A 72,089-nucleotide genomic window follows, 5' to 3' on the forward strand; every position below is an offset into this window, starting at 1 on the left:
TTGGACGAGATTATGTGCGGACAAAGATGGAGAAGCGAATATGTGATGCGGGAAGTGGACAGGTGATGATGACTACAGCACGCCGCTTGACTTACGAGACACATACCAGCAGCGTAGGGTCATGTCGATGCCAGACAACTTGCTTGAGTGATCATAGTACTGGTACTCCCTACAATGCTATTCCCTAACTTGCTTGAGTAGAGTAGTAGAGTAGGACTCTGCTCTACTACTAGCACCAGAGGAGTAGTATATTCTAATCTAAAATAGGTACAAACTTCAATGCCCGAGCGTGGAACGACTACGAACCGTGCTCAAAGGACCGTGTCTACGTGGTGTTTGTACATGGGCGACAACCTCAACGCCAACGGTGCTGCTCCCGTTGCACCGTATGTGTTTATGTCCTTCCTGTTCGAAATCATGGTAGAATTCATGTTTCTACTCTGTATCCTACTACTATGCTAGTCCACATGATTAGTTCCGAATGATGACTTCTTCCCCGACCTCGGCAACCTCATCCTTGACGACATGGGTGACAACGTCAACGCCGGCAACCAGTGAGATACCTGGTGTAGGAAGCGGTTTGGGAATTTGCATGCCTTTCCAACCAGTGAGATACTTCGTACAAAGTACAATAGAGAAATAACCACAAAGAAGGAAGCTAAAAGTAAACAATCAAACAAGCATTTTTGCATTTGTTTTGCATTGAATCGTTTCACAAGCTTGACTAGTGCTGTTTTTTACTTTTACAAAAATTGCATTGTAATGTTAAAACGTGCATTTGCACGTACATAAGTGTCATAGCCCTAGCTTAGCCTCTGCTTGTCCTTGCATATTCATCTTGTCATCATGTTAAATTTTCTCAGAAAATTGAAATGGGGATTGTTTAAACCCTAGCATCAAAGGAATTCACTAGGTTCAACTAAAATATTCTCAGTGTTTCCAAATGGTTTTCAAAAATGTTCATCATTTTTGGAAAATGCTGGAAGCAATAACCAGAGGTGTTGCACATTTTTCCATAACATATTTGGGCTCTGAATTAAATCATATTCTATTTGCATTTGGGCATTTAAATGCTATAAAATATTTTAAATGCTCAAAAAATCATAAACTAAAATGTTTACTGTTGGATATATTCTAAATAGTAGCCATGATTAGTTTCATGATTTTTGGAAATGCCCTGGCATTTTTAATAAAGCCCTAAAGTTTAAAGAATAATAGAAAACAAGAAATAAGAGAGAGAGAGAAGAATAACCTGGCCCACCTACCTGTAGCCGGCCCAACACACTGGCCTAGCCCATCTGATGCCTCCTGTCGCCTCCCTCCTCGCGCCAGTAGGCAGGGGCGCGTGCCCAGCGTGCGCAGCCACACGCCGGCCACCTCCACCCTGCCTGCATGCTTCCTCATCGCCCTGGATCTCCCTCACGATGCCACGTATTCCCTCTGGTCACCTCTCACTCTCCCATGGCTTCCTCCCCCTTCTCTGCTCTCTCCCCGAACGTGGTCGCCGCCGCCGACGTGCACCACCGCGGCCACTGCCTCCCCCTCACCTCTCCGACATGCCCAGAAGCTCTGCCTCATCTACCTCGTCCTCTTCGTTGACTCACGCGACGCTGGACGCCTCGAAGCGCCGCCCCGATGCCTTCTTCTTCCTCGGGTTGCCGAGATCGCCTCCGCCGCCCCGCTCTCTCTGGCCCCTCCTCGAGCTCACCGAGTTGCTCGTCGTGTTCTACATGAGCTTCTGATCATCCTCCCCTTCTCTGCTCCCTCTCTCGCACGCCGTAGCTGCTGCCCCGCGTTCACCCGCACGCGCCATCGCCTGCGCTCGTCGCTGGTGACGCTCCGGTGACCATTCGGTCCCGGGTGTGCGCCCAACATGCTCACCGCCGCGTGTAGAGTCTTCCCAGCGCCACGCTGCGCGTGTTTGCACACCGTAGCGCCGAACTCGTCGTCGGCCGAACTCCGGCCGCCGCCTTGGAGCTCGCCGTCGTCGGCTCCGGCCACCATAGGCCTGGCCTACACCACCACTCGACGCGCGCTTGCAATAGCTTTCCAGCGAGCCCAAGAACGGCCTCGGCTGGGCCCTATGGGCGTGTTCTGAGCCGCGCTGCCGTCTCAGGCCTCACCGGCGTCCAGTCGCCGGTGGGTTTGACCCCGTTGGCCTAGGGTTGACCTTGTTTGACCCCCCAGGGTCACTAACGTGCGGGCCCGTCTCTTTTAATTTTTAGCTAGATTAGATTAGTGCTAATTAACCCTGACAGTTGGTTTAGACACTGACATGTGGCCCCAGGCCCTTAACTAACCTAGGTTAGGATTAGATTAATGTTAATTAACTTGGTTAGTTAGGTTAGTCACTGACCAGTAGGTCCCACTGGTCAGGTTTGACCTGGACGACACATGTTTGCCTGCTGACGTCAGCGTGACCTAGTGCTGATGCAGTAAACCCTTTTCTGTAATTCAAATAAATCTAAATGGTTTATTTATTTCAAAAAATGCTATAAACTTCTAAAAATCATATAAAATCAACAATAACTCCAAATAAGATAAATTATATATGAGAAATTATCAAAAATATATGAAGAATCTGTTTATGCCATGCTCATGCATGTCTGAGCAAGTTAACATCACCAACTAGGACAATTCATGTTTATGGAATATATGGTACGTAGTTTTGGAGTTGGAATTTTCTAAATGTTTGAATTCCACTTCAATTAATATGACTAACTGTTGCATTAGGTGAATTCAGTACCTTAACATGCCATGATCATACATCATGTTTGTTGCATTTCATTGATGTGTTCTTTTTGTGTTTGCCGATGATTGTTCTCCCTCGGTAGACGTATGTTCCGATGATGAATTCGATGACACCGATGAAGCGCTATATCATCTTCAGAAGTGCCAGGCAAGCAAAACCCCCTTGTTCATTCCGATACAATCCCATTCTCTCGCTCCTGCTCTCTTTTACTACATTAGGGCAACAATGATTCATCTATTACTTGCTGCGGTAGTTGAACCCCTTATCCTCCGCATGACCTGTCATTGCCACAGTAAATAGATGAAACACACTAGCATGAGTAGGAGTTGTTTGAGACCTGATGTGCCTACTCATTCATGCTTGCTTGTCATGCCTGCTACTGCTTAGAGTTGAGTCAGGTCTGATTCATCGGGGATGAATTGGAATGGCGATGAACATGTCCTACTATGTGTGAGCTAAGTGTGTGAACACGATTTGGTAAAGGTAGCGGTGAGAGGCCATGTAGGAGTACATGGTGGGTTGTCTCATTGAAACCGTCCTCAGGAACTGAGTTCTGTGTTTGTGATCCATGAACAACTACAACTACTCATCGGGATCCTTAATTGACCCTCTCGACTTATTAACTGCCCTAGTCCTCTGTCCAGGAGTTGCAACTAGTTTCTGGTGTTTATAGGATATGTGTTGGCGGTCGTGCATAGCGCTGACCCTAGGGGTGGGCTATGATGCGGTAGATACACCGTGGCACAGTGTACCGGGCGACAGTTTGGTGTCGCGGGAACCCTGCACACATCATTTGGGGCTGTGAGCGAAACTCCGGCCAGATCTCCTTGTGGATGGAACCCGAATAGGCGATAAACCTGGACTAGAGACTTGTGTGGTAAGTCAGATCGTGGCCGACACCCTTGCCAGGCTTCTGCTTGAAGGTTGCCGAGATACATGACGTGTATATGGTGATAAGTGGTAAGAGCGTGTGTGAAGAAGTACACTCCTGCAGGGTTATCATTATCTATTCGAATATCCGGATTCCTCGGATTTGGAAACTTGGACCCCTTGCATAGTTCATAGACAAGTGAAAGTGGATACTCTAAAATGCGCAAGATAAGTGTGAGTGCTATGGATGGCATTCTCGTAGGGAGACGGGAGCGGATCCATAGTGGTGTATTGATATGCTGAATATGTGGACTCGTGTGCGCCACCTCAAAAGAGTTGCTTGTAGTCGTAGTTCAAGATAGCCACTCAGTCAGAGCTGGCTTGCTGCAGTTAAACTCCACCACCCCCCTTGTTGATACCGATGCATATGTAGTTAGTTCTGATGTAAGTCTTGCTGGGTACATTTGTACTCATGTTTGCTTAATTTATGTTTTGCAGAGAGACTTCAGTCTCGCTAGTAGTTCCACGTGGACTTCGACTTTTAGCTTGATACCTCAGCTACGATCTTCTGCCCTCGGCATGATCTGGTAAATAGTCAGGCTTCTCAGCCTTTTTCATTTGTAGATGTCTGTACCCAGACATGTTAAGCTTCTGCATGTGCCTTGATTGTATGCTCTGAATGATGGGTCATGAGACCCATGTTTGTAATATCTCGCTCCTCGGAGCCTAATGAATAAATACTTTCAGTCGCAGAGTCTTGTTGTGATGCCATGTTGTATTTACACATGTCGAGCATATTGTGTGTATGATTGAAATGCTTGGTATGTGTGGGATCCGACAACCTAGTTGTTTATCCTTGGTAGCCTCTCTTATGGGGAAATGTAGTCTTGTGCTTCCATGAGCCATAGTAGTCCACTACAGCCTGGTTCACCGGAGTCCTGCTAGCCCATCACTACTGCTCCGGAACACTCGACTGGCCGGCATGTGATTCACTTTGTTCCTGTGTGTGTCCCTTCGGGGAAATGTCACGCGGTGACATCCGGATTCCTACTTAGCCTGCTACAGCCCGGGTTCCCGGAGTCCTGTTAGCCCAGTGCTACAGCCCGGATTCACATGCTGCTGACCGACATGCTCGATGATGATTCATGTATGTCTGTCTCCGTAAGTTAGTGCCACTTTGGGTTCACGATTAGTCATGTTGGCCCGGGTTCTCTGTCATATGGATGCTAGCGACACTATCATATACGTGAGCCAAAAGGCGCAAACGGTCCCGGGCCATGGTAAGGCAACACCCGTTGGAGTACGGTGCGTGAGGCCGCAAAGTGATATGAGGTGTTACAGGCTAGATTGGTGTGACTTAGAATCGGGGTCCTGACAGCTTTGGCATCAGAGCCTGACTACCTGTAGAATTACGAAGCCAAACTGGTCGAAGTTGAGTCTAGAAATGATTTAGTTATATAAGGGAATTGATTGTGGAAGGGAACGTAAGGCTCTTTTTACTCCTTTACCTTATGCCCTTCTGATCTGAGTCAACCTCTTCTTTTCTACGGGGTTAAGAAACTAGGCCTTCTCATCTATCTATCAGGATGACGTGTTACTAATCCATAGACTTATAGGATTGATGGATTAATGTATCAGTTCAGTTTCCAGTACTTCCATGTGTTCATAGTTGGTCTCGGAACTTTGATATTGTGATGTTAAGTGGTTATGCCACCATTTTGCAGGATGTCTCAAATAATTTTGAGCATTTACATCCGTTATGTTGTCCGAGTCATCCCAGGTCTCTAAATAGTCTAATGCATTTAAAAAACATTTCTTACCGTTTCTGATATCCTTTTGGGCCAGATTAACCACACTAATCGGTAAGTTGAGGCACTCTGTTGCCTCGACATATAGGTTGGAGCTAGTATTATGACCCTAGGTGTTTTAGAGGATCACCTAGTAATCTAGCCATGTCTTGTGTTCCCAATGTGAAGATTCTGGCCATCATTCTCAAAAGCATCCCGTGATGCCATTTAGTTAGTAGGTATTCTATTCCTGGGTTTGAACCCGAGATTCACTCCAGTCACCTCCTATCACTAGTAGAAAACAGGGCTTTGGTCCAGGCCGGGTCAGCCCATTAGTCCTGGTTCAGTCCAGAACCGGGACCAATGGGGGCATTGGTCCCGGTTCGTGAGCCCAGGGGGCCGGCCGGGCCACGTGGGCCATTGGTCCCGGTTCATCTGGACCTTTTGGTCCCGGTTGGTGGGATGAACCGGGACCAATGGGCCTCGCTCCTGGCCCACAACCATTGGTCCCGGTTCGTGCCTCAAACCGGGACTAAAGATTAGAACTTTAGTCCCGGTTTGAGGCACGAACCGGGACTAATGGGGTTGAGACCTTTAGTCCCGGTTCGTGCCACGAACCGGTACTAAAGGTCCCATTTTCAAACTCTGCCCCCCCCCTGTGGATCGCCTTTTCAGTTTTTAAAAAAATAAAAGAAAATGATGGAAATGTCAAAAAAAATAAAAGAAAATAAGTTTCCCATGTGATATGTGGTCTAGTTGTTGGGAAAATTTGCAAATGTGAATTTTGACTTTATTTGCAAAATCTCTCTGAAATTTGTAAAAATGGGCATAGCTTTTGCGTACTAACTCGGATGAAAAAGTTTTTTATATGAAAAATCATCTACTCGAAAAGTTACATCCGAATTTAGAGTGAAAAATCATCTAACGGGGCTTTTAAGATCTAGAGTGAAAAAAATCGAAAAAAATTCAAACAGTGGGCAAACTGTGGTCAAACAATGGTCAAACTAATTATTCTAGAATATTAGTGTTACTAAATAATTATTTCTGTAATTTCAATTTTGGTCAAATCTGGTCAAACTGTGGTCAAACTGTGGTCAAACAATGGTCAAACTAATTATTCATGAAATATTAGTGTGTTACTAAATAATTATTGTTTTTAAAACAATAGTTTCAAAATAAAACTATGAAATGTGTCACTTCATGCTCAAGCAAAATTCCTGAAGGTTAATAGGATTGACATCTTAGTATTGTCAGGAAAACAACAAGTGCAGACTTGGAGCGAGGGATAATAGAACCCGGAAGTTAAGCGTGCTCGGGCTGGGGGAGTGGGAGGATGGGTGACCGTTCGGGAAGTTAGATGATTTGGAATGATGAGAGGTGATTAGAGGATAAATTGAGAAGTGATGAGGGGTGGTGATTACAGACTAGAGGTTAAAATAATTCAGAAATTTGAAAATCAAAAAAAAATTCAAAATTTTTTTTCAAAAAAAAAATCATAAAATTTCCTTTATTCCCGGTTGGTGTTACCAACCGGGACTAAAGGTGGAGCTCCACGTGGCCGTGCCCTTTAGTCCCGGTTCTGGATTGAACCGGGACTAAAGGGATAGGCATTAGTACCGACCCTTTAGTCCCGGTTCCAGAACCGGGACTAAAGGCCCTTATGAACCGGGACTGAAGGCCCTTTTTCTACTAGTGTATTGATAGTGTTTGCTCGTTCCTTTAGGATATTAGTAACCTTGCGACATGCCTCGAGGTCTCTGGTATTTCCTTCTTCCAAATACCATGAACCATTAAGACAGAAGTTCTTTTGAACCAAAATATCACAATCAGAGTACTCTTGAGGAGTTCTCCATTCATAATTTTGATTCTGCCAGTTCTACCTTTCTGCATGGGTTATCTGGAAGAAACTTGTTGAACTTGGTTCGACATATTAAACTATGCATCCACAACTCAGAAAGATATATGTCCTCTTGAGTTGTCCCTCTTCATTTGTATTCCGACCATCATCTATCAATTGATAGTCAGGAGTAATTGTGCATCCGTGTCTATCAATGCTTATTATTCTTGTGGTCCCTCAAGCCATTCTATTCCAGAATGACTAGGAGAAACAAGGTCCAGTACCTCATCCATTTCTAGGATTGGGCCAAAGCAGTTGTATTCCGCAGATCAAATGCAATCAAGCTTTTGATTCTGTTCTACCCTGAAGTATTACCCACTTTATGTCAAGAATATCGTGAGAATTGCACCATCTCTTATGAATTCTTGATGCAGGGATACTTTGCACCATCATCATTCATTTCCCGGTCCTCGTGTGGTTGTAACCAGAATGCCGACAAGTGATTGTGATGTGTGAAATAATACTCCTAGCAACTAGATGCTTGGTAGTAAATGGACAATATTCCTATTCTTAGAGTGTTGATTATTAAATCATCATTCTAGGATTGATCATGCTATCTTGTCCTTATTTCCGGTGCACTCTTCGATCAATGAGTTAGGATTATTCAATCCCTTGCTTATCTGTTCATATCGTCTTGCTCTGAAAAGCAAGATTGTTCTCGAGCTTAGTAACATATCGGTGGTTCGTGATGTTCTGAATATCTCCTCGGAAGTATTACCAGGTTGTCACCTGACCGCTATGTTGAGTTCATGATCATGTTGGTTTCCCCTCAAACCACCCATTCTCCAAGACTCTGTGTTGGATACCCTGAACTAGTCGGTTGAGATAAACAACAACTTGCAGAGTTGGAAGATGAAAGCTTTTCCCACCTAGTTCATTTCGTAAGGGATATCCTTGTGTTGTGTGTGTGTTGAAGAAAGATGATATCTTCATCGATTGATCCTCGTGATCAGTTCTTGAATCTATCGTCTTGTCCAACCTTGATTTGAGTATGGGCTATCCTCAAATCAAATCAGAACCAACGATATTCGTAATGTTGTCTTACCCGTGGTTGACTCCTCGAGCATACACCATTACATCTTTTGGTCTGACCAATACTATCACATTGTTCACATAATAGTGGAAGTCCAGTGATATGGAAATTCCGATGAGTTGCTATTGAGCCCATCAGCAGCATTTTGTCTCCTCCATGATTTGTGTTGAACATTCAGCTAGTGTTGGAATCTTGTGTAAGCATTTTCTTCATACCCCGTTCATGAAGTATATGTTTGGATGAAAGAAGTTACTTCCCTTGATTCACGTGCATTTGATGTAAGTTGCCACCGTGAATTCGAGAAAGTTTGTTTTGCTTCCTCCGGAATCATCCCAAGTCAGTCACGCATGTGCGAAGTATTCTATGGTCTGATAGACTGATCATCTTTATTCCATATGTATCCCCTAGCACACCAAGCCACTGATTGATTGGTTCAAGGAAAGGAAGTTCCTTCTTAAGAGCATGCCTTATGCAAGGACCTCAATATCCTCGATTATGGTTCCCCACCTGGACTCGGTAGTGTTTTATTATAAGACTACTACGTTGTCACGCTTGTCTAGGACAGTGTGTTCACAGGTATGTAGCAAAACTTGCTCATGTTTTGGAGCTTGCTATTGTAGTTCATCTCCCGAGAGTCTCGCGACATTATCTCGTCGACTTGTGTTGAAACTCTTCTTTTCAGACAGGCGAGTCTGAAGTATCCTGTTTCTAACCAGATCTGAATCTCAGGCAGATATGATGGTTGGAGCATTCCCGACATTTGCGTTTTGTTCCCATTTTGCACTGCCTTGTGTCAATCTCCCATGGACTGCCCTTCTCAGCAATTGTTGTTCAGGGTCATCTTCAGAAGTGGTCCCACCAAGGGTCCCATCCATTTCGGATGATAAGCAAATCACCCATTGCGTTGTCTTCAACAAGGTAGTCCACCTCATCCATTCTAGTCCGAGTATGTCATTCTTTTGAACTCCTTCAAACGATCGTTTGTAAATTTCCTTAGGCTGGTATAGAGAGTTCCAATGATCTCCGTATCTAAAGTAATTCTTTTTGCCACTTAAGGGAATAATTTTACGAGTCACCCCTCCCAAGGTGCCCCGCTATGGTGTTAGGACCCCGATTCCAAGTCACATCGATCTAGCCGGTAACACCTCATATCACTTGGCGGCCTCACGCATGGTATTCCCACGGGTGTCGCCTTACCATGGCCCGGGACTGTTTGCGCCATTTGGCTCACGTATATGATAGTGTCGCTAGCATCCATATGACAGAGAACCCAGGCCGACATGGCTAGTCGGGAACCCAAAGCGGCACTAACCTATGGGGACAGGCATACATGAATCACATCGAGCATGTCGGTCAGCAGCGTGTGAATCCGGGCTGTAGCACTGGGCTAACAGGACTCTGGGAACCCGGGCTGTAGCAGGCTAGGCAGGACTCCGGATGTCACTGCGTGACATTTCCTCGAAGGGACAGACACAGGAACGAAGTGAAACACATGCATGTTGGAAATATGCCCTAGATGCAATAATAAAAGCATTATTATTATATTTCCTTGTTCATGATAATTGTCTTTATTCATGCTATAATTGTGTTATCCGGAAATTGTAATACATGTGTGAATAATAGACACCAACATGTCCCTAGTAAGCCTCTAGTTGACTAGCTCGTTGATCAACAGATAGTCATGGTTTCCTGACTATGGACATTGGATGTCATTGATAACGAGATCACATCATTAGGAGAATGATGTGATGGACAAGACCCAATCCTAAACATAGCATAAGATCGTATAGTTCGTTTGCTAGAGTTTTCCAATGTCAAGTATCCTTTCCTTAGACCATGAGATCGTGTAACTCCCGGATACCGTAGGAGTGCTTTGGGTATACCAAACGTCACAACGTAACTGGGTGACTATAAAGGTAGACTACAGGTATCTCCGAAAGTGTCTGTTGGGTTGACACGGATCAAGACTGGGATTTGTCACTCCGTATGACGGATAGGTATCACTGGGCCCACTCGGTAATGCATCATCATTATGAGCTCAAAGTGACCAAGTGTCTGGTCACGGGATCATGCATTACGGTACGAGTAAAGTGACTTGCCGGTAACGAGATTGAACGAGGTATTGGGATACCGACGATCGAATCTCGGGCAAGTAACATACCGATTGACAAAGGGAATTGTATACGGGGTTGCTTGAATCCTCGACATCGTGGTTCATCCGATGAGATCATCGAGGAGCGTGTGGGAGCCAACATGGGTATCCAGATCCCGCTGTTGGTTATTGACCGGAGAGTCGTCTCGGTCATGTCTACATGTCTCCCGAACCCGTAGGGTCTACACACTTAAGGTTCGGTGACGCTAGGGTTGTAGGGATATGTATATGCAGTAACCCGAATGTTGTTCGGAGTCCCGGATGAGATCCCGGACGTCACGAGGAGTTCCGGAATGGTCCGGAGGTAAAGAATTATATATAGGAAGTGCTGTTTCGGGCATCGGGACAAGTTTCGGGGTCACCAGTATTGTACCGGGACCACCGGAAGGGTCCCGAGGGTCCACCGTGTGGGGCCACCTATCTCGGAGGGCCAAATGGGCTGAAGTGGGAAGGGATCTAGCCCAAAGTGGGCTGGGGCGCCACTTCCCCCTAGGGCCCATGCGCCTAGGGTGGGGAAAACCCTAAAGGAAGAGTCCTAGGAGGGGAAGGCACCTCCTAGGTGCCTTGGGGAGGAGGGATTCCTCCCCTTGGCCGCACCCCCCTAGGAGATTAGATCTCCTAGGGCCGGCGCCCCCCTTGGCCATCCTATATATAGTGGGGAGATGGAGGACTTCTTACTTTGATCTTTGGTGCCTCCCTCTCCCTCTCCAACACCTCCTCCTCCATAGTGCTTGGCGAAGCCCTGCCGGAGTACTGCAGCTCCATCACCACCACGCCGTCCTGCTGCTGCTGGAGCCATCTCCCTCAACCTCTCCTTCCCCCTTGCTGGATCAAGAAGGAGGAGACATGGCTGTTCCGTACGTGTGTTGAACGCGGAGGTGCCGTTCGTTCGGTGCTAGGATCTTCGGTGTTTCGAATCACGTCGAGTACGACTCCCTCATCCCCGTTCTTTGAACGCTTCCGCTCGCGATCTACAAGGTACGTAGATGCATCTAATCACTCGTTGCTAGATGAACTCCTAGATGGATCTTGGTGAAACCGTAGGAAAATTTTTGTTTTCTGCAACGTTCCCCAACAGTGGCATCATGAGCTAGGTCTATGCGTAGTTCTCTTGCACGAGTAGAACACAATTTGTTGTGGGCGTTGATGTTGTCAACTTTCTTGCCGCTACTAGTCTTATCTTGCTTCAACGGTATTGTGGGATGAAGCGGCCCGGACCAACCTTACACGTAAGCTTACGTGAGACCGGTTCCATCGACTAACATGCACAAGTTGCATAAAGGTGGCTGGCGGGTGTCTGTCTCTCCCACTTTAGTTGGAGCGGATTCGATGAAAAGGGTCCTTATGAAGGGTAAATAGAAGTTGACAAATCACGTTGTGGCTTTCACGTAGGTAAGAAAACGTTCTTGCTAGAACCCTACTTCAGCCACGTAAAACTTGCAACAACAATTAGAGGACGTCTAACTTGTTTTTGCAGCAAGTGCTTTGTGATATGATATGGCCAAAGTTGTGATGAATGATGAATGATCTATATGTGATGTATGAGATGTTCATGCTATTGTAATAGGAATCACGACTTGCATGTCGATGAGTATGACAACCGGCAGGAGCCATAGGAGTTGTCTATATTTTTTGTATGACTTGCGTGTCATTGAGAAACGCCATGTAAATTACTTTACTTTATTGCTAAACGCGTTAGCCATATTAGTAGAAGTAATAGTTGGCGAGCAACTTCATGGAGACACGATGATGGAGATCATGATGATGGAGATCATGGTGTCATGCCGGTGACAAGATGATCATGGAGCTCCAAGATGGAGATCAAAGGAGCTATGTGATATTGGCCATATCATGTCACTATTATTATTTGATTGCATGTGATGTTTATCATGTTTTTCATCTTGTTTGCTTAGAACGACGGTAGTAAATAAGATGATCCCTCATAATAATTTCAAGAAAGTGGTCCCCCTAACTGTGCACCGTTGCGACATTTCGTTGTTTCGAAGCACCACGTGATGATCGGGTGTGATAGATTCTAATGTTCACATACAACGGGTGTAAGACAGATTTACACATGCAAAACACTTAGGTTGACTTGACGAGCCTAGCATGTACAGACATGGCCTTGGAACACAGAAGACCGAAAGGTCGAGCATGAGTCGTATAGAAGATACGATCAACATGAAGATGTTCACCGACGTTGACTAGTCCGTCTCACGTGATTATCGGACACGGCCTAGTTAACTCGGATCATGTTATACTTAGATAACTGGAGGGATGTCTATCTAAGTGGGAGTTCATTGAATAATTTGATTAGATGAACTTAATTATCATGAACTTAGTCTAAAATCTTTACAATATGTCTTGTAGATCAAATGGCCAACGTAGTCCTCAACTTCAACGCGTTCCTAGAGAAAATCAAGCTGAAAGACGATGGCAGCAACTACACGGACTGGGTCCGGAACCTGAGGATCATCCTCATAGCTGCCAAGAAAGATTATGTCCTACAAGCACAACTAGGTGATGCACCTGTTCTTCCTGCAGAACAAGACGTTATGAACGCTTGGCAGGCACGTACCGATGACTACTCCCTCATTCAGTGCGGCATGCTTTACAGCTTAGAGCCGGGGCTCCAAAAGCGTTTTGAGAGACACGGAGCATATGAGATGTTCGAAGAGCTGAAAATGGTTTTCCAAGCTCATGCCCGGGTCGAGAGATATGAAGTCTCCGACAAATTCTTCAGCTGTAAGATGGAGGAAAATAGTTCTGTCAGTGAGCACATACTCACAATGTCTGGGTTACATAACCGCTTGACTTAGCTGGGAGTTAATCTCCCGGATGACGCGGTCATTGACAGAATCCTCCAGTCGCTTCCACCGAGCTACAAAAGCTTTGTGATGAACTTCAATATGCAGGGGATGGAAAAGACCATTCCTGAAGTATTTGCAATGCTGAAATCAGCAGAGGTAGAAGTCAAAAAGGAACATCAAGTGTTGATGGTGAATAAAACCACTAAGTTCAAGAAAGGCAAGGGTAAGAAAACCTTCAAGAAAGACGGCAAGGGAGTTGCCGCGCCCGGCAAGCAAGCTGCCGGGAAGAAGCCAAAGAATGGACCCAATCCCGAGACTCAGTGCTTTTATTGCAAGGAAAGTGGTCACTGGAAGCGGAACTGCCCCAAATACTTAGCAGACAAGAAGGTCGACAAAACGAAAGGTATATGTGATATACATGTAATTGATGTGTACCTTACCAGTACTCGTAGTAGCTCCTGGGTATTTGATACTGGTGCAATTGCTCACATTTGTAACTCAAAGCAGGAGCTGCGGAATAAGCGGAGACTGGCGAAGGATGAGGTGACGATGCGCGTCGGGAATGGTTCCAAGGTCGATGTGATCGCCATCGGCACGCTACCTCTACATTTACCTACGGGATTAGTTTTGAACCTCAATAATTGTTATTTAGTGCCAAGTTTGAGCATGAACATTGTATCAGGATCTCGTTTAATACGAGATGGCTACTCATTTAAATCCGAGAATAATGGTTGTTCTATTTATATGAGAGATATGTTTTATGGTCATGCTCCAATGGTAAATGGTTTATTCTTAATGAATCTCGAGCGTAATGCTACACATATTCATAGTGTGAGTACCAAAAGATATAAGATTGATAATGATAGTCCCACATACTTGTGGCACAACCGCCTTGGTCACATAGGTGTCAAACGCATGAAGAAGCTCCATGCTGATGGACTTTTAGAGTCTCTTGATTACGAATCATTTGACACGTGCGAACCATGCCTCATGGGTAAAATGACCAAGACTCCGTTCTCAGGAACAATGGAGCGAGCAATCAACTTATTGGAAATCATACATACTGATGTATGCAGTCCAATGAGTGTTGAGGCTCGCGGTGGCTATCGTTAGGTTCTCACCCTCACTGATGACTTGAGTAGATATGGGTATGTCTACTTAATGAAACACAAGTCTGAGACCTTTGAAAAGTTCAAGGAATTTCAGAGTGAGGTTGAGAATCAACGTGACAGAAAAATCAAGTTCCTACGATCAGATCGTGGAGGAGAATACTTGAGTCACGAGTTTGGCACACACTTAGAAAATTTGGAATAGTTTCACAGCTCATGCCGCCTGGAACACCTCAGCGTAATGGTGTGTCCGAACGTCGCAATCGCACTCTGTTAGATATGGTGCGATCTATGATGTCTCTTACCGATTTACCGCTATCTTTTTGGGGTTATGCTTTATAGACTGCCGCATTCACTTTAAATAGGGCTCCGTCGAAATCCGTTGAGACGACACCGTATGAATTATGGTTTGGGAATTAACCTAAGCTGTTGTTTCTAAAAGTTTGGGGATGCGATGCTTATGTCAAGAAACTTCAACCTGAAAAGCTCAAACCCAAATCGGAAAAATGCGTCTTCATAGGATACCGTAAAGAAACTATTGGGTATACCTTCAACCTCAGATCTGAAGGCAAGATCTTTGTTGCCAAGAATGGGTCCTTTCTAGAGAAAGAGTTTCTCTCGAAAGAAGTAAGTGGGAGGAGAGTAGAACTTGATGAAGTATTACCTCTTGAACCGGAAATTGGCGCAGCTCAAGAAAATGTTCTTGAGGTGCCTGCACTGACTAGAGAGGAAGTTAATGATGATGATCAAGATACTTCTGATCAAGCTCCTACTGAAATTTGAAGGTCCACAAGGACACGTTCCGCACCAGAGTGGTATGGCAACCCTGTCATGGAAATCATGTTGTTAGACAACGGTGAACCTTCGAACTATGAAGAAGCGATGGCGGGTCCAGATTCCGACAAATGGCTAGAAGCCATGAAATCCGAGATAGGATCCATGTATGAAAACGAAGTATGGACTTTGACTGACTTGCCCGTTGAGCGGCGAGCCATAGAAAATAAATGGATCTTTAAGAAGAAGACAGACGCGGATGGTAATGTGACCATCTATAAAGCTCAGCTTGTCGCTAAGGGTTATCGACAAGTTCAAGGGGTTGACTACGATGAGACTTTCTCACCGGTAGCGAAGCTGAAGTCCGTCCGAATCATGTTAGCAATTGCCGCATTTTATGATTATGAAATATGGCAGATGGACGTCAAAACGGCATTCCTTAATGGTTCCTTAAGGAAGAATTGTATATGATGCAGCCGGAAGGTTTTGTCGATCCTAAGAATGCTGACAAGGTGTGCAAGCTCCAACGCTCGATTTATGGGCTGGTGCAAGCATATGGGAGTTGGAACATTCGCTTTGATGAGATGATCAAAGCGTTTGGGTTTACACAGACTTATGGAGAAGCCTGTGTTTGCAAGAAAGTGAGTGGGAGCTCTGTAGCATTTCTCATATTATATGTAGATGACATACTTTTGATGGGAAATAATATAGAACTCTTGGACAGCATTAAGGCCTACTTGAATAAAAGTTTTTTCAATGAAGCACCTTGGAGAAGCCGCATATATATATTAGGCATCAAGATCTATAGAGATCGATCAAGACGCCTCATAGGTCTTTCACAAAGCACATACCTTGATAAGATATTGAAGAAGTTCAATATGGATTAGTCTAAGAAGGGGTTCTTGCCTGTGTTGCAAGGTGTGAAATTGAGCTCAGCTCAATGTCTGACCACGACAGAAGATATAGAAGAGATGAGTGTCATCCCCTATGCCTCAGCCATAGGTTCTATTATGTATGCCATGCTGTGTACCAGACCTGATGTAAACCTTGCCGTATGTTTGGTAGGAAGGTACCAAAGTAATCCCGGCAAGGAACACTGGACAGCGGTCAGGAATATCCTGAAGTACCTGAAAAGGACTAAGGAAATGTTTCTCGTCAATGGAGGTGACGAAGAGCTCATCGAAAAGGGTTACGTCGACGCTAGCATCAACATAGATCTGGATGACTCTAAGTCACAAACCGGATACGTGTATATTTTGAATGGTGGGGCAGTAAGCTGGTGCAGTTGCAAGCAGAGCGTCGTGGCGGGATCTACATGTGAAGCGGAGTACATGGCAGCCTCGGAGGCAGCACATGAATCAATTTGGGTGAAGGAGTTCATCACCGACCTAGGAGTCATAGCCAATGCGTCGGGGCCGATCAAGCTCTTCTGTGACAACACTGGAGCTATTGCACTTTCTAAGGAGCCCAGGTTTCACAAGAAGACAAGGCACATCAAGCGTCGCTTCAACTCCATTCGTGAAAATGTTCAAGATGGAGACATAGATATTTGTAAAGTACATATGGACCTGAATGTAGCAGATCCGTTGACTAAACCTCTCCCTAGAGCAAAACATGATCAACACCAGAATTCCATGGGTGTTCGATTCATCACAATGTAACTAGATTATTGACTCTAGTGCAAGTGGGATACTGTTGGAAATATGCCCTAGAGGCAATAATAAAAGCATTATTATTATATTTCCTTGTTCATGATAATTGTCTTTATTCATGCTATAATTGTGTTATCCGGAAATCGTAATACATGTGTGAATAATAGACACCAACATGTCCCTAGTAAGCCTCTAGTTGACTAGCTCGTTGATCAACAGATAGTCATGGTTTCCTGACTATGGACATTGGATGTCATTGATAACGAGATCACATCATTAGGAGAATGATGTGATGGACAAGACCCAATCCTAAACATAGCATAAGATCGTATAGTTCGTTTGCTAGAGTTTTCCAATGTCAAGTATCCTTTCCTTAGACCATGAGATCGTGTAACTCCCGGATACCGTAGGAGTGCTTTGGGTATACCAAACGTCACAACGTAACTGGGTGACTATAAAGGTAGACTACGGGTATCTCCGAAAGTGTCTGTTGGGTTGACACGGATCAAGACTGGGATTTGTCACTCTGTATGACGGAGAGGTATCACTGGGCCCACTCAGTAATGCATCATCATTATGAGCTCAAAGTGACCAAGTGTCTGGTCACGGGATCATGCATTACGGTACGAGTAAAGTGACTTGCCGGTAACGAGATTGAACGAGGTATTGGGATACCGACGATCGAATCTCGGGAAAGTAACATACCGATTGACAAAGGGAATTGTATACGGGGTTGCTTGAATCCTCGACATCGTGGTTCATCCGATGAGATCATCGAGGAGCGTGTGGGAGCCAACATGGGTATCCAGATCCCGCTGTTGGTTATTGACCGGAGAGTCGTCTCGGTCATGTCTACATGTCTCCCGAACCCGTAGGGTCTACACACTTAAGGTTCGGTGATGCTAGGGTTGTAGGGATATGTATATGCAGTAACCCGAATGTTGTTCGGAGTCCCGGATGAGATCCCGGACGTCACGAGGAGTTCCGGAATGGTCCGGAGGTAAAGAATTATATATAGGAAGTGTTGTTTCGGGCATCGGGACAAGTTTCGGGGTCACCAGTATTGTACCGGGACCACCGGAAGGGTCCCGGAGGTCCACCAGGTGGGGCCACCTATCTCGGAGGGCCCCATGGGCTGAAGTGGGAAGGGATCCAGCCCAAAGTGGGCTGGGGCGCCAGTTCCCCCTAGGGCCCATGCGCCTAGGGTGGGGAAAACCCTAAAGGAAGAGTCCTAGGAGGGGAAGGCACCTCCTAGGTGCCTTGGGGAGGAGGGATTCCTCCCCTTGGCCGCACCCCCCTAGGAGATTAGATCTCCTAGGGCCGGCGCCCCCCCTTGGCCCTCCTGTATATAGTGGGGAGATGGAGGACTTCTTACTTTGATCTTTGGTGCCTCCCTCTCCCTCTCCAACACCTCCTCCTCCTCCATAGCGCTTGGCGAAGCCCTGCCGGAGTACTGCAGCTACATCACCACCACGCCGTCGTGCTGCTGCTGGAGCCATCTCCCTCAACCTCTCCTTCCCCCTTGCTGGATCAAGAAGGAGGAGACGTGGCTGTTCCGTACGTGTGTTGAACGCGGAGGTGCCGTCCGTTCGGTGCTAGGATCTTTGGTGATTTGAATCACGTCGAGTACGACTCCCTCATCCCCGTTATTTGAACGCTTCCGCTCGTGATCTACAAGGTACGTAGATGCATCTAATCACTCATTGCTAGATGAACTCCTAGATGGATCTTGGTAAAACCGTAGGAAATTTTTTGTTTTCTGCAACGTTCCCCAACAATGCAGGCCAGTCAAGTGTCCTGAGCAGTAGTGCTGGACTAACAGGACTCCGGTGAACCGGGTTGTAGCGGACTACTATGGCTCATGGAAGCACTAGACTACATTTCCCCATAAGAGAGGCTGCCAAGCATAAACAACTAGATGGTCGGATCCCACACATACTAAGCATTTCAATCATACACACAATATGCTCGATATGTGTAAATACAACAAGGCATCACAACATAACTCTACGACTCAAGTATTTATTCATTAGGCTCCGACGAGCGAGATATTACAAACATGGGTCTCATGACCCAGCAATCATAGCATACAAATCAAAGCACATGTGGAAGCTTAACATGTCTGAGTACAGACATCTACAAATGAAAAAGGCTAAGAACCTGACTATCTACCAGATCCTGTCGAGGGCACAAGATCATAGCGGAGGTAACAAGCTAAACGTCGGAGTCCACACGGAACTACTAGCGAGACTGACGTCTCTCTGCAAAAACATAAAATAGGCAAACGTGAGTACAAATGTACCCAGCAAGACTTACATCAGAACTAGCTACATGTGCATCAGTATCAACAAAGGGGTAGTGGAGTTTAACTGCAACAAGCTAGCTTTGACTCAGTGGCTAACCTGAACTACGACTGCAAGCAACTCTTTGAGGTGGCGCACACTAGTCCACATATTCACCATAACAGTACACCACTATGGATCCGCTCCCGTCTCCCTACGAGAACGCCATCCATAGCACTCACGCTTATCTTGCGCATTTTACAGTATCAACTTTCACTTGTCTATGAACTATGCAAGGCGTCCAAGTTTCCATATCCGAGGAATCCGGCTATTCGAATAGATAATGATAACCCTACAGGGGTGTACTTCTTCACACACGCTCCCACCACTTACCGTCGTTTACACGACATGTACTCGGCAACCTTCAAGCGGAAGCCCAACGAGGGTGTCGGCCACGTCCTACCTAAACACTCAAGTCTCTAGTCCAGGTTTATCGCCTATCCAGGTTCCATCCGCAGGGAGTCCGTCCGAGGTTTCCACATACGGCCCCGAACAATGAGAACAGGGTTCCCGAGACACCAAACGGGCGCCCGGTACACCGTGCCACGGTGTATCTACCGCATCATAGCCCACCCCTAGGGTCAGCGCTATGCACGGCCGCCAACACATAACCTACAAACAACAGAAACTAGTTGCAACTCCTGGACAGAGTACTAGGGTGATTAAGAAGCCGAGAGGGTCAATTTAGGATCCCAATGAGTGGTAGTAGTTGTTCATGGATCAGAGACACAGAACTCAGTTCCCGAAGACGGCTGCAATGAGACAACCCACCATGTACTCCTACATGGCCTCTCACTGCTACCTTTATCAAATCGTGTTCACACACTTAGCTCTCAACGGTAGGACATGTTCACCACATTCCAATTCATTCCCGATGAATCAGACCTGACTCAACTCTAAGCAGTAGCAGGCATGACAAACAAGCATTAACGAGTAGGCACATCAGGGCTCAAACAACTCCTACTCATGCTAGTGGGTTTCATCTATTTACTGTGGCAATGACAGGTCATGCAAAGGAAAGGGGTTCAGCTACCGCAGCATGTAATACTTGAAACGTTGTTGTCCTAATGTAGTAAAGGAGAGCAGGAGCGAGAGAATGGGATTGTATCACAATGAACAAGGGGGTCATCGATCTCATCGTCGGAACATCGTCTACTGAGAGGGGACAAGCACCGGCAACAGAGAGGAAACACAATCAATGCAATGCAACAATATGATGCATGAATGTGACATGGCAATAATGTTATGATTTGCACTAATGCATCTAGCAACAATTTAAATGAAGTCCATATGGACCAAGGGTTCGTATGCAAACTCCATATTTAGCATTTAAAATGCCATTATCATGTTTTCACTTATACAATGGTATAAGTTGGTTGAACATGCATGAAAGTAGCATAAATGGATAGATTGGATTTTTTTGATAATTTTTCATATATAAATTATTTCATTTGGAGTTACGGTTGAATTGCTATGATTTTTGGAAGTTTTGGACATTTTCTAAATTAAATAAATCATTTCTGATTTATTTAAAATCTAGAAAGCATTACTGCGTCAGCCTGACGTCAAAATGATGTCATCAGGTCAACAGCGTCAGCCCAGGTCAAACCTGACGCTGGGACCCACTGGTCAGTGACTAGGCTAATTAACAGATACTGTTAGTGCTAATTTAATCCTAACTAAAGTGTCAGTGGGGCATGGGCCCACATGTCAGTGACTAGGGAGGGTAGTTAGTGACTAATTAGCTTTAGCCTAATTTGACACGTCAGCAGGCCGGGTTTAGGCCACCGGCGACCTCAACCAATGGCGGAGGCACGCCGGAATCTCTATTCCGACGACCATTCGTCGCGCGGGTGGATTCTACGGGACCCTGGGGATGCGCCGCGTCCAACGGTGCCACTAGTTGGTCGCGTAGTCGCCGGAGCTGACAGCGACGAGCACATCTGCGGCGGCACCCACACGGAGTTGGCCGGGATGGCGTTGTGGTGTACGGGAGGAGGAGCTGGTGGTGGCTATGGGCTCCTACAGAGGCGGGGAGAACGATGACGCATGCGGGGGCGGCTGGTTCGGGCTCTGGCCACGGCAGCACCATGGTCGGCGGCACAGAGCTCTCGGCTCTAGTGGCTAGGCGGCTAGAGGAGAGGATTGACCACGGGGAGAGGGGGAAAACGCTCGGGGGCTCACATTAGCGCCGTAGGGATGGCCAGCGTGCTCGGGGAAGCTCGGACGGCGGCAAGTTGACGGTGGAGATCCGCGGCGGCCGACGGTGAAGAAGAGGTCGGGGGAGCCGCTGCAGGGTGCGTCCGCTCGCTATGCTTGGAGGAGATGGCGTAGAGGTCAGCTGTGGAGCTTCTTGGTGCGTCGGAGAGGCGTGTGGAGGCCGGTGGCCACGGTGGTGCACGTCAGCGGTGACGGGGCCGCTCAGGTGCGTGCGAGGGAGAGAGAGCAGAGGAGGGAAGAGCGTCCATAGGGAGGAGGGGAAGCGAGAGGGAGCGCTGGGCGTCTCCGTGGCAGTTCTGGAGGGCCGGGGTCATGCGGCTGAAGCAGGAGGTGGCAAGGCGTCGTCGGCGCGCTCGCCACGCACCTGCCTGTCCTCCTGGCAGGAGGAAGAAGACCACTCAGCCCCTGGTGGGGTGGGCCTCTTCTGCCAGGTAAGGCACGGGTACTCCCTCCTTCTCTGCTTCTATTTTAATTATTCTTTTCTATATTATTTCCTCTCTGTTTTGATTTAGTTTTAGCCACTAAATCATTTTCATAAATTATGTAGGTTATTATATGGCTTGCTAAAATATATACAAAGCCACTCACAAACTTCCAGAATTATTGAAGTTATATTTAATATATATTAAATATAAATCCGAAGCAAATAATTATTGGATTAATTCAAATGGCCAAAATAAATGTTTCTGAGCTCATAAAAATATTGGTTTGCATTTTAGCTCTTGCCAATAATTCTAGGGAATAACATGAACATTTTATTGGACTCATTTGAGAAGATTTTTAAAGTTGTTTATTTTGGAACTGTTTTCTGAGGGTTTCAACAAACCTCAATTCAACTTTCAGAAATTAGACATGATGCATGGATGCTCTCTTATGCAACTATTGCAAACAATTCTAGGGTTGTGACAACTCACCCCCACTAAACAAGAATCTCGCCTCGAGATTCAAGACGTGAGGTAAGAAAACAGAGGGTACACAAATCTAATGCAATCCTCATGACCCAACTGCTCTTCTCGAATATATTGATCCATTGCATCATATTGATCTTGGCGTCTTGCTTCGAGAACTACGTTCAACATGACAATGAGTAGAAAGGGACAATTTTTAGAAGAATCGATCTTCTTGAGGTTCGAGCAACTTAGGATCATCTTGATGATCACAAGATCAACTCACGGAATGAGACATAGAAACATCTCTGGAGCTGAGAGGCAAAACTTGCATCAGGAGCGATAGAAGAAACAATTTGACGAGGGTTTCAAAGTAGCGAGGGAAATTGCTTCCAAAACGGGGCACCTTGGGGAAGGTGACTCGAAGAACTATTCCCTTAAGTGGAAAAAAGAACTACTTTTGATACAAGATCATTGAAATTCTTTATACCAGCCTAAAGCATTCACAAATGATCATGTGGACGAGTCCGAAAGAATGGCATACCCATACCAGAATGGATGATGTGGACTACCTTGTTGAAGACAACACACTGGATGATTTTGCTTATCATCAGGGATGGGTGGGACCCATAGTAGGACCACTTTTGAAGATGATCCTAAACAGTAATTACTGAGGTGCAAGCTGGGAACAAAATGCAAATCCTAGGAATGATTCTGGTAACTGGGAATAACTCAACGAGAGTGATTCCACCGTTCGAATGGTCATAGCTTAATCAAGGAAACCAGGAGCACAAGAATCCCTAAGGAACAACTTATAGGATAAGCTGCATGAAATCCTCGCGGAGAAGATGGACAATTTTCCCAATCAAGATACTATAGTGATAGATTCTCTGGCTAGGTGCGTCGGCCAGAACATCAACCTTGTCGGGACCAACATCATAGATCTTGGAGAAGTTCCAACCATCATATCTGCCTAAGATTCAGATCTGGTTGGTAACGGGATATTTCAGACAACATGTCCGGAAAGAAAGTTTGCAACACAAACCGATGAGATGATGTTGCGAGATTCTAGGGATTTGAAATACGATAGTAAACTCCAAAACATGAGCGGGTTCTGCTACACACATGTGAACACGTTGTCCAAGACAAGAATGGCCACATAGTAGTCTTATAATAAAACACTATCGAGTTCAGGTGGGGAACCATCATCGAGGATATCAAAGTCCTTGCATAGGGCATGCTCTTAAGAAGGAACTTCTTCTCCTTGAACAATTCAATCAGTGGCTTGGTGTGTTAGGAATACACATAGAATGAAGGTTGCAAGTCTCCAGACCACAAAATACTTCATACATATGCATGACTGACTTGGGATGGTTTCAGAGGAAGCAAAACAAACCTTTCTCAAATTCATAGCGGCCACTTGCATCAAGTGCATGTGAATTAGAGGAAGTATCTTCTTTCATCCAAACATATACCTCATGAACGGGACACGAGGGCAACGCTTACCAAGTTTCCAACACCAGCTTAATCTTCAACATAATTCGTGGAAAGGATAAGGATGTTGTCGATGGGCTCAACAACAATTCATCCATGTTTCCATATATATGGAATCCCACAACTATGTGAACAAGATGATAGCATTGGTCAGACCCAAAAGATATAATGGTGTATGCTCGAGGGATCAACCACGAATAAGACAACATTATGAACATCGTTGGTTCTGATTTGATTTGATGATAACCCATACTCAAATCAAAGTTTGATACGATAATAGATCCAACAACTGATCACAGGGACCAATGGATGAAGATATCATCTATCTTCAACACACGCAAATATATCCCTTCAGATGAACTAAGCTGGCAAGCTTTTATCTTCCAACTCTCCAAGTTATTGTTTAGCTTAACCAACTAGCTCAGGGGGTAACCGACACAGATTCTTGGAGAATGGCTGGTTTGCAAGAAACCAACTTGATCACGGACTCCAGATAGCGGTCAGGTGACAACCTGGTAATACTTCCGAGAAGATATTCGGAAAATCACGGACCACCGGCATGATACTAAGCTCGAGATCAATCTTGCTCTTCAGGGCAAGACGATATGATCAAAAGAGCAAGGGTTTGGCAAAATCCTAACCCGTTGATCGAAGAGTGCACCAGGAAATAAGGACTAGGTAGCACGATCAACCTTAGGGTGATGATTCAATAATCAGCACACTAAGAATGATATTAATGTCCATTAACTACCAAGCAAAGGGTTGCTAGGAGTATTGATTTCACACATCACGATTCACTTGTCGGTATTCCCGTTGCGACAGCACGACATCGAGGAATGAATAATGATGGCGAGAAGTATCACTACGTCAAGAATTCATAAGGAAAGGTGAAATTCTCATGACATTCCTGACATAAAGTGGATAATACTTCAGGGTAGAACAGACCAATAGCTTGATTGCATTTGATCTGCGAAATACAACTAATTTGACCCAATCCTAGAAATGGATGAGGTACTGGAGTTTGTTTCTCCTAGTCATTCTGAAATAGAAAGGCTCGACGGACCACAAGAGTAATAGGCACCGATGAAGGAATGCTAACATACTCTTGACTATCAATTGATAGACGAAGGTCGGAATATAACGGAAGGGGGACAACTCAAAGGAACATATAACTTTCTGAGTTGTGGATGCATAGATTAGTATGTCGAACGAGTTCAACATATTTCTTCCGAATAACCCATGCAGAAAGGTAGGGTTGGTAGAGTCACAACATAGAATGGAGAACTCATCAGGAGCACTCTGTCGTGACCTTTTGGTTCAAAAGAACTCCTGCCAAGAGTGGTTCATGATAATTGGAAGAAGGATGTACCACGAACCTCGAGGACTATCGCAAAGGTTACTAATATCCTAAAGGAACTAGCAACACTATCAACATGAGGTAAGTAGGGTGAATCTCGGGTTCAAGAACCCATGAATAGAGTACCTACTACTACATGGCATCACGGGATGCTTTCGAGACTAGTGGCCAGAATCACACACTGGGGATACAAAACATGCCTAGATCACTAGGTGACTCCGTAAAACACCTAGGGCCATAAAAATAGCTCCAACATATATGTCGAGGCAATAGAGTACCTCAACTCATCGATTAGTGTGGTTGAACTGGCCCAAAGGGACATTGGGAACAGGAAGAAGGGATTTGCAAATGCATCAGACTATTTACAGACCTGGGATGACTCGGACAACATAACGGCTGTAAATGCTCAATATTATTTGAGACATCCTGCAAAAATGGTGGCATAACCACTCAACAACACAATATCAAGGTTCTGAGATCAACTGTCAACATACGGAAGTAGTAGGAACGGAACTGAGGCTTGAAACTATCAATTCTATAAGTCTATGGATTAGTAGCACGTCATCCTGATAGATAGTTGAGAAGGCCTAATTCTTAATCCCCGTAGAACAGAAGAGGTTGACCCAGATCAGAAGGGCATAGGGTAAAGGAGTAAAAAGAGCCTTAATTCCCTTCCACAATCAATTCCCTTACATAACTAATGCATTTCTAGACTCGATTTCGACCAGTTTGGCTTGGTAATCCTACAGGCAGTCAGGCTCTTATACCAAAGCTGTCAGGACCCCGATTCCACGTCACATTGATCTAGCCGGTAACACCTCATATCACTTTGCGGCCTCATGCAAGATATTCCCACGGGTGTTGCCTTACCATGGCCCGGTACCATTTGTGCCTTTTGGCTCACATATATGATAGTGTCGCTAGCATCCATATGACAGAGAACCCGGGCCGACATGGCTAGTCATGAACCCAAAGCGGCACTAACCTATGGGGACAGGCATACATGAATCACATCGAGCATGTCGGTCAACAGCATGTGAATCCGGGCTGTAGCACTGGGCTAACAGGACTCCGGGAACCCGGGCTGTAGCAGGCTAGGCAGGACTCCGGATGTCACCGCGTGACATTTCCTCGAAGGGACAGACACAGGAACGAAGTGAAACACATGCCGGCCAGTCAAGTGTCCTGAGTTGTAGTGCTAGGCTAACAGGACTCCGGTGAACCGGGCTGTAGCGGACTACTATGGCTCATGGAAGCACTAGACTACATTTCCACATAAGAGAGGCTGCCAAGGATAAACAACTAGATTGTCGGATCCCACACATAGCAAGCATTTCAATCATACACACAATATGCTCGATATGTGTAAATACAACATGGCATCACAACATAACTCTGCAACTCAAGTATTTATTCATTAGGCTCCGAGGAGTGAGATATTACAAACATGGGTCTCATGACCTAGCAATCATAGCATACGAATCAAAGCACATGCGGAAGCTTAACATGTCCGAGTACAGACATCTACAAATGTAAAAGGCTAAGAAGCCTGACTATCTACCAGATCCTGCCGAGGGCACAATATTGTAGCTGAGGTAACAAGCTAAACATCGGAGTCCACACGGAACTACTAGCGAGACTGACTCTCTCTGCAAAAACATAAAATAGGCAAACGTGAGTACAAATGTACCCAGCAAGACTTACATCAGAACTAGCTACATATGCATCGGTATCAACAAAGGGGTAGTGGAGTTTAACTGCAGCAAGCCAGCTTTGACTCAGTGGCTAACCTGAACTACGACTGCAAGCAACTCTTTGAGGTGGCGCACACGAGTCCACATATTCACCATATCAATACACCACTATGGATCCGCTCCCGTTTCCCTACGAGAACGCCATCCATAGCACTCACGCTTATCTTGCGCATTTTAGAGTATCCACTTTCACTTGTCTATGAACTATGCAAGGGGTGCAAGTTTCCATATCCAAGGAATCCGGCTATTCGAATAGATAATCATAACCCTCCAGAGGTGTACTTATTCACACATGCTCCCACCACTTACCGTCGTTTACACGACATGTACTCGGCAACCTTCAAGCGGAAGCCCAACGAGGGTGTCAGCCACGGCCTACCTAAACACTCAAGTCTCTAGTCCAGGTTTATCGCCTATCCAGGATCCATCCGCAGGGAGTCCGGCCGAGGTTTCCACATACGGCCCCGAACAATGTGAACAGGGTTCCCGAGACACCAAACGGGCACCCGGTACACCGTGCCATGGTGTATCTACCGCATCATAGCCCACCACTAGGGTCAGCGCTACGCACGGCCGCCAACACATAACCTACAAACACCAGAAACTAGTTGCAATTCCTGGACAGAGTACTAGGGTGATTAAGAAGCCGAGAGGGTCAATTAAGGATCACAATGAGTGGTAGTAGCTGTTCATGGATCACAGACACAGAACTCAGTTCCTGAGGATGGTTGCAATGAGACAACCCACCATGTACTCCTACATGGCCTCTCACCGCTACCTTTACCAAATCGTGTTCATACACTTAGCTCTCAACGGTAGGACATGTTCACCACATTCCAATTCATTCCCGATGAATCAGACCTGACTCAACTCTAAGAAGTAGCAGGCATGACAAACAAGCATGAACGAGTAGGCACACCAGGGCTCAAACAACTCCTACTCATGCTAGTGGGCTTCATCTATTTAGTGTGGCAATGACAGGTCATGCAAAGGAAAGGGGTTCAGCTACCGCAGCATGTAACCGTTGAAACGTTGTTGTCCTAATGTAGTAAAGGAGAGCAGGAGCGAGAGAATGGGATTGTATCAGAATGAACAAGGGGGTTTTGCTTGCCTGGCACTTCTGAAGATATTATAGCTCTTCATCGGTCTCATCGATCTCATCGTCGGAACGTCATCTACTGAGAGGGGACAAGCACCGGCAACAGAGAGGAAACACAATCAATGTAATGCAACAATATGATGCATGAATGTGACATGGCAATATTTTTATGGTTTGCACTAATGCATCTAGCAACAATTTAAATGAAGTCCATATGGACCAAGGGTTCATATGCAAAGTCCATATTTAGCATTTAAAACGATGTTATCATGTTTTCACTTATACAGTTGTATAAGGTAGTTGAACATGCATGAAAGTAGCATAAATGGATAGATTGGACTTTTCTGATAATTTTTCATATATAAATTATTTCATTTGAAGTTACGATTGAATTTCTATGATTTTTGGAAGTTTTGGACATTTTCTGAATTAAATAAATCATTTCTGATTTATTTAAAATCCAGAAAGCATTACTGCATCAGCCTGACGTCAAAATGATGTCATCAGGTCAACAGCGTCAGCCTAGGTCAAACCTGACAGTGGGACCCACTGGTCAGTGACTAGGCTAATTAACAGAGACTGCTAGTGCTAATTTAATCCTAACTAAAGTGTCAGTGGGGCATGGGCCCACATGTCAGTGACTAGGGAGGGTAGTTAGTGAGTAATTAGCTTTAGCCTAATTTGACATGTCAGCCGGCCGGGGTTAGGCCGCCAGCGACCTCAACCGACAGCGGAGGCATGCCGGAATCTCTCTTCCGGTGACCATTCGTCGCGCGGGTGGATTCTACGGGACCCTGGGGATGCGCCGCGTCCAACGGTGCCACTGGTTGGTCACGTAGTCACCGGAGCTGACAGCGACGAGCACATCCGCGGCGGCGCCTGCACGGAGTTGGCCGGGACGGCGTTGTGGTGTACGGGAGGAGGAGCTGGTGGTGGCTACGGGCTCCTGCAGAGGCGGGGAGAACGATGACGCGTGCGGGGGCGGCTGGTTCGGGCTCTAGCCACGGCAGCACCATGGCCGGCGGCACAGAGCTCTCGGCTCCGGTGGCTAGGAGGCTAGAGGAGGGGATTGACCGCGGTGAGAGGGGGAAAATGCTCGGGGGCTCACAGTAGCGCCGTAGGGATGGCCAGCGTGCTCGGGGAAGCTCGGACGATGGCAAGTTAACGGTGGAGATTCGCGGCGACCGACGGTGAAGAAGAGGTCGGGGAGCCGCTGTAGGGCGCGTCCGCTCACGTGGCTTGGCGGAGATGGCGTAGACATCAGCTGCGGAGCTTCTTGGTGCATCGGAGAGGCGTGTGGACGCCGGTGGCCGTGGTGGTGCACGTTGGCGGCGACGGGGCCGCTCTGGTCCGTGCAAGGGAGAGAGAGAAGAGGAGGGAAGAGCATCCAGAGGGAGGAGGGGAAGCGAGAGGGAGCGCTGGGCGTCTCCGTGGCACGTCTGGAGGGCCGGGGTCATGCGGCTGAAGCAGGAGGTGGCAAGGTGTCGTCGGCGCGCTCGCCACACACCTGCCTGTTCTCCTGGCAGGAGGAAGAAGACCACTCAGCCCCTGGTGGGCTGGGCCTCTTCTGCCAGGTAAGGCCCAGGTACACCCTCCTTCTCTGTTTCTATTTTAATTATTGTTTTCTATTTTATTTCCTCTCTGTTTTGATTTAGTTTTAGCCACTAAATCATTTTCATAAATTCTGTAGGTTATTATATGGCTTGCTAAAATATATACAAAGCCACTCACAAACTTCCAGAATTATTGAAGTTATATTTAATATATATTAAATATAAATCCAAAGCAAATAATTATTGGATTAATTCAAATGGCCAAAATAAATGTTTCTGAGCACATAAAAATATTGGTTTGCATTTTAGCTCTTGCCAATAATTCTATGGAATAACAGGATTTTATTGGACTGATTTGAGAAGATTTTTAAAGTTGGTTTCAACAAATCTCAATTCAGCTTTCAGAAATTAGACATGATGCATGGATGCTCTCGCATGCAACTATTGCAAACAATTCTAGGGCTGTGACATATGGGATCATGGAAATTGTTTCCTAGCTACTTTGAAACCCTCGTCAAATTGTTTCTTCCGTTCCTCCTGATGCATGTTTTACCTCTCAGCTCCAGAGATGTTTCTACGTCTCATTCCGTGAGTTGATCTTGTGATCATTAAGATGATCCTAAGTTGCTCGAACCTCAAGAAGATCGATTCTTCTAAACTTTCCCTTTCTTCTCGTTGGCATGTTGGATGTAGTTCTCAAAGCAAGACGTCAAGATCAAGGTGATGCAAAATCAACATCCTCGAGAAAGACTTCAGTATCGTGAAGATTGTGTTAGCTTTGTGTCCCCTCTATCTTCTTACCTCACGTCTTGAATCTCGGGACGAGATTCTTGTTTAGTGGGGTTGAGTTGTCACAGCCCTAGCTTAGCCTCTACTTGTCCTTGCATATTCATCTTGTCATCATGTTAAATTTTCTCAGAAAGTTGAAATGGGGATTGTTTAAACCCTAGCATCAAAGGAATTCACTAGGTTCAACTAAAATATTCTCAGTGTTTCCAAATGGTTTTCAAAAATGTTCATCATTTCTGGAAAATGCTGGAAGCAATAACCAGAGGTGTTGCACATTTTTCCATGACATATTTGGGCTCTAAATTAAATCATATTCTATTTGCATTTGGGCATTTAAATGCTATAAAATATTTTAAATGCTCAAATAATCATAAACTAAAATGTTTACTGTTGGATATATTCTAAACAGTAACCATGATTAGTTTCATGATTTTTGGAAATGCCCTGGCTTTGTTAATAAAGCCCTAAAGTCTACAGAATAATAGAAAGCAAGAAATAAGAGAGAGAGAGAAGAATAACCTGGCCCACCTAACTGTAGCCGGCCCAGATCACTGGCCCAGCCCACCTGACGCCTCCTGTCGCCTCCCTCCTCGCGCCAGTAGGCAGGGGCGCGTGCCCGGCGCGCGCAGCCACACGCCGGCCACCTCCACCCTGCCTGCGTGCTTCCTCGTCGCCCTGGATCTCCCTCACGACGCCACACATCCCCTCTGGTCGCCTCTCACTCTCCCACGGCTTCCTCCCACTTCTCTGCTCTCTCCCCGAATGCGGCCACCGCCGCCGACGTGCACCACCGCGGCCACCGCCTCCCCCTCGCCTCTCCGACATGCCTAGAAGCTCCGCCTCGTCTACCTCATCCTCTCCGTCGACTCACGCGACGCCGGACGCCTCGAAGTGCCGCCCCCGATGCCGTCTTCTTCATCGGGTTGCCGAGATCGCCTCCGCCGCCCCGCTCGCTCCGGCCCCTCCCCGAGCTCACCGACTCGCTCGTCGTGTTCTACGTGAGCTTCTGATCATCCTCCCCTTGTCCGCTCCCTCTCTTGCACGCCGTAGCTGCTGCCCCGCGTTCACCTGCACGCGCCGCCGCCTGCGCTCGTCGCTGGTGACGCTCCGGTGACAATTTGTCCCGGGCGTGCGCTCAACATGCTCACTGCCGTGCGTAGAGTCTTCCCAGCGCCACGTTGTGCTCGTTTGCACACCGTACCGCCAAACTCGTCGTCGGCCGAACTCCGGCCGCCACCTTGGAGCTCGCCGTCGTCGTCTCCGGCCACCATAGGCCCGGCCTCCACCACCACTCGATGCACACCTGCAATAGCTTTCCAGCGAGCCCAAGAACGTCCTCATCCGTGCCCTGTGGACATTTTCCGAGCCGCGCCGCCGTCTCGGGCCTCGCCGGCGTCGAGTCGCTGGTGGGTTTGACCCCGCCGACCTGGGGTTAACCTTGTTTGACCCCCCAGGGTCACTGACGTGTGGGCCCGTCTCTGTTAATCTTTAGCTAGATTAGATTAGTGCTAATTAACCCTGACAGTTGGTTTAGACACTGACATGTGGCCCCAGGCCCTTAACTAACCTAGGTTAGGATTAGATTAATGTTAATTAACTTGGTTAGTTAGGTTAGTCACTGACCAGTTGGTCCCACTGGTCTGGTTTGACCTGGACGACGCCTGTTTACCTGCTGACGTGAGCGTGACCTAGTGCTGATGCAGTAAACCCTTTTTTGTAATTCAAATAAATCTATATGGTTTATTTATTTAAGAAAATGCTATAAACTTCTAAAAATCATATAAAATCAACCCTAACTCCAAATAAGATAAATTATATATGAAAAATTATCAGAAAAATATGAAGAATCTGTTTATGCCATGTTCATGCATGTTTGAGCAAGTTAACATCACCAACTAGGACAATTCATGTTTATGGAATATATGGTATGTAGTTTTGGAGTTGGAATTTGCTATATGTTTGAATTCCACTTCAATTAATATGACTAATTGTTGCATTAGGTGAATTTAGTACCTTAACATGCCATGATCATACATCATGTCTGTTGCATTGCATTGATGTGTTCTTTCTGTGTTTGCCGGTGATTGTTCCCCCTCGGTAGACGTATGTTCCGATGATGAATTGGATAACACCGATGAAGAGCTATATCATCTTCAGAAGTGCCAGGCAAGCAAAACCCCCTTGTTCATTCCAATACAATCCCACTCTCTCGCTCCTGCTCCCTTTTACTGCATTAGGACAACAATGATTCATCTGTTACTTGCTGCGGTAGTTGAACCCCTTATCCTCTGCATGACCTGTCATTGCCACAGTAAATAGATGAAACCCACTAGCATGAGTAGGAGTTGTTTGAGCCCTGATGTGCCTACTCATTCATGCTTACTTGTCATGCCTGCTACTTCTTAGAGTTGAGTCAGGTCTGATTCATCGGGGATGAATTGGAATGGCGATGAACATGTCCTACTGTGTGTAAGCTAAGTGTGTTAACACGATTTGGTAAAGGTAGCGGTGAGAGGCCATGTAGGAGTACATGGTGGGTTTGTCTCATTGAAACCGTCCTCAGGAACTGAGTTCTGTCTTTGTGATCCATGAACAGCTACTACCACTCCTTGGGATCCTTAATTGACCCTCTCGACTTATTAACTGCCCTAGTCCTCTGTCCAGGAGTTGCAACTAGTTTCTGGTGTTTATAGGATATGTGTTGGCGGCCGTGCGTAGTGCTGACCGTAGGGGTGGGCTATGATGCGGTAGACACACCGTGGCACGGTGTACCGGGCGCCCGTTTGGTTTCTCGGGACCCCTGCACACATCATTTGGGCTATGTGCGAAACTCCGGCTGGATCTCCCCGCGGATGGAACCCGAATAGGCGATAAACCTGGACTAGAGACTTGTGTGGTTAGTCAGGTCGTGGCCAACACCCTCGCCAGGCTTCCGCTTGAAGGTTGCCGAGATACATGACGTGTATATGGTGATAAGTGGTGAGAGCGTGTGTGAAGAAGTACACCCCTGCAGGGTTATCATTATCTATTCGAATAGCCGGATTCCTCGGATATGGAAACTTGGACCCCTTGCATAGTTCATAGACAAGTGAAAGTGGATACTCTAAAATGCGCAAGATAGGTGTGAGTGCTATGGATGGCGTTCTCGTAGGGAGACGGGAGCGGATCCATAGTGGTGTATTGATATGTTGAATATGTGGACTCATGTGCGCCACCTCAAAAGAGTTGCTTGTAGTCGTAGTTCAGGTTAGCCACTGAGTCAAAGCTGGCTTGCTGCAGTTAAACTCCACCACCCCCCTGTTAATACCGATGCATATGTAGTTAGTTCTGATGTAAGTCTTGCTGGGTACATTTGTACTCACATTTGCTTAATTTATGTTTTGCAGAGAGACTTCAGTCTCTCTAGTAGTTCCACGTGGACTTTGACTTTTAGCTTGATACCTCAGCTACGATCTTGTGCCCTCGGCAGGATCTGGTAGATAGTCAGGCTTCTCAGCCTTTTTCATTTGTAGATGTCTGTATCCAGACATGTTAAGCTTCCGCATGTTCCTTGATTGTATGCTCTGAATGATGGGTCATGAGACCCATGTTTGTAATATCTCGCTCCTCGGAGCCTAATGAATAAATACTTTGAGTCATAGAGTCTTGTTGTGATGCCATGTTGTATTTACGCATGTTGAGGATATTGTGTGTATGATTGAAATGCTTGGTATGTGTGGGATCCGACAACCTAGTTGGTTATCCTTGGTAGCCTCTCTTATGGGGAAATGTAGTCTTGTGCTTCCATGAGCCATAGTAGTCTGCTACAGCCTGGTTCACCCGAGTCCTGCTAGCCCAACACTACTGCTCCTGAACACTTGGCTGGCCGGCATGTGATTCACTTCGTTCCTGTGTTTGTTCCTTCGGGGAAATGGCACGCGGTGACATCCGGAGTCCTGCCTAGCCTGCTACAGCCCGGGTTCCCGGAGTCCTGTTAGCCCAGTGCTACAGCCCGGATTCGAACACTACTGACCGACATGCTCGATGATGATTCATGTATGCTTGTCCCCGTATGTTAGTGCCACTTTGGGTTCACGACTAGTCATGTCGGCCCGGGTTCTCTGTCATATGGATGCTAGCGACACTATCATATATGTGAGCCAAAAGGCGCAAACGGTCCCGGGCCATGGTAAGGCGACACCCGTGGGAATACCGTGCGTGAGGCCGCAAAGTGATATGAGGTGTTACAGGCTAGATCGGTGTGACTTAGAATCGGGGTCCTGACAATAAGTAATAGTATTACTCCCTCCATCTAGGTGTATAAGTCTTCCCTCCTTCTTGGTCACAGTGCACAACCGAAGATGACTTATTGACCTGGACGGAGGGAGTAGCACAGTCTGCAAGCAAATATCGAGAGAGACCTGTAGTGCGATAGTATATAGTAAAGTTTGTGCTATATGCACGTACTTGCAAAATGCGTACGAATACATAAGGTTTCCAAACTTTCCCTTTTACATACTTAATTAAGGACGCTAAAAATTCCTGAACGTTCGGGATTTATCATTTGTGTCCCAAAACTAATGAGATCGCCTTACGAAACAAAAATTATACTCCTCCTAAAAGCCACGACGCTCGCAGGAATGCTTGCGGCGCACCACGAGTGCCCTGGTGCGCGGCCGTTTCCCAGCGCGCCGACACAACGCCTCTTCCTCAGCCTCGCAACTCACGAGGTGCTGATTGGCGGCTTGCCGGCAGGCGAGCACGATCTCACCGGTGTGGTGATCCGGCGCCAACAGGTACTCCTTCTCGCTGGAAGCGTGCACCCGGTCCACGTACCGCCAAGCGTAGATGAGGCGCTTGGGCCCGACTGCACTCAGGGCGTTGGCACGGGCGTCCTCTGCCAACCTCAGGGCCCTCGCACGAGCCTTCTACCAAAGAGCCAATTGCCTGACTCTCTCGGACGCGACACAGGCCTCCCAGGCAGCTTGTTCCGCGGTGTGCTTATCTTCCTCGGCCTTCTTCTCCGCCTCTATTTTGGCGCGCTCTGCTGGAGGCAAAGCCTCCCACAAGGCGACATCCATTTCTTTCCAAAGCTCCTCAAGGCTGGGGGGCTCGGCGGGCGACACGTCATTCTCCTCATAGCGGGGAGCCGACGTGTCCTACGGCGCGCGTGCTGGCGAGATTGGGAACGCCTACGCGTCCACCTCGACGCGTCGCGGCGAGGAGCGGAATGCCGACGCGTCCTCCTTGATTAGTGGCGGCGAGGAACGGAACGGTGGCGTGTCGCGTAGCGGTGAGGAGCGGAACACCGACGCGTCCTCCTCGACTAGTGGCGGCGAGTAACGGAACGGTGACGCGTGACCGTCTGCGCGGTGCAACGAGGGGCTTGGGAGGGGTGATGCCATGGTGGTCAACGTGAGAGGGAGGGGGAGGAGATAGCAATGTCGTGGGAGGCGCAGTATTTATAGCAAGCAATGGCACACCTACGTTAGATATGGAGTGAGCTGCACTGACTTAACTGCCGGTCCAGTTGTATCACTGACATGTGGGCCAGACCCCTGTTGGGCCCATATGTCAGTGACCGAATGGACATGCAGTTAAGTAACATCAATGTGGGCATATTTGTTGGAGTAAATTACGGGGGAGCGAAGGGGTGGAAATATTGCTGGTCACAATGGATTGGACGAGCGTGGGGGAGGAGAGTCATGCATGCAGATTTTTGCACACGGGGTGGAGTGGTGGGACCGCCGGAGGGAGAAGGAGAGTTTGCCAGGCATATTGTTTCCACACGTGGAGAGGAAAAAATTTGGAGACGAATAGGCTTCTTGCATGTATGGGGAACGGTGCCTAATAAGTCACCTTGCATGCCGTGCTAGGTATAGTCTCAAGTCATTAAAAACAAACACGGCCCACACATGTTCATATTTCAAGGTGCACTAAATTATTGCATGCGATGATTAAGGCTGGCCATAATGGTGGTATCTTAGCTTCTATCATGCACACGGGAATAGCAAACATGCTGATGTGGCAAAGAATTAAAGAAGAGAGGGGGGTTAGAGTAACTAGAGTTCATGGATGCATTGTTAAACACATTTTTTTGTGGAGAACGACATCACTAGTTGAGTACTTTTGTAGACTTCAAAAACTATTCCACAATGTGTCAACATTCACAATGTCAAATCAATATTTTTACACTCATGATAAAACATAGATCTTATACTCCCTCCTTCCATCTATATAGGGCCTAATGCGTTTTTCGAGGCTAACTTTGACCAAATGTTAGAGCAATAATATATGACATGCAACTTACACAAAGCACATCATCAAATTCGTATGTGAAAGGAGCTTTCAATGATATAATTTTCACATTATGCATGTCATGTAGTATTAATTTTATCAATAGTCCAAGGCGGTCTTGAAAAACGCATTAGGCCCTATATAGATGGAATGAGGGAGTACTCATTATAATCAGTACTCCCTCCGTCTAGGTGAGCAAGTCATCTTAGATTGTGCACTTTGACCAAAGAGGAGGGGAAAACGAGAGACCTTAATGTTTATTTGCTAATTAATAGCATTGCATGCAATGAACTAACCACTGCATGTCGTGTTTGGTAGTCTCAAGTCATTAAAAGCATGCACACCCACATCTCCTATTGTTTGATATGTCAAGAAACAAGAAATGAGGTAGAAGTTAATGCACCGCGCCTAAGTGTTTTGGGAGTATTGTAGATATTTATATTTTTAGTATAAATTTGGTCGTGGGATTTCATTGATGCCTGTTAAAGCGGTTACAGGTCTGCTATGCGTGACTTGAAGATGAAAGCGTTGAGCATCTCGAAGTTGATAAAAAATCTTCAATTGTCAAAGATTAGCCATTCGGCCAATAAGGTGGCACACTTAATCGCTAAGTCTAGATTTGACAATAGATTAGATGGTATTCCTGTAAATAACATACCGCCCTGTGTGGTGAATATTGTATCGAATGAGTGTACTGGTGTGGCTGGTTAATTAATATAAGGTGGTGTTCAAAAAAAGTATAAATTTGGTCAAACACTTTGCAAACGGTTGACGGGAGTAAAAAGGACTAGAGGGAGTATCATGCATGCGGAGTAGGCAAAAAATTTGCTTGTCTAAAAAAAGGCTAAACATTGCTCATTTATAGCTGCTCGAAGTCTCAAAGGGCGCGACCGCGCGAGTGAGGCGAAGGTCGTGGGAGGCGCGACGTTTGAAGGAATTAAGTGAAGTTACATCCACGCGCCGGCATGGCGTGCGAATAGGCAGAAGCTATATCGACAGGCCTACGATATGGGTCTAGTAGACATGACATCTAGTGGGTCCCGCTTAGTTCTCAAGAACTCTTTGGGGGCTTGCAGCCATTTATCCACCGGGCAAGCCAACAACCCCACGCCGTTCACACGCCCTACTTGTCCCCGTCTTCTACCTTACAACAATTCGCTCCCAGACGTCCCGAATTTTCACATTAGTTCGCTCCCAGTTTTTTTTTGCGGGGTACAATAGTTCAACTTCTCCTAACCCTCCTCCAAAATCCATGGCCTCCCAAATATCCATGGTCGCTGCTGAGTACCAGGTTAGAGCCATCACCGGCGATCAGTTCATCGTCATCTACACACGTGGATCCGAGATGGTGAAAGCATGGCTTGCTCGCTTCCTACGCATGTTCAACAGTTCAAGGGATGAGTGGGTCGCTGGGCTAGATGTTGAGTACACCACAGTCCTGGGATGAGAGAAGGATCTAAAGGACGAAGAGAGGAAGAAGCCCGCCGTGATCCTGGTTTGCGAACATAACGTTTGCTTGGTCTACCACATATGCCATGCCGACGTTGAGTGCCAGGATTTTAAGAACATCCTCAAGGAAAAAAGAGTGAAATTCATTATTGTAGGCTTTAAGAACGACAGTGACGTCCTGTGTCAGATATGTCTAGTTGTAGGCCAGCCCTTCGATCTCCAAAAGGTGAGCCTGGTGTCCTCCTCTCAACCTTCAATGCTGACCCTGGCAGCAGCCATGATTGATCCTTCGTACGGTAAACTGAAGAAACCTCATCACGAATTTCATCATGCATGAGAGTCGAAGACATGAGATGAAGATCACATCCTATACGCAGCAATGGATGCCTACCTTTGTTTAAATATCTACAAGGGTTGGATGAAGAAGCAGAGCCCAGTGTCCGGTTCAAGCAAAGAAGCGTCAGCGAAGAGGAAGAGGAAGAGGGACCAGGACGAAGTCGAGGACGTGGACTCGAACTCCAAGTAGGTGCCAGTGCCGTCGCTCATGCTGGTTCTACTGCAGTGTCAAGCGGACTAGTTGCTTATTAGTTTATTTTCAAGGGTGTGTTGTGCTGAGGCCCCACCAGAACTATGTTTATATTCTTTCTCGTTATCTGAACTCTTTAGTACGTACAGTAGTACTAGTACTATGTCTTACTACTGTTCTTCTTGTAGTTGGTACTACTGCTCGTGTCTTCGTGTTCCTACTGTACTTAATACGTTTGTACTAGTAGTATAATTTGGGTCGGTGAATTTGCGAAAGAAGTTCGACGGAGCGAAGGAACAAGACGACAGAAGAGGTGGAAGAAGCCCTTCTAGCCATCCATGTTGCATCAAACGGCTCACATGAGTCGACTGACCCAAATTTCTCCTTAAGATTGTAGGATCCACGTGACATTCAAGGTCTCAAAGCTAGATTCCGTGTCTGCACCCGGTTTGCCGGCCCGACGCGTGCGCGACCGGCTTCCGCTGCGACAGCCACCATGCGTGCCTCCTCCGTGCGGGAGAGACAACAATGACATGCTAGTTCTTCCTCACCGGCGTGCTGGAGCACACGCTCGTCCTCCTCTTCGTATGCTGTGTGCATAGACACGGCTCCACCAGCTGCTCGCGTGCTTGGCAGCACGGCGGCATCATGAGGATGGACTGCAGACGACGTGAGCGGGCGAGCCTTCGGCTTCATGGCATAGGGATGGCAGCGACACGACGGTGATGGGCGAGAAATTGTTGGCCGGAGCAGGCGGGCGCCAGCATGCGCAACGGCGGCGGTGGCATATTGATGAGTGCGAGTGTGGGAGCTTACTTTAGTTTTATATATAAGGTTGGTCAAACTTAAAAGAAAACCGTACTAGTACACGTAAACATTAGACTTAGGCAACGCTTTTATTAGTTACTAGCTTATGTTCTTGCCCATTGTGACCAGGCTTAGTACCACGGCCATGATACGGAATCCTGTGCAAGCGCGTGAACCGCGGTCACGTGGTTGATCGAACGGTGCGTCACCGTGTCGCGCTCCAAGGACATCCACCAAACCTTTTTGTGTGTGTGAAAACAATCCTCGAATATTACTCAACTTTTATTTCCTTTGAAAGTTCTTGACGCTGCAATATTTCCATATAGTTGAATTTAGCTCCAGTTCGTGTTTCTTTGGATTTGGATGTTTTAGGTGCGCCCTAGTTTTTTTTAATACTGATTTTGTGTGTGTGACTAAGAGAGAACGTGTGTATGTGTCCATATGTGTGTTGTGGCGGAAGGGCAATGTGGAGACGGTGTGCGTGTGTAGGATCTAGAAGTAGATGGATCTAGAGGGGCGGGGTGATTAGACACTTAATACTAAAGTTGCAATTTTTAAGCTTTTTCGGTTTAAGTGGAGTTTAGGCACAATTTCAACACACGCAATACATATCAAGCAAGCATGCAAAGAGTATATGAGCAGCGGAATGTAAAGCATGCAACTTGCAAGGATGTAAAGGGAAGGGTTTGGAGAGATCAAACGCAATGGGAGACACGGATGTTTTTCCCGTCGTTCGGATAGGTGGTGCTATCGTACATCCACGTTGATGGAGACTTCAACCCACAAAGGGTAACGGTTGCGTGAGTCCACACAGGGCTCCACCCATGAAGGGTAACGGTTGCGCGAGTCCACACAGGGCTCCACCCACGAAGGGTCCACGAAGAAGCAACCACCCACAAAGGGTCCACGAAGAAGCAACCTTGTCTATCCCACCATGGCCATCGCCCACACAGGACTTGCCTCACTAGCGGTAGATCTTCACGAAGTAGGCGATCTCCTTGCCCTTACAAACTCCTTGGTTCAACTCCACAATCTTGTCGGAGGCTCCCAAGTGACACCTAGCCAATCTAGGAGACACCACTCTCCAAGAAGTAACAAATGGTGTGTAGGTAATGAACTCCTTGCTCTTGTGCTTTAAATGATAGTCTCCCCAACACTCAACTCTCTCTCATAGGATTTGGATTTTTTGGAAAGAAGATTTGAGTGGAAAGCAACTTGGAGAGGCTAGAGATCAAGATTCATATGGTAGGAATGGAATTTCTTGGTCTCAACACATGAGTAGGTGGTTCTCTCTCAGAACATATGAGTTGGAATGGTGTATGTGTTCTGATGACTCTCTATTCGAATGAAGAGGGGGTGGAGGGGTATATATAGCCTCCACACAAAATCCAACCGTTACACAGTTTTCCAATCCCGGTGGGACCGAATCACAAACTCGGTCGGACCGAAAATGTAAACCTAGTGACCGTTAGAGATTTTCGGTGGGACTGACTGGATCAACTCGGTGGGACCGATGTGCTAGGGTTAGGGTAAATCCAAAACTCGGTTTGACCGATTACTCAAACTCGGTGGGACCGATTTGGGTAGTAAGTGAAACTGAGATTTGGCCAAGCAAACTCGGTGGAACCGATTTCATATCTCGGTGGGACCGAGAATATTGCAATGGGTAACAGAGAGTTTGCAAGCCCATCTCGGTGAGACCGAGATCTCATCGGTGAGACCGAACTGATTAGGGTTTGGCAGTGGCTTATGACAAGTGAAACTCGGTGGCGCCGGATAGGAGGAATCGGTAGGACCGAGTTTGGCTTAGGGTTTAGGTCATAAGTGGAAGTGGGAAAGTAGCTGAGGGTTTTGGAGCATATCACTAAGCACATGAAGCAAGAGGCTCATTAAGCAACACCTCATCCCTCCTTGATAGTATTGGCTTTTCCTAAAGACTCAATGTGATCTTGGATCACTAAAATGTAAAATGAGGAGTCTTGAGCTTGAAGCTTTAGCCAATCCTTTGTCCTTAGCATCTTGAAGGAGTTCCCACAACCTTTAGTCCATGCCACTCCATTGTTGAACTTATCTGAAACATGCTAGATCGAAATGTTAGTCCAACAAGAGATATGTTGTCATCAATTATCAAAACCACCTAGGGAGCACTTGTGCTTTCAATCTCCCCCTTTTTGGTAATTGATGGCAACATACATCAAAGCTTTAGATAAAGATATAAAGAGCAGCAAGTAAAACTTTGGAAGGACATGTAACAAGCATAGGCTCCCCCTACATGTATGCACTCATGTAAATATGAAATATAGAGGCATGTGAGAGCATAACCATGACAGAGTAGGCAATGTGTTACATGCATCTTGGCCATATGCATCAGAGCAAAAGATTATCAAGGAAAATACCTTCATGCTCATGAGTCCTTCTTGCAACAGTATGTACATAAGCAAGAACTCCTCATACTCATGATTTTGATGCATATACTTACCTTGTGGTCTTGAGTTGTCTTAGGATGGAATGAACCTGCACAAACAAGGTTAGATAACACAGGTACATCCACTAGCCAGAGCAAACAAAAGAAACCACAAGAATACCAAGACTGGGATGACATGTAGAGAGTGAGTACAAGGTACCACATTGGATTCAACATGTCCCCAAGAATAAAGATATGCAATGAATTTGACTGATTTCTTTGCCTTAGGTGTCTTGCTCCCCCTGAATCTTACATGGGATATTGGGAGAAGATAGGAAACAGAAAATCAGGGCTGAAAGATATGAATAGAACTTAATTCAAATGGGTTCATATGAACATGTTTTTCCCCCAAAAAGACATGTGGCATCTCTCCTCTTGAACATCAAGCATCTGGGATCCTTGAGTATTCTTTCCCCCCTGGAGATTTCTTTCTCCTTTGTAGGTGATAAGCTTTTGATGTGATCTCTCTCTCCCTGATGATAAGCTTTGATGTGATCTCTCTCTCCCCCTTTGACATCAATTTCCAAGAAGGTTTTTCCTGGAATCCGTCGAATAGGTTTGGTCCTTGAGATTCATTACAAAGCAGGGAATAAAACTGTGATGCTTGTAGACGACAAGATTCATTGAGTGGAGCTGGATCAGAAGAAATATAGAACAAGTGGCAAACTGTTTTTCTTGTTGCGAAGTCGGTGGCACCGAGTGGTATGTTTCGGTGGCACCGAAAAGATTTGGTTGGACCGAAAATTACAAGTCGGTGAAACCGAGTTCACAGAGAGAAAAACACTTGTCACCTCAGCTCACTAGACATGTAGGATCTCACAAAGATTTGCAATGAATTACCTGAAGGATTTGCAAGGAATTAAATGCAGAAAATGCAGAACATAAACAAAGAGAAGAAACTGAAAGATCTAGATGAAGTTTTTTTTTGAAAAAGAGAAAGAAAATAAACATGCATGAGACAAATGCAATAACACAGAAAAGAACACAAGAGAACTTCATCTAGAGTTGGGCGGTGACATAGTCACCTATGTTAGAGTATATTGACTTAGGAGTCAAGTGAGAACACTTGATCATAGGTCATACTCATCGTTGAAGCTCAAAATGGGGTTACCATTTTTCGTTTAAGCATCTTGATGTATTCACATCTTGTTGAGTTGCTTTGACTCATGTCTTGGAGTAAAGCTTCTCTAAGATGGAATAACATACCTTGGGTGGTGGTGTGGTTCTTGCTTATGTAGTTGAACTTGTGTGGGTGCTCAAGGTTGATGTAGCTCATCAAGAGTTGGGAGCACCACTTGGAGTTTGAGTTCATCTACCTACATGGGTTAGTTCTTGCAAGGAAGAGCACTTGTGTATCCAAAAATGACAATCATGAGGCTTAACATAGAATTTGTCAAAGGATATGTTTGAATGGTTTTGTGCTTCCTTGTCTTCAACCACTATTATGTAGAGTCTTGGTCTTGTAGAGATTGCTCAAGATGTGAGTGAGTCGCAATCTCATGGAATTACATTCAACCAAGCACCTACATGGGTTAGACAACATGCAAGGTGCAAATATATCCAAGACATAAGATAGTTATCATAAGAGATATATCATGGATTAGTCATAAGCTCATGTCTTGCATGTGTCCAATGGAGTTTCTACTCCAAGTTCGAAGCATCAATGATGTTCAATTCTCCTCTCAACCTGCAAAACACTTTCTCATCAAGTGGTTTAGTGAATATATCCGCTAATTGCTTATCGGTGCGAACATGCTTAAGATTGATGTCACCCTTAGCAACATGATCTCTAATGAAATGATGACGAACTTCAATATGCTTAGTTCGAGAATGTTGTATAGGATTATGACCAATTTTGATAGCACTTTCATTGTCACAAAGCAGTGGAACATGTTTCACATAAATCCCATAATCTTTAAGAGTTTGGGTCATCCAAAGTAATTGAGCACAACATGAACCAGCGGCAATGTATTCCGCTTCGGCGGTGGATAAGGATACCGAGTTTTGTTTCTTGGAAGACCAAGACACAAGAGATCTGCCAAGAAATTGACAAGTACCCGAAGTAGACTTTCTATCAACCTTGTCTCCGGCATAATCCGAGTCAGAATAGCCAACAAGATCAAGAGAAGACCTCTTAGGATACCAAATGCCAAAATTTGGTGTATGGATTAAATATCTCACTATCCTTTTCACAGCCTTAAGATGACAATCTTTAGGAGCAGCTTGATATCATGCACACATGCACACACTTAGCATAATATCGGGACGTGAAGCACATAGGTATAACAATGAACCAATCATAGAGTGATAAACCTTTTGATCAACCGGTTCACCATCTTTGGTTAAATCATTATGTCCACTAGTAGGCATGGGTGTAGACATACCTTTGCATTCTTGCATATTGAACTTCTTGAATAAGTCCTTGGTGTACTTTGTTTGAGAGACAAATGTGCCTTCCTTAATTTGCTTGATTTGCAACCCGAGAAAGAATTTGAGTTCACTCATCATAGACATCTCAAACTTCTCTGACATTAGCTTTCCAAACTTTTCACTAAAGAGAGGGTTAGTTGAACCAAATATGATATCATCAACATAAATTTGGCATACAAATAGTTCTCCATTAACCCTTTTAGTAAAAAGAGTAGAATCAATTTTACCAATTTCAAAACCACTTGTAGTAAGGAACTTGGTCAAGAACTTATACCAAGCTCTAGGAGCTTGTTTAAGACCATAAAGAGCTTTGTGAAGTTTGTAAACATGATTTGGTTTCTTAGGATTGATGAAGACGGGAGGTTGTTTGACATAAACTTCCTCCTCTATTTCACCATTTAGAAAAGAACTTATAATGTCCATTTGGTACAAGGTGATATTATGGTGATTAGCATAGGCAAGTAAGATGCGAATGGACTCAAGTCTAGCAACGGGAGCATACGTCTCACCATAGTCCATACCTTCGACTTGTGTGTACCCTTGGGCGACGAGACATGCTTTGTTGCGAACCACTTGTCCATCTTCATCTTGCTTGTTGCGAAACACCCATTTGGTACCAATGATGTTGTGGTTGTTGTCGGGCTTCTCGACCAATGTCCAAACTTGGTTTCTCTCAAAATTATGTAGCTCCTCATGCATGGCGTTTATCCAATCCGGATCTTCCAATGCTTCTTCAACCTTCATAGGTTCAATGCTAGAGATGAATGAATAGTTTTCACAAAAGTTAGCTAAACGAGTTTTTGAGCGAGTGATTCTCCCGGTTTGTATATCATTGAGGATTTGCTCGACGGGATGATCTTTGGCAATTCTTGCTCAAACTCGTGAGAGATTTTTCTTGGGTCTTCATTGAACATCTTCTTCATCTTGTTCTTCTTCTTGGCCTTCTTCATTGTTGACGTCGTCGTTCTCTTGTCGTGGTGGAGAAGGAGGTTGTTGATGTTTGTCTTGACGTATTTCCTCGTTTTCTTCATCTTGGTGTGTCCCACTTGTGGATGCTTCCGTGTCGATTCTTGGTTCACCTTGTCGTGAAGTAGAAGCTTCCACTTGGACGGATGAAGTACTCTCCTTTACCTCCGTTGGACGAATTTTGCCAATGGACAAGTCTTGAATTGCTTCTGACCCTTTGTCTCCTACATCAATTGGCAATATCTCTACTTGCGAGCCATTAGATTAATCAAACTTCACATCTACCGTCTCTTCAACCTTTCGGGTGAAATTGTTGTAGACACGGTAAGTGTGAGAGTTTGAGCCATAACCAAGTAGAAAACCTTCATGAGATTTAGGAGCAAACTTTGAACGATGATGCTTCAAGAATGTAGCACTTTGAGCCAAATACTCGAAAGTATCCCTTGGGGTTTGTTACCGGTGAGAAGCTTGTATGCCGTCTTGCCGAGTAGCTTGTGAAGATATAAGCAATTTGTTGCATGACAAGCTGTCTCAACCGCTTCTGCCCAAAAGTGCTTTGGCATCTTGTATTCATCAAGCATCATTCTTGCCATTTCGATGAGCGTCCGGTTCTTCCTCTCAACAACTCCATTTTGTTGAGGTGTGTACGTAGCCGAGAACTCGTGTGAAATCCCTTCTTCGTCAAGAAAGGTGTCCACATTTGCGTTCTTGAACTCCGTTCCATTGTCACTCCGAACCTTCTTGATCTTCACATCAAACTGATTTTGGGCCTTCCTAGCGAAGTTTCTGAAGATCTTCTGGACCTGCGACTTGTCATTAAGAAAGAACATCCACGTAAATCTTGAAAAATCATCAACTATAACTAGACCAAAAGAATTTCCACCGAGACTCTTATAGGCGTTGGGACCAAAAAGATCCATGTGAAGTAGCTCGAGTGGCCTCCTTGTGGTCATGATGTTCTTCACGGGATGTCTTCCTCCAACCTGTTTACCTGCTTGACAAGCACTGCAAAGTCTATCCTTATCAAATATGACATCATTGACTCCAAGGATATGATTTCCTTTAATAAGCTTGTCAAGGTTTCTCATGCCAACGTGACCTAGTCGTCTATGCCACAACCATCCTTTTGAGGATTTAGCAACAAAGCAAGTTTTAGGTTGTGCCTTTTTAGAGAAATCGACAATGTAAAGATCACCTCTACGCATACCGGTAAAGACCATTTTATGATTGTCTCGACGAAATACTTGGCAATCTACCTCGGTAAATAGGACATTCAAACCGAAATCAGCAAGTCTAGATACTGAAAGTAAGTTGTAGCCAAGAGATTCTACAAGCATGACATTTTGAATGGAACTATCAAGAACCCATTCCTTTCCTCCTGATTCATATCCCCGAAGATTTGCCATAAGACCAAAATGTCTCATTGCATTATCAAGATCGAAGTCACTATCATCATCATCATATTCATGTTCATCATGATCTTGTGACTCATCATTTCCTAGAGAGGGTAATTCATTAGATAAATGATCATCAAAGTGGTCAGTTTTATGAATTCTTATAGCTTTGAATATGATATCATTAATGATTCCAACATCTCCTTTAGCATGCTCAAGATTGGTAAGTTCAAATAGACATTTACCAAAACTAGGATCACTAGAGTTCATCTTACTCAAGGCAATAGATTTATGGAGAATTTCATCCAAAGTTTTCAAGGAATGATCGGGAAATCGTTCCTCAAGAAATTTCCATATAGTATAGGCACAATTTTGAGTAGGCAAACTAGCAATCAAAATTTTGGGCAATCCTCTAATAATGAGCTCAATAGTTCTAAGATTGCGAATCATGTCAATATCTTCATCTAGGGTAGGATGCAAAGGATCAATATGAAGTGCACAAGGGCTAGCAATATACTTGTTCAAATGATATTGATTGAAGATTACAAGCATCTCATTTTTCCACTCATGAAAATACTCTCCATCAAGAATAGGCACTTTATGTCTAAGACTCCCTAATGTAGACACATCCATCTTCCTCCAATGGTGATTAGACCAAGGCAATGGAGACCAAAGCTCTGATACCACTTGTAGGATCTAGAAGTAGATGTGTCTAGAGGGGGGGTGATTAGACACTTAATACTAAAGTTGAAATTTTTAAGCTTTTTTGGTTTAAGTGGAGTTTAGGCACAATTTCAACACACGCAATACATATCAAGCAAGCATGCAATGAGTATATGAGCAGCGGAATGTAAAGCATGCAACTTGCAAGGATATAAGGGAAGGGTTTGGAGAGATCAAATGCAATGGGAGACACGGATGTTTTTCCCGTGGTTCGGATAGGTGGTGCTATCCTACATCCACGTTGATGGAGACTTCAACCCACAAAGGGTAACGGTTGCACGAGTCCACACAGGGCTCCACCCACGAAGGGTAACGGTTGCGCGAGTCCACACAAGGCTCCACCCACGAAGGGTCCACGAAGAAGCAACCACCCACAAAGGGTCCACGAAGAAGCAACCTTGTCTATCCCACCATGGCCATCGCCCACACAGGACTTGCCTCACTAGCGGTAGATCTTCACGAAGTAGGCGATCTCCTTGCCCTTACAAACTCCTTAGTTCAACTCCACAATCTTGTCGGAGGCTCCCAAGTGACACCTAGCCAATCTAGGAGACACCACTCTCCAAGAAGTAACAAATGGTGTGTAGGTAATGAACTCCTTGCTCTTGTGCTTCAAATGATAGTCTCCCCAACACTCAACTCTCTCTCATAGGATTTGGATTTTGTGGAAAGAAGATTTGAGTGGAAAGCAACTTGGAGAGGTTAGAGATCAAGATTCATATGGTAGGAATGGAATTTCTTGGTCTCAACACATGAGTAGGTGGTTCTCTCTCAGAACATATGAGTTGGAATGGTTTATGTGTTCTGATGACTCTCTCTTCGAATGAAGAGGGGTGGAGGGGTATATATGGCCTCCATACAAAATCCAATGTTACACAGTTTTCCAATCCCGGTGGGACCGAATCACAAACTCGGTCGGACCAAAAATGTAAACCTAGTGACCGTTAGAGATTTTCGATGGGACTGACTGGATCAACTTGGTGGGACCGATGTGTTACGGTTAGGGTAAATCCAAAACTCGGTTTGACCGATTACTCAAACTCGGTGGGACCGATTTGGGTAATAAGTGAAACTGAGATTTGGCCAAGCAAACTCGGTGGAACCGATGGCATATCTCGGTGGGACCGAGAATATTGCAATGGGTAACAGAGAGTTTGCAAGCCCATCTCGGTGAGACCGAGATCTCATCGGTGAGACCGAACTGATTAGGGTTTGGCAGTGGCTTATGACAAGTGAAACTCGGTGGCGCCCGATAGGAGGAATCGGTAGGACCGAGTTTGGCTTAGGGTTTAGGTCATAAGTGGAAGTGGGAAAGTAGCTGAGGGTTTTGGAGCACATGAAGCAAGAGGCTCATTAAGCAACACCTAATCCCTCCTTGGTAGTATTGGCTTTTCCTAAAGACTCAATGTGATCTTGGATCACTAAAATGTAAAATGAGGAGTCTTGAGCTTGAAGCTTTAGCCAATCCTTTGTCCTTAGCATCTTGAAGGAGTTCCCACAACCTTTAGTCCATGCCACTCCATTGTTGAACTTATCTGAAACATGCTAGATCAAAATGTTAGTCCAACAAGAGATATGTTGTCATCAATTATCAAAACCACCTAGGGAGCACTTGTGCTTTCAGCGTGTGATACAGATATAGAGAGGTGTGAATGTGCAAATGATCATGCATGAGTGAGACATAGACAGGTGCTGATACGTTGTGTATACATGAGAGAACGATCTTCTAGTTTACTTGTGTGTGTGTGTGTGCGTGTGTGTGTGAGAGAGAGAGAGGGAGAGAGAGAGACAGAGAGAGGAGCATCCGTAACACAACAACCATCTCTCTCGATTCGTCCATCCCTCGCACAGTCGCATGCAACACATGCATCAAGGCGCACATTTTGACACCCTCACCCGGCCCCTGCCCACCTCAAGACCCGCACAATCTCTTCGTGAATACCCATTTCTCTCCTTAGGTTTGTTTTCTCTTAATATCTGACACACACACACACACACACCCAGACACACGCAGCACAACACAAACATACACACTCCCCCGAGCACACAATTCATCCCCATCCAAGGTTATACGGCGACCACTCTCGCTTGTTCTTCTTTGCACCCAAACATGCACAACACCTTAATCTTCAAAGAGGGAAATGAGCAGATCGAAGACGGCGACCACACCGCGCTAGAGAATGCGGGGTAATTTGGAAGCAGGGTGATGTGACCACACCGCGCTAGAGAATGCGGGGTAATTTGGAAGCAGGGTGATGTGACGACGGCTGACTGACTCCTCCCCCCACCCTCTCTCTCTCTTGCACAAAATTACCAATCCCTCTCTCCCCGCACAAAATTGTCAATCCCTCAACCCACGAGATCCTTCCCCTCTCGTCCATGTTTTTCCTGCTCTCTCATCAAACATGTTTTCTCTTCTCCTTCCACATATACAGAATCCAAATGCAGATGCATCTCATGTATATTACATGTATGCATCTTTCTCACATACCTAACTTCTTCCTCTCTCTATCTCTTGCTCTCTCTGTCTCATTAGGTTTGTCTCCTACTCTCTTGTCCACATACATACAATCTTTCCCGCCCTATCTGCTACATCTTCGAAAGCTCTCTCTGGACGTTTCATTCACACATTCGGATATGTCAAAATGTTGCTTCTATAATGGCTGATCTAGAGTTATGTATGTTCTTGTTGCATCCTACAAAGTAATAACTATGAAATGCATTTAGATTCTCATTTGACTAGGATTATGTTAGTTTGAGCATGTTGTGAAGTACTATAGACCTTGTATACATCTTGGGATTCGACAATGATTGTAACTATTGAATTGTATATACCATTACATTCGAAGTCAATAGCCTAATATATTTATTTCACAATTTCAACAAATGATTAGTTCACTACAAACTAAGAAAACAAATGTGTACTCCCTCCGTTTTTATTTAAGTCCGTGTATTATGATTGGTCAAATTCAAGTTCTGTAAACTCTCAGAAAGCTTATAACAAAAAATATTAACATATACAATAACAAATAAATACCATTAGATTCATTATTGAATATACTTTCACATCATACATATTTGTTATGGTAAATGTTTATATTTTTCTATAAACTTGGTCAAACTTTAGGAAGTTTGACTTCGGTCAAACCTAATATGTAGAGTTTACTACTACTACTACTCGCTAGTTGCTTAGCCGAATCACTCAACACGCCACACGCGGAGTCCAGTGTCACAAAATTTTGAGGTCGGCGGGAAAATCTCCCGCGACCCTGATTTACCATCATAGCCTTCGGAACAGGCCTACGGATGACGCTTGGTAGGGGGCTGTTTTCGTAACTCTAGGTTCACCCTACCTAGCCAACCCCACCCCGGCACCCAGAGTAGTACACCTGAATACTCCCCAATTTCTATCCCCACCGCAAAATAGACTTCTCCACGGCACCGCAGCCTTCGTGCTCCTCCCCTTTACATCAGCGCACTCGTCCACCGTAGCGCATCTGCCTCATCGACAACCTCGTACGCTGCACTAGAGCCGGTCCACCGTCGTCGTCGTACACGGAGCCTCTTCCCCAGCATCGTCTTCCACAGTCTCGGATCTGCTTCCTGGAAGCCGACGCCAAGCACAGAAGTACCACCGTCGTGGACAATGAACTGACTCTCTTTGCGGACCATGACTCATAGAGGCCGCCGCGACCATCGTTCTCCTCCTCGATTAGTAATGTGTGTATTGAATCACTTAGTAGTACATGTGCAGTTCCATTTTTGTTCATACCTACCCTTCAAATTTCCTGGGTGCTATTGTTCATGTAAAAGTAATTGGTTATAGCCTCCATTGTCCAACAGAATATCAGCTTGTAATTGTGCGTCGCACCTGTATCGCGCTGTGCTTGGGTAGGTTTTTCATCTACAACCAGTAGTGTGGCAAATGATGGAAAGGTTTTTAGAACTAGCAAAATGCCCATGCATTGCACGCATCAAGATGCATTTGTATAAGTAGTTTATCTTGTTCGAGATGCTCTAACATGGCAGATGAGTGCTTAAATGTTGCCCACAAGATGCGCGAGTATTACTAGTAGTATATTTTTCTTGCCATGTTGAGATTTAAAAACCATGAGTGCGAACATGCAGAGGATCAATGAAGACCAAACACGGGATATTCGGGACATCTTCAAGGAGCATGGCAAGTTAAAGAGGAGCTACACCGATCCTGTAAAACGAGCTTTGGTAAGTAACACCCTTTCAATTACTTTCGTGTAGCTTCGTGTTCTTCGATGTGTATATGTTGTAGTTTCTGTTTCTCTTAAGCGTGGTGTTCTTTGATGTGTAATAAGAAGAGTCTTAATCATCCTAATGCTTTCGTTTTTAGCTTGATGTAGGAAGTGGGTGTTCTCACCTTGTAGTATGTTTTTATTTATTTTTTCCTTTTGAATTCACTTCTCCGAGTTCTGTTTATCTGGCTTCTAGTAAATGGATCTAGGTTGCTCTGAGTATTGATCTAAAAAAGAAGTAACTTCATGTCAGGATGCAGTTACTACGAGGAGGGAAGTATGGTCAACCTCGAGATCATGTTTCCAAAATGAGGCTGGATTACACACAAGGTGCCAGTTCCCTAATGATGCAGGATTAGACACAAGGTGCAAATTCCCAGATGATGCTGCATTACACACAAGCCAGGTGGAGTCGTCAGCTGTTCGTGTCCTCGTGGCATTAGTAAAGGCTGAAAGAAAGCGTGCAACAGCCCTTGAGAATGTAGGTGAGTTCCTGAAGAAGCGAAAAGAGCAATCAGATGCTCTCTTCACCCAAGCCAAAGAAGAGACGGAAGAAGCCATAAATAAGCTAGCAGAGGCAGAGCAGGCGAGGCGTCTCCTGCTATCTAAAATTGTTGTCAATACAAAATTTCCTTCATAATAGCTAGGTTAAAATGTTTATCCAGTCAGCATGCCTGTTGTGATGTCCGTGCATCTATTGATGTGGCACAAAATGTTTTTTTCGGGTCATGTAATAACAACAATTACTTTCCAATCAATAACAGACGAAGCATTGTACATGGTCTAGTTCACGCGCAAGCCCGACATTCCAAGTTCAACTTCCACATCAAACTCATGTTCACAGATATCTGCACATTCATACATAATGTCCACAACCATGATTCACTTCAAAGCCAAAAAAATGTGAGGAGAGTTATAAATAAAGAAAATCCTCTACTAGTTCCTGCTACCAGTGCGAGCACATCAAGTCAAGACCATGCGTAAATTAATTATATTTTAGTCATTTTTTGTGTTCTAAAATGCCTGCCGGCTCGCGGAAGGACGTGTTGCCGGCACACGCGCGGATTCAATGAAGGCAGGCGGGGCAGTCTTAAGCTGGTTGCACGCGGCGAGGAGGCGTGCTCAGCCGGAACTGCAGCGAGTGCGGCCCTCTTGGCCGGCGCGCCGGTTCAATGCCTGCGCTATGAGAGGTCGCGTCTGTGTCAGAGCAATCACTCCCTCCAGTCCTTTTTTGTTTGGGTATAACAAAATCTCATTTTCCATTCAAATTTTAGTGGTAGGAGTTGTGCATGTGTGTCCGTGAGAGAGAGAGAGAGAGGAGACGTTAGTCGGGGTTGTCTGATCGGTAAACAAATGAATAATGTTAGTATGGGATGGAGACAAAAAGGAGACCGCAACAAATGTTGTGTCTATAGAAGAGATAGACAGAGTAATTTTAGTGGTATGAGTCATATGTAGAGACATATAGGGTGTGTGAGAGAATCCCATAGAGAGCAAGACAAAGTGAAAGACGAGTGGAGACTGTGTGTTTGGCGGTGAAAAAGAAAGCTTAGGTACCGAGTGATACCAGAGAACAGTAGAGATGTGAGAGATAATGAAAACCATGTAATTTATAATGATAGGGAGAGTGTGACACTTCTCAAGGGAGACGTCGAGAGACCATGTTTGCGAGGATAGGAGAAACATGAAGTGAGCGTGCGGGTGAGCTGGTGAAAAGGGAGTGATAGCTACCTGAAGGAGCATGCATGCGAGAGAGATGGGCGTGAAAGGAGTGAAAAAAAGGGATTCAAATATTTGAATTCGAGATGATGATACATGTAATCCATACTCGAACCAAAATTGATCTATCAAACATCCATACTCATATGAATTCATGCACATCTATGTTATTTAATATGTAGATATTACTGATCCATACATTTTAGTAGAACATAATTTGGTTAAATTTTTTCTAATTCAACCTTAAGATTTCGAGATCGTTGTATTTGTAAATCATATTATACATATAAAGGAGCAGAATTCTTTCTTGTGCTTTTGAAAGTATATATAAAAATGATGTATATAAAATGTAATTTCAATTGAAAATGGAAACCACCCGAAAAAATAGAATACAAACGGGATTCAAATTGAGTTGGCATGGTAAACGTGCACTCTGCAAAATTTGAACGAAGTGGGAAAAGTCGCAGTAACCGCCCGAAACCAAAATCTGCGAGATGGAAATCTCTACTGCCTATCCCTGCCACGCAAAGCCTATATGCTGGATTTCTATAGGTTCCAATAGGGGTAGGTTTGTAATTTCACCCAAACGTGACGTAACCGCCTCTCACCCGGATTCATACACGGTGGGCGCCAAAACACAGTGTGTCCTCGGCCGAAATCGACTCCGTCCCTGATTCATATTCATACACGATGGGCGCCAAAAACAAACTCTCGTCGGCAAATATTCGGTGTATGCGAGATTACCGTCCTATCCCCAACCGACTAGTGTTGCTGTGATGTAGTAGAAATTTGAAACGGGGGCTAAGTTTGTAAATTTCCTCGCATTTGAGACGAGCGCGCCCTGAATACATGGTTCCCCCGTTCCTCTCTACCTCCCTTTTCCCCATTCGTACTCCGTGGGCACCAAAACACCCTCTCCACCCCACCCTCCTCCGTCTGCCGCCGTCCGCCACCCCATCCACTGTCGTCCTCCTCCACCATGCCGGAGCTGATACCCCGATGCCACCGTCCATTACAAGAGATCGACCTCTCTCATCCATGGCTTCGGACTGGGATCCTTGCATCATGTCCTCTCGCTTCATCCCCGCCGTCATCCACCTTGCCGGTGCCGCTCCTACGACCGTCTCATCCATCGCGCCCGCCGCCACCGTCTACCCTCCTAGATCTGCTTCCACGTCGCCGACAGCCATCGCTACCGCAACACCGTCAAATTCTTAGCAGATGCATACACGGCGCCGCACCAGAGGCGATACTCTTTCGTATCTGCTCAACTTATTTAACGCAGCAAGAAAATAGATTGCCACTGCTTTACTCTGATTTCTTGTCTTGGTTACGAAGTTGCCTTTGTCCGGTTTGCACCTTCAGATCCGCCATGGCACGCTCAACACCATACTCGCAATGCTTATGGTTTTCCCCTTTTATATTCCACACTAGTTAAATCACAGTAGACTAAATTTCAACATTGGGCCAATCGATTTTTCAGAGCTCGCCGGAGTTTGCCGGTGCGATCGAAGGGGCTTAGGTGGTTGTGGGGGCTCGCCGAACGAAGAAAACTCGATGCTGGTGGGGGTTGGGGTGGCCTATTATGGCAAACAAAAATCTTGTGGGCCTTTACCTGGGTCGGCCCATTATGGCCCGCGAAATCTTGTGGGCCTTTAGCTGGGCCAGCCCATTATGGTCCGCAAAATCTCGTGGGCCTTTAGCTGGGCCGGCCCATTATGGTCCGCAAAATCTTGTGGGCCTTTAGTTGGGCCAGCCCATTTAAACTTGTTGGGTCATGCCACGTGTCGACATATCATAGGCGCCTTCTGTCCAGTGAGTGGATGACATCTGTCCCGACGATAAGCCAACACGTGTTTCCTCTAGCCAATGATGACTTTACACGTGGAAAATCCCCATTGGTCGGTGCTATTAACAGGTTATCGGATCCAAAACCCGATCCGATAGCTTAACTGCGTTCCGTTACGGTGGATGCCACGTGTCGGTCACCCTTGACGAAGGAAACACACGATTTATCATCATGGAAGTGGACACTTCCGTGATGATAATTTTGGTAATGTCATGGAACACTTCTACAACAGCACATGTATGACTATCTTGATTCTGTCATAAATTTGTCATGGATGTACATGCATGACAAAAAAAGCGACATACTATGACAAACAAGTATCATCACCGAAGTGTATTTTTTTGTAGTGCTTGGTGGCCATCATAGCCGATTATCCTGGACTGCTCCCTGCATCGCATGTAAGTAAAACCGGAGTCCCAACTTCCGAGAAAGATCCTTCTTTTTTTTCGCACTTCACCTACCGCACACACATGGTGTCTTACAGGGAAGGCCCTTGGGACGCCATGCCGAACCCATAGTGACTCACCAACAAGGGGCATCGAAGCCGCGTAGGATTAAAAGGAAGGCGGTCAGGACTGAGACGCCATCACAGAGGTATGAAAAAGAACCCCGCTCCATGGTTGTCGTCTTTTAAAATATAATAACGTCCATGGTTCTTGGCAGGAAAAACGCTCGCTGGACCATATTCGGAGAGCCTGCTGGCCAAGCCTCCACCAGCCGGGCTCCAAAGCCGGACTTAGAGGCAGACACTAACGTGGGGCCAACACCGGATGTTCCTCCTATAGAGGATGCAGATAGGCTGTCTGCTACGAATTCCGAAGTGGAGAGTGCCATGAATCACAGCTGTCGCCGGGCCGTACTCCTCGACGCCTGTTACTCTCAAGAGGCGTTCGATGTCTTCAACTCAGGTGACGCGTACATCCGAGCTGCTCAAAATGGTCTTGCCCGAGAAATGGACCAGTATGTAAAGGATATACGGGTAAGAAAATCTAATAAGTATGTATATCAATAGCCCCTGAGACTTGAAATAGTTGGCACAACTGATTTAAGGATCATTGTTTGCGTCGGTTCTTACGGAGAAGAATAACCAGTTTTCTTAAGAGCTGGAGGAGTGCAAAGCCCAGCTACGAGCCGCAGTTGCCGCAATGAAGGAGTCCGAGAAGGCCCCATCTGGTAACACTTGTTTCTATCTAAAAGAATGACATATACCAGTTAGTATTCGACATGCATGCAAATCTAACAATAGATTCTGCAGATGATCCCGGAGTGAATCCGGAGGTCGTGCGAGGGGATGAGAAACATGCTCAATGACAGCTAAAGGCTGGCGAGCGCGTGCTTACGCAGGTTAGGCGGGAGAAAAACGATCTCCAAGATGCCAATACCCGGCTGGGCATTGAACTGAAAGATGTTCAGGCCCAGCTTGCTGACTCCGTAAAGGAGAATAAGAGGCTTTGACGCGGCATTTTTAGTAAGTGCTTGAATGAACTTTTATAGAGTTCGGCGAAGAAACCGGCTGACAGAGTTATATCTGTAGGTATGCCGATGGGTCGTCCTGCAGAGGAGATGCCAGGGTTTGCGGGTGATCTTCTGCCAGAGCTCTCACAACTACACGAACAAGTTCGTTAGGTGATGCAGGGCATTGCCCAAGCTTTGTGGCCATCCGCCTCCCTGCTAGGAGGCATGGGGGAGCTTGTAGAGATGCTCAAGGGAGCACAGCGGCGCTTCCGATTATGGAAGATATCAGCCTGCCGACAAGGTGCAAGGGAAGCCTGGGCGATGGCGAAGACGCGATATACCAAGGCTGACCCGAACCACATGGTCGAGGTCGGACCTGTGGGGTCTGATAGGAAAGAGATCCCCATCAGTTTGGTGTATGACCAGGTGAAATTAGCCACAAAGTATTCCCAACAAAATTGTAGGCTAGACAGCCTGTTGAATGGTATAGAAGAAGAATTTGGTGTCGGACCTTTTTACTTTGACCTCCGGACCCGACAGTCCGGAGTGTATCCGAATACCTGCTCAGTTATGTAAAAACTGGGGTACGCGTGGAAACCAGGCGTAGGGGTCATAAGTGCTTGAACAGACAAGTACCCAACTAGCTATGTTATATTACATGGATAGTAAGAAACATCTTCCAGGGAGAATAGTTCCATTAAGGGTTCCTTTCCTGGGTACGCATGCATTAATGTGTATGTCCGAACTATGAAAACAGACGCAGGATATAAACATCTGGGGGCATGCATTCCAATAAATAAAAGTCATCTTTTGTTCACCGACTGAATATTCCCTTAAGAACGCTAGCTTTCGGCTTCACCCAGTCTGAGGTACACATCCGGTTGACCCGACAGTAACAATCGCGGAGGTGCTCCCCTTATGCCCTAGCCGAATTAATGGGAACATAGGGTATAAACACAAGAGCCAGGCAACCAAGCTTGGCGAAAACTATTAAGTCATATCGATGCATATAATGGCGAAGAAAAGGTACATGTGGAAAAGTAACACATGTGCGGGGGCATAGAGCCCGGAAAATAGTTATATTAAGCTTCTGTATAAGAAGCCCCCAGGTATAATGAGCATGCCTAGCGTTTCAAGATTGTGTAGTCAAGACACATTTTAACCTTGTAAGGCCGTGAAGAAAAAGGGAAGAAAGAAAGAAAGAAAAGACAGATAACAGATATATAAAAAATTGATGGAGCTAAGGAGAGGAACACAGAGTCCGGCACTAGGCGTAGAACCTTCGGAGTCTGGCTGCATTCCATGGGTTTGGCTCAAGTCGATTGTCCGATGCATCCCGCAGACGGTACGCTCCACCGGTCAGAACTTTGTCAATAACGAAGGGACCTTCCCATTTGGGCTTGAGCTTGTTCTTTTTCTTCTCCTGTAGGCATAGAACGAGTTCGCCAATGTTATAAGTTTTGGACCGTACTTCTCTGCTTTGATTCCGCTGAGCCTGTTGCTGATAGAATGCGGAGCGGGCCTTTGCCATGTGACGCTGCTCCTCCAGGGCGTCCAAACTGTCCTGCCGATCAAGCTCGGCTTCTTTCTCTTCGTACATGCGCGCTCGAGGTGAGTCATGAATGATGTCGCAGGGCAGTACTGCATCTGCGCCATACACCATAAAGAACGGTGTGTATCCGGTACTGCGATTCGGCGTGGTCCGCAGCCCCCATAGTACGGAGTCAAGCTCCTCCACCCAGTGCGTATCTGATTACTTCAAGGATCGCACCAATCTTGGTTTAATGCTGCTCATGATAAGACCATTTGCTCGCTCGAATTGACCTTTAGTTTGCGGGTGATAGACAGATCCATAATCGAGCTTAATGCCCATATTGCTGCACCAAGTTTTTACATCATCAGCCGTAAAGTTCGAGCCGTTATCAGTGATGATGCTGTGGGGGACACCGTAATGGTGTACAACCCCGGATATGAAGTCTATCACTGGTCCGGACTCGGCCGTTTTAACTGGTTTGGCTTCTATCCATTTGGTGAATTTATCAACCATGACCAATAGGTATTTTTTCTTATGGCATCCCCCTTTAAGGGGTCTGACCATATCAAGCCCCCAGACCGCAAAGGGCCATGTAATGGGGATTGTTTAAAGAGCGGTAGGTGGCATATGGCTTTGGTTTGCAAACAGCTGGCAACCGACGCAATGTTGAACGAGGTCCTGTGCGTCTGCTCGGGCCATCGGCTAGTAAAAACCCATACGGAAGGCCCTGCTTACAAGGGCCTGAGCTACGGCGTGGTGGCCGCCAAGTCCAGCATGAATTTCTTATAAAGATCTCTTCGGAGATGCAACTTTGAAGTACTACGGTAGCGCTTTTCTTATAAACATCTCTATGGGAGTCCTGGATTAAGGGGTCTCCGGACAGCCGGACTATCTCCATTGGCTGGACTGTTAGACTATGAAGATACAGGATTGAAGACTTCGTCTCGTGTCCGTATGGGACTCTACTTGGCGTGGAAGGCAAGCTAGGCAATACGGATATGTATATCTCCTCCTTTATAACCGACCTTGTGTAACCCTAACCTCTCCGGTGTCTATATAAACCGGAGGGTTTTAGTCTGTAGGACAACATACAATCATACCATAGGCTAGCTTCTAGGGTTTAGCCTCTCTAATCTCGTGGTAGATCTACTCTTGTACTACGCATATCATCAATATTAATCAAGCAGGACGTAGGGTTTTACCTCCATCAAGAGGGCCCGAACCTGGGTAAAACATCGTGTCCCCTGCCTCCTGTTACCATCCGGCCTAGACGCACAGTTCGGGACCCCCTACCTGAGATCTACCAGTTTTTACACCGACATTGGTGCTTTCATTGAGAGTTCCTCTGTGTCGTCGTCGTTAGTCTTGATGGCTCCTACAATCATCGATAGCGACGCAGTCCAGGGTGAGACCTTTCTCCCCGGACAGATCTTCATGTTCGGCAGCTTTGCGCTGCAGGCCAGTTCACTTGGCCATCTAGAGCAGATCGAAAGTTATGCCCCTGGCCACCAGGTCAGGTTTGGAAGCTTAAACTACACGGCCGATGTCCGCGGAGACTTGATCTTCGACGGATTCGAGCCTCTGCCTTGTGCGTCACGCGGTCACGATGAGAACGATTTAGCTCTACCATCGGACAGTGTTCAGGAGATCGCACCGGCAGCCGCTCCGACCCTCAATTCGGAGCCAGTTGCACCTTCCGCGGACGGGTGGATGGACCCTGCCACGGAGGCCTTACCCTCAGTGGCGATCGAGCCGAATATCGACCTTACCTTGCATGAGAGCCATGTTGATAAACTACCGGATCCTTCTCCGGCCACGGACTCCGAACTGCCTGCGCCCATTCCTATCGAATCTGATTGGGCGCCGATCATGGAGTTTACCTCCATGGATATTTTTCAACACTCGCCCTTTGGTGACATGCTGAACTCGTTAAGGTCTCTCTCCTTATCAGGAGGATCCTAGCCGAACTATGTCCGGCAGGACTGGGATGCGGAGGACCAAGAAATTTGCGACCCACCCACCACCCACTTAGTAGCCAGTGTCGATGACTTAATTGACATGGTCGACTTCAACTCCGAAGACATCGACGGTATGGACGACGATGCGGGACATGAAGAGGAACCACTGCCTACGGGGCACTGGACAGCCACCTCATCATATGATATATACATGGTGGTTACACCCAAAGAAGACAATGTCGACGAGATAGCGGAGGATGAGCCCTCCAAGAAGCAACCCAAGCGCCGACGTCAGCGGCGCCGCTCTAAGTCCCGCCAAAGCAAAAGTAGTGATACCGGCACAGGAGATAATAACACTCCGGATAGTGCCGAAGACAACAACAATCCCCTCCAGCAAGATTTAGAGCAGGAGGATGGAGGAGCCAGCCCTCCTAAGAGAGCGGCAGATGGAGAGTAGGAGGATGATAATTACATGCCCCCCTCCGAAGACAAGGCAAGCCTCGGCGACGATGAATTCGCCATACCAGAGGATCCCGTCGAACAAGAGCACTTCAAGCACTGGCTTATGGCCACGGCAAATAGCCTGAAGAAAAAGCAGCAGCAGCTTCAAGCTGATCAAGATCTGCTAGGTGACAAATGGATTGAAGTCCTCGCGGCCGAGGAATATAAACTCGAGCGTCCCTCCAAGAGTTACCCAAAATGCAGGTTGCTAGCCCGACTGGAGGAAGAAGCGTATTACGTGGCTGATCGGCCACCTCGTGGCCGCGATAGGGAGGAATTCCAGCCAAAAACTCAGCCTGCACTCCGACGCCATTCAAATAAAAAGGCATGGGGAGATTCGCCAGACATGTGAGACATATTGGAGGACAAAGCAAAGCATGCAAGATCGATCTACGGATCATGAGGGCGCGCCACTATGCGAGACGATAAACGTCACGCCGGATACAGTAAAAGTAAATCCGGCCGGACCGGACACAGCGGGCAAGACCCATCCAAGCTGCGTCGTGATATAGCCCAATACAGAGGCACTGCACACCCTTTATGCTTCACAGGAGAAGTAATGGATCATCAAATCCCAGAAGGTTGCAAACCTGTAAATATTGAATCATACGACGGCACTACATATCCTGCAGTATGGATCGAGGATTTCCTCCTCCACATCCACATGGCCCACGGTGATGACTTACATGCCATCAAATATCTCCCACTAAATCTCAAAGGACCGGCATGGCATTGGCTTAACAACTTGCCAGCAGATTCCATTAGCTGTTGGGAAGATCTGGAAGCCGCATTCCTCGACAACTTTCAGGGCACTTATGTGCGACCACCCGATGCCGATGACTTGAGCCACATAATTCAGCAGCCAGAAGAGTCGGCCAGACAATTCTGGACTCGGTTCCTTACAAAGAAAAATCAAATCGTCGACTGTCCAGACGCAGAGGCCTTAGCGGCTTTCAAACACAACATCCGTGACGAGTGGCTAGCCCGGCACCTTGGTCAGGAAAATCCGAAATCTATGGCAGCCCTCACAACGCTCACCCGCTTCTGTGTGGGAGAAGACATCTGGCTGGCTCGTAGTAACAATATGTCAAAGAACCAGGGTACCTCAGATACCAAGGACGGCAATAGTAGGTCACGTTGCAACAAACATAAGCGCCACATTAACAGCGATAATACTGAGGATACGACAGTTAATGCCGGATTCAAAGGCTCTAAACCCGGTCATTGGAAAAAGCAATTCAAGCAAAGTACGCCGGGCCCGTCCAATTTGGACCGCATACTCGATCGCTCATGTCAGATACACGGCACCCCCGACAAGCCAGCCAACCACACCAACAGGGACTGTTGGGTATTCAAGCAGGCCGACAAGTTAATTGCCAAAAATAAGGACAAGGGGCCACATAGCGATGATGAGGAGGAGCCCCGGCAGCCACACACCGGAGGACAGAACAGGTTTCCCCCACAAGTGCGGACAGTGAACATGATATACGCAACCCACATCCCCAAGAGGGAGCGGAAGCGTGCGCTCAGGGACGTGTATGCGTTGGAGCCAGTCGCCTCGAAGTTCAACCATGGTCCTCCTATTCGATCACTTTCGATCGCAGGGACCATCCCACTAGTATCCGTCATGGCGGATTCGCCGCACTGGTTCTGGACCCAATCATTGACGGATTTCACCTCATTCGTGTCCAAATGGATGGCGGCAGCAGTCTGAACCTGCTTTATCTGGACATAGTGCGCAAAATGGGTATAGATCCCTCAAGGATCAAACCCACAAAAACGACCTTCAAAGGCGTCATTCCAGGCATAGAGGCCCATTGCACAGGCTCAATCACACTGGAAGTGGTCTTCGGATCCCCGGTAACTTCTCAAGCGAAGAGTTAATCTTCGATATAGTCCCGTTCCGCAGTGGTTTTCATGCACTGGTCGGGCGAACCGCATTTGCAAGATTAAATGCGGTACCGCATTATGCATACCTCAAGCTCAAGATGCCAGGACCTCGCAGGGTTATTACAATCAATGGAAACACAGAGCACTCTCTCCGAATGGAGGAGCACATTGCGGCCTTAGCAGCAGAAGCGCAAAGCAGTCTCTCAAGGCAATCCACCAGTTCGGCGTTTCAAGACCGGGACACCTTCAAGCGCGCTCGGAGCAATCGGCAGCAAGACCGCCTGGCGTGATCTGAGCTCGCGTAGCAATGCGGCCCCCACCCCAGTCCCAGCCACACGGCAAAACTCGTGCAACGCGTACATAATTACGCATTAAAAATACCATGGGCACAGGTGGGGAGGGGGGCAAAACTGCGGAACGCCCCAAGACGCGGCTTAAACCAAACTAGGGGCTTCCCGTTTGGTTATTCTTCTCTTTTTCAGGACCTTAATATCTGGAAACCCTATCCGACGGTACTATTGCCGAACACATGATGCAGCAACCAAGGAGGCAGAAAGCTACGTGACACCACGGAATTCCCAGGGGCTTACGTACCCCACAATACGGTGTGAAAAGTCCGAACACTTTCACAAGTGCGGCACCCCGAACTTATAGCATTATATGCATCAGCTCCGAATCATGTCTTTGGTCAAATGTTGGGTTTGCCAGGCTCCTATGTTTTGGTACCTTACGTTCCGCTCTATCGGCTAAGGTAGCGCTAGGAGAACTACTGCGATTGTGCCCCGGTTCTGCTGGGTTCAGCACCTCAGTAGAGAAAACTAAAACTGAATGTCATGATAAGGTGAGAGACTGGTCGCTGTTCGACGAGGTTTTCGAGTCCCTAAAGACTTATGCCGCTTAGAGCGAGGGGCCGACCCTGTCCGGCTTAAAGGCATGTATCGCGCCCCGAATTCGGCCTTCCGAATACCAAGGGCTTCGCTGAAATTTAAAATTATAGAATTCTATGGCTAAGTGAGAGTGATAAAGCATTATTGGTCCGGTTGCCTTGTTCGCTGTGTTGAGCACCTCCCTCGAAGGACCCAAACATGGGAATAAGAGTGCTCAGGTTTATCCCGAACACCCCAGCACTCGTGGCATGGGGGCAGAAGCCGAGGACTAGCCATCTCTCAGATTGGATAAACAGCCAAATAGAAGGCAATATTTTAAATTTAAAGAAGCGTTGCATAGCTCATATGAAACAAGTTTTCATAGATACAGGAAATGAGCAAGTCTCACTCAAATATTACATCTTTTGAACACTCGTCCGCTATAAGATGGGCACCCGGCAGAACACCCTCGCAGTACATCTCGGGGTGGCGGTGCTCCTTACCCTCCGGTGGCCCTTCCTTGATCAGCTTCACGGCGTCTAGCTTGACCCACTGTAATTTCACACGGGCGAAAGCCCGCGTGCACCTTCAATGCAGACGGATCGCTCGATGACCTCCAGCCGCAGGAAGGCATCCACAAGCCGCCTCACCAGGCTGAAGAAGCTATTCGGAAGGGCGTCGCCAGGCCACAACTGGACTATAAAGCCCTTCATGGCCTGTTCGGCCAACTTATGTAGCTCGACCATCTGCTTCAGCTGGTCGCTCATTGGCACCGGGTGTTCGGCCTCAGTATACTGAGACCAGAATAGCTTCTCTGTTGAGATTCCATCTTCGGCCTAGTAAAATTGTGCGGCATCGGACATGCTATGGGGAAAATCTGAGAATGCTCCTGGAGAGCTCCGGATTCAGGTAAGTAATCGGTAATTTACTTTTACATGATTGCTTTGCATATAGAAAGCCTTACCCGCTGCTATCTTCTTCATTGCATCGATCTCCTGGAGGGCCTTTTGGGCTTCGGCCTTGGCACTTTTTGCGCTCTCGAGGGCCGCGGCAAGCTCAGACTCTCGCGTCTTCGAATCAAGCTCCAACGCCTCGTGCTTCGCCACGAGAGCTTGGAGCTCTTGCTGCACCTCACCCACCCGAGCCTCGTGCTTCTCTCACTCGGTGCGCTCCTTGGCCGCTTTATCTTCGGCCTCGGATAACGCTTGCTTTAGGGTCGCCACTTCAGTCGTGGCCCCTGGCACATTCATGATAATCCTGTCATTTTGCAATCGCACTCTTTAAATACATAACGACAGACTAGGTACTACTTACCTTTGTTCTCTTCGAGCTGCCTCTTGGTAAGGCTGAGCTCATCCTGGGACCCTTTAAGGTCCTGCTTCAGTATGGCGACCTCCGCAGTCACTGCGGCAGACGCAAGCAGCGAAGCCTGCATATTCATACTGACATACTCATATTAGACTCATGTGATATTGTTTGATCCTCTGTACGACTTTTCTTTGCGAACACCGAATAGAGCATCAGGGGCTATTGTCTATGCGGTAATATTTCTACTATACTTTAAAAACTTACCTCAAAGCCTGTTAGAAGGTTGGCACATGCTTCAGTCAATCCGCTCTTAGCGGACTGAACCTTCTGGATCACCGCACTCATAATAGTGCGGTGCTCCTCGCCGATGGAAGCTCTGCGAAGCGCTTCCAGCAGATTGTCCGGTGCCTCTGGATGGACAGAGGTCACTGGTGCAGGCGTCTTGCCCCTCTTAGAAGGAGGCCACCTGCCCGAATTCGGAACCACTAGAGGTACCGGCGCGGTGTCCAGCTGAGGGCCGAGCTCGGAGCCCTCAGGGGCTTTGTCCCCTCTGCTCCCAGAGTCTGGGAGGCTGCCTTGAGGTGCCTCCGGGACTGTCTCCCCTCGACCCGGTGCTTCTTGAGACAGCACCTCGGCGTCGTCCGCAGGGTGAGGGGAGGTGGCGGTCGGAACTGGATCGCTGTCCATATCCGACGAGCCCAGGGAGCCGTCCGATGATACATCAATACGGGCTCGGGGCGGTCTACATAATCATATTTCGGCGTTAGGTGAAGTAGTGCAACAAAGGAATGCTATGAGTAACTCTGGTATCCAAATACTTACGATTTCCCCAGGGGCATGGCCCTGGGTAGCCACTCGTCTTCGCCGTCTGTGGCGATGGTGGAACTATCGGGAAGGAGAGTCCTTCCCTTCTTGGACCCTTCGGCCTCCTCAGTTGGGGCGGCCTTCCTCTTCTTGTCTCCCCCGTCTGGAGGGGGAGCGTCTTCTTATGCCTCCTCGTCTTTGGGGGAGGAGTGTGTCATAGAGTCATTGGACGGTGAGTCCGATGACGTCTGGCATCAGGAACACTTCCGGGTTCCCTTGGCCTTCTTGGTCTTCTCTAGCACCGTATAAGTAGCCGAGGTCAGCATCTTCGTCAAAAGAGCATTTGTTGGGCCTTCGGGCAAAGGAGCCGGACAGTTGATCTGTTCGGCCGTCTCTTGCCAGTCCTGTCAAAGGTACGGGAGTTTAGATCCCGCATGGAGTCAATCTATACAAAATAAGTATCCTGTGAGAGGTAAAGCAGCTTACCGCACTGGCTTGGCGCATCGCGCTGAATCCTAGATCCTCAGTAATGGGAGGGGAGACCTTGGCGCTCTTGAACAGCACCCTCCAGGCATCTTCGTGAGTTGTGTCGAAGAGCCTGTTTAGAGTTCAGTGCTGCGCCGGGTCGAACTCCCACAAATTGAAGGCCCGTTGTTGGCACGGGAGGATCCGGCGGATGAGCATGACTTGGACTATGTTGATGAGTTTGAGCTTCTCGTTGACCATGTTTTGAATACATGTTTGGAGTCCGGTCAGCTCTCCCGAACTACCCAGGACAGGCCCTTCTCTTGCCAGGAGGTGAGCCGTGTGGGGAAGCCAGATCGGAACTCGGGGTCACGCAGCTCGGTGATGTAGAACCACCCCGACTGCCACCCCTTTATTATCTCCACGAAGGAGCCCTTGAGCCATGTGACATTGGGCATCTTGCCCACCATGGCGCCTCCGCACTCCGCCTGGCGGCCGCTCACTACCTTCGGCTTGACGTTGAAGGTCTTCAGCCATAAGCCGAAGTGGGGCCTGATGCGGAGGAAGGCCTGGCACACGATGATAAATGCTGAGATGTTGAGGATGAAGTTCGGGGCCTGATCGTGGAAATCCAGGCCATAGTGGAACATGAGCCCCCAGACAAATGGGTGGAGAGGAAATCCCAGTCCGCTGACAAAAAGGGTGAGGAACACTACCCTCTCATGGGGCCTAGGGGTGGGGATGAGCTGTCCCTCCTCTAGGAGCCGGTGCGCGATGTCATCGGGCAAATATCCGGCTCTCCTCAGCTTCTTGACGTGTCCCTTCGTAACGGAGGAGACCATCCACCTGCCTCCCGCTCCGAACATGGTTGGAGAAGGTCGAGGTGGGAAATGCGAACTTGGGCACTGGAGCTCGAGTGTGCGAAGGTGGATGAGCAAAGGAGGAAGAAGGCGTGGATGGAAAAGTGAATCCTTATCCCTTTATATGGCCAGACGAAACTATGCGTCCCCACTAGCCCAGTAAAACTCGCTCGTTCCCCAAGCGCCGTAATCAATGGCGCGGTTGGGTTACCCACACCCGTATTGATGAGAATCCCGTGATAAGGGGACATGATCTCTATTTTGACAAGACGTGTCAAAAAACTGCCTCGCATTATGTGCGGGGCTAGTTTAAGGAAACGGTTCGAATAATCACCGGGCCGTGACGTAATGTCATGTTGCCAAAACAAATCAGCAAATTAGTTTTGTGGAAATATTATTCTCTCTAAGGTGGTATGTGGAACTTATTTTGCAGGGTCGGACACTATCCTTATATTCAAAATTCTTCCGTGGTGTATTTGGAGGAGGAACCCGCCTTGCAATGCCGAAGACAATACTGCGCGCCGGACTCATCGTCATTGAAAGCCTGGTTCAGGGGCTACTGTGGGAGTCCTGGAAAGGGGGTCTCCGGATAGCCGGACTCTCTCCATTGGCCGGACTGTTAGACTATGAAGATACAGGATTGAAGACTTTGTCTCGTGTCCGGATGGGACTCTACTTGGCGTGGAAGGCAGGCTAGGCAATATGGATATGTATATCTCCTCCTTTGTAACGAACCTTGTGTAACCCTAACCTCTCCGGTGTCTGTATAAACCAGAGGGTTTTAGTCCGTAGGACAACATGCAATCATACCATAGGCTAGCATCTAGGGTTTAGCCTCTCTGATCTCGTGGTAGATCTACTCTTGTACTACCCATATCATCAATATTAATCAAGCAGGACATAGGGTTTTACCTCCATCAAGAGGGCCCGAACCTGGGTAAAACATCGTGTCCCCTGCCTCCTGTTACCATCCGGCCTAGACGCACAGTTCGGAACCCCCTACCCGAGATCCGCCGGTTTTGACACCGACAATCTCCCTCGTGGACATTGTAGGCTTTAGACCGCCGCACAATGCAACGTGCCTCAGTTGGGTCATCAGGGAGTTCTTGCCTTGTTAGGTAAGCCAAGAAGGGTTCTATCCACGGGGCGATGATAGCCATAATCACGTGGGCCGAAGGTGTTATCTCGGCGGCAGAGCCTCTGATTACGTCAGAGTGTTCGGGGTCTGGTGTTGTGGCCGGATCCAGATTGTTTTTGCTGGTCTCCCCTTCCCAAACCACGGATAGCTTAAACAGCCTTTCCAAGAAGATACTAGGTGGTATAGGGTCGCGCTTAGAGCCGATGTTGGCGAGGATATCCACCGCTTGATTGTTTTCTCGGACCACATGGTGGAATTCGAGGCCCTTGAACCGAGCTTGCATTTTGAGGACGGCGTTGTGGTAAGCCGCCATTTTTGGGTCCTTGGCGTCAAAGTCCCCATTTATTTGAGATGTTGTGAGGTTTGAATCCCCCTGCACCTCTAGGTATTGAATGCCCATGGAGACTGCCATCCGGAGACCATGCAACAGGGCCTCATATTCTACTGCATTGTTGGCAGTACGGGGGTGTTCGGGATAAACCCGATCACTCTTTATCCCAGTTTTGACTTATGTTTGTCCATCTTTCGTTCGACGGTGAGCACTGCACTTACAACTTGGTGTGTTGCTGCTATATATAACAACATTGGTTCACCGACATTTGGTGCGGCCAAGATTTGGTTGGTGGCCAATACGGCTTTTATTTATTCCAATCCGGTCGTGGCCGCATCCGTCCACTCGAAGTGTTCGGTGTGTCGAAGAACGCGATAAAGAGGTAGTGCCTTTTCTCCTAATCGGGAGATAAAGCGGCTTAAGGCAGCCACACATCCAGTTAACATCTGGATTTGCTTGAGGTCTGTTGGGAGACCCAACTGTGACAAAGCTCGGATTTTAGCCGGATTTGCTTCAATACCTCTATTGGTGACGATGAAGCCCAAGTGCTTTCCGGCGGGCATGCCAAAAACACATTTTTCCGGATTGAGCTTGATGTCATATGTTCGAAGATTGTCGAATGTGGGCCTCAAGTCGTCCATTAAGGATTCGACATGTCTTGTTTTAATGATCACATCGTCTACGTATGCCTCCACTGTTTTGCCGATTTGTGTTTCCATGCATGTCTGAATCATGCGTTGATAGGTTGCACCGGCATTTTTGATCCTGAAAAGCATGGTGTTAGAACAGAAGGGGCCGTATGGAGTGATGAATGTCGTTGCGGCTTGATCGGTCTCCGCCATCTTAATTCGATGGTATCCAGAGTATGCGTCGAGGAAGCACAATGAGTCATGTCCTGCGGTAGCGTTGATAATTTGATCGATGCGGGGGAGGGGGAAGGGATCCTTGGGGCAAGCCTTGTTAAGGTCCTTGAAATCGACACATAGCCACCAAGATTTGTCCTTCTTTGGTACCATCACCAGGTTTGCTAGCCAGTCCGGATGTTTTATTTCTCTAATGAATCCGGCCTCGAGTAACATGGCTAGCTCTTCTCCCATGGCTTGTCTCTCAGACATAGAGAAACGCCGAAGAGTCTGCTTGACCGGCTTGAGCCCCTTTAGAATTTTAAGGCTATGCTAGGCCAGCCTGCGTGGGATTCCTGGCATGTCTGAAGGATGCCAGGCGAAGATGTCCCAATTCTCGTGCAAGAACTCCCACAGTGCAGCGTCTGTTGTGGGGTTCAGCTGTGCCCCGATGGATGTTGTTTTTGTAGGGTCCGTTGGGTGGACCTGGAATTTGACTATTTCGTCCGCTGGTTTAAAAGAGGTGGACTTGGGTCTTTTGTCGAGTATCACGTCGTCCCTGTCCACCATGGAGCACAGCGCAGTTAGTTCTTTAGCCGCAAGGTCTTCGGATAATGTCTCGAGGGCTAGTGCGGCGGTTTTATTTTTGGCGCGGAGTGCTACGTCCAGATCACTAGCCAGAGTGATGATTCCATTGCGCCCGGGCATTTTGAGCTTCATGTACCCGTAATGGGGTATAGCTTGGAAGATCGTGAATGCCTCCCGCCCTAAAAGGGCTGGTATCCGCTACTGAACGTGGCCACTTGGAATGTGATTTCTTCGGACCTATAATTCTCCGGTGTGCCGAATACCACATCGTATGTGCTGCTTTGCTCGATGCAGCTCTTGTCTATTTCCATTTTGCTAAGAGTTTCCTCGTAGTTGAGGTTTAATCCGCTGCCACCGTCCATGAGCACTTTAGTAAGCAGGAAGCCATCCAAAATTGGACTAAGGACCAAAGCGGCTGGGGCTTGGGCTGTTCGGAATTGAGGTTCGTCACTGGCATTGAAGGTTAAGGCCGTGTCGTTCCATGGATTTATTGCTGCAACATGGCAGACTTCGGCAAGGCTGCGGAGTGTTTGCTTGCGCCTATTATTTGAGGCGAACGTCTCGAAGACTGTCAATATTGTATTGTTATTTTCCATGGGATGGTGCTCTGTAGTATTGTTGATGAGGATATCCTCGCCGCTCCTGGCCACCTGCCGGAGTATCCAACATGCTCTAAGGCTGTGTGTTGGCATGATATCCGCTGTACTGTGAATTTTGCATGGCCCATTGAGCCATCCCTCCAATACAGTTCTACGCCCTATAGTGGGCTTTTGTTTCTTTGTAATTGGATCGGGTGACTTACGAGAGTACACCCTTTTAGTTCGGACGGGGGGTTTAGTGAGAGTCGGAGGGTCCCAGAATTTTGTTTCGGTTTTCCAGACGCTTTCCATGGCACAGTACTTCTGTACTATGGCCGCCAAGTCAACAAAGTGTGCTATGTCACGGCGACTTATGGCGTTGAGGATTCCCTTGTCCGTGCAATTTTTTAAAAAGAATGAAATTGCGTCTTCCTCGCGACAGTCCTTGAGCTTGCTCATTACACGGAGGAATCTGGCCCAATAGTGATGTACTGTCGCTTGGGGCTCTTGTCTAATGTGGGAAAGATCACTGGAGTCTGGGTGGGTGGGCAGATTTCGGTCCGAACCCTGACCCGATATGAGACCGAGGGGCGGAGGAGTTTCCGAGGTTGGCAGTTCGGACTCCGGGATGTTGCCCAATAGTTCTGGCCCGCTGTCTGATTCTAGGTTCGAAGCTTGGGCCATATCCTCCCATGGACGGGTATCCGGCTCGGAAAGCTCGGGAATCCGGACATAGTTTGTCCTCAAAATAGAGGAAGAATTGCTACATTGCTCCTCCACCACCGCTATCTGATGGGTCACCAGCGGAGAGTTAATCGCCCTTTGGTCAGGTTTAAGCCCGATTCGATCATAGTCCGTTGTGAATCCCAGGGCAGCGATGCTATCCAAGAGCTCTTTCAAGGAAGAGAAATCTATTGGATCCATCTGCTCGGCGAATCCCGAGCCGACGTGGAGGCTGTTTTTGATGACCCGAGAAGTCATTGTCGGCGCGACGGCCGAATGGGCGGTCATGACGCCGCCACCTAGTCAGAGAGTTTGTCCTATAGCCAGGGCTCTCCCCGAGGTAATGTTGTCCTTGAAAACAAGATGAGCCATCAAGCCTTATCGTGGCGGCACAATGGAACTCTCAATGAAAGCACCAATGTCGGTGTCAAAACTGGCGGATCTCGGGTAGGGGGTCCCGAACTATGTGTCGAAGGCGGATGGTAATAGGAGGTGGGGGACACAATGTTTGCCCAGATTAGGGCCCTCTTGATGGAGGTAATACCCTACTTCCTTCTTGATTGATCTTGATGACATAAGTCTTACAAGAGTCGATCTACCACGAGATCGTAGAGGCTAAACCCTAGAAGATAGCCTATGATTATGATTGTTGTTGTCCAAAGGACTAAACCCTCCGGTTTATATAGACATCGGAGAGGGCTAGGGTTACCCAGAGTCAGTTACAAGGGAGGAGATCCACATATCTGAATTGACAAGCTTGCCTTCCACGCCAAGGAGAGTCCCACCCGGACACGGGACGAAGTATTCAATCTTGTATCTTCATAGTCCAACAGTCCGGCCAAAGGATATAGTCCGACTGTCCGGGGACCCCCTAATCCATTTCTCCCTCATAGCCCATCGGCTAAGTGATTGGAATTTTAGTAGTAGCAAGTTTCCGGAGTGACGCGGTACTGATATATGTCCATCTGCAACGCGCTTATTTTGCACGCGCTACTGCTGTCTACAAGTAGTGTGCTCTTTTAACAAGCGCTACTGCTAAAGTTCTG

This window comes from Triticum dicoccoides, chromosome 7A, assembly GCF_002162155.2.
Source record: "Triticum dicoccoides isolate Atlit2015 ecotype Zavitan chromosome 7A, WEW_v2.0, whole genome shotgun sequence".
NCBI lineage: Eukaryota > Viridiplantae > Streptophyta > Magnoliopsida > Poales > Poaceae > Triticum > Triticum dicoccoides.